The sequence below is a fragment of the Antrostomus carolinensis genome, unplaced genomic scaffold, assembly GCF_000700745.2.
Source record: "Antrostomus carolinensis isolate BGI_N321 unplaced genomic scaffold, ASM70074v2 scaffold5836, whole genome shotgun sequence".
Lineage (NCBI taxonomy): Eukaryota > Metazoa > Chordata > Aves > Caprimulgiformes > Caprimulgidae > Antrostomus > Antrostomus carolinensis.
The window spans coordinates 1-63,885 of record NW_010319666.1 but is presented as its reverse complement, the minus strand read 5'-3'; the positions used below and the strand labels follow the sequence as shown (position 1 = coordinate 63,885).

The window sequence follows — 63,885 nt, the reverse complement described above, 5'->3', positions numbered from 1 at the left end:
GCTCGTCCGGAACGATGCGGATGTGACTGGTGGCGTGAAACGTCGTTATCAAGTGTGTTTTCGATACTCGGATGTTCAGTAAAGTCGTCGCTTCCGTATTGATCAGTGTGGTAATTGTTAACGGCACCTGTGTGACTGCCGCAGCTGCGACAGAAAGCCAGCGCACAGTAAACACCTCTGTAATGCCACCCGCAGTAACTTGGCTAAAGAAGTGATGCAGAGAGAAATTATTTCGTGGATTAAACCTTTTTCTGTAGTGCAGCTGGTGCTATTTTTCCTTTATTTGTCTCCCGAGAAACACTTGGCACCAACTTGCAAACCAGAACGGGCGTAGGCACGATTACAGCGTTTGGGTTTCCCACCCCTTGAAACGCTTATGTCATGCCTGTCATAATTACGTTAAAATTACGTGTTTTAAAGGGGCTGGGGGAAAAGAGTGTGTATCTTGATGCTTGGCTTAAGTCAAGGGACAGCATAACACAAGTTTGCATGCGCCCACAGCCCAAATGCTTTGCTTCAGTGTTTGGAACAGCCTGTGTCAATAAGTCTATTCTCCACGAGTTACATTTTCCAGTTTTTTGGTGGTTTCTTATCACAAGTTAGGACAGTGATCTATTAACACATTATAAAATATATTGCTTTGTTCAGCTTGGTTGCTATAATACAAACATCCCCTGGAGAATAAACCAATGAAGTTTTTGAAGGTCAGACAGAGATTTCAAGTCAACCAGCTTACAGAAGTAAGCATCTCTCTCTCATTAAAAAAAATAAAAAATAAAAAATAATAAAAAAATTAAGGGTTCCTTAAAGATCTTCAGGTACCTTAAAACAGGCTGTTATTGTAGAAAATAGTTTTTGACCTAATCACATCAGGACAAATGTTTCAGTGTCTATTTTCTACGTCTATTTTATTTCTTTTCTGGATGCTCTTCTGATTCAATTGAGATAAAAATTATTAAAGGAACCAAAAGATAAAAATTCAGACAAGTGAATTTGTAATTTGTGAACAAGGTATGTAATATTGAAATTCGGTATTACCAGTCTGTCTAGTGAAAGCCTGATCTCAAGATCCAGATTTGCACTCAGATCCTTCTAAAATTGTTAGTGAAATAGTGTTAAAGATTGCTTGGGATTTTTTCACAGATCCTCAAAAATGTTAACTGTAGGCCAAATTCAAATGAAAGGCAGTGATTTTAAGGGAAAAAAATGAACACTGGCTGTTGTTCGGAGGCAATTAAACATAAGATTTAGTATCATAAGTTCCAGTGCTATTGAGCAATCCTTTGTTCACAGTAGTTTTGAATCATGATCCACCAGACACCTGACTACTGACTGACAAGTTAGGTAAGGGACATCTGAAGCTTCCTGTAAATTTGGCTGAAGTCCCAGTAAAATCAGACTGAAGTCTCAGTTCAATGCTGCAAATTAGGCAGAAATCCCAGTTCAGTGTTGCAAGATGACAGGCCTGATAACTGGCCAACCTAGGGAGTGGCAGCCACTTCAAGAAAGGCATTTTTATACTTCCCACTCCTTTGCCTTTGTGTTCCTCCACTTTACTACTTTCCTTTTCTTCTGTAAATACATCCTTCTGAACATCACTAAAATCAGCATGGGTCACCCTGGTGAGCTGCACCTGAACAGCTGACGTCAGGTACTTGATACCTTCTTGGGTATTTTTCTGCCTGCAGTCTCTTGTTGAACTGCTGTCCTCCATTCTATTGACTCTTCAGCTGCATCACGACTCTGTGTCTTTCCCCAGTGTTAGCTGTCAGCTTGGATCAGTGCAGAGTTGTAAATATGTGTGTTACCTAATTAAGAAGAGTGAAAACTTGTATAAGGAAGAATAAAATGCATACTGTATGGAGACTTGTTTGCCAATCTCTAAATACAATTTTTCCCCCCTTTTTGTTTTTGCATCTTGAGGAAAAAAGCACAACTCATCGAAACTTAGCTAAGCAAATTAACACCAATTCCATTGTGTTTCACAGCACATAGGTCCAGATGCATCAGGACTGTTTGGGTATCACACATCATCACTGCTTGCTCCAGCGTCCCCATTTCCCTACATTCTCTAGCATTCATTAATGCTGCCTTTATAAAAAGTCAAACCAAAACACCGGCATTTGTATCAATAAAATGTTTTCATTGACATGTTGTTTCAAAAATATTTCACAAATATATTTTCATGTTATACCCAGCAAGTCCTGTAAGGTGAAAAAAGTTCATTGTAGTCCTTGAAGGTAGGCTCCCATATACTTCAAAATCACCAATGCTTCAAAGCGGGAAAGAAGAAAATGTTAAATGATCAGGAAATGAAGACAGTCACGGGACCGTATTTGAAACTGCAAATGATACAGTATCCAGTGTCAAATCTTCTCTTTGGTTTTAGTGTTCAATCTGGAATAAAGTGAATTCCTGAAGTAGAGAGAAATACAAATACCATTCCTGGATCATCCAAATCACTTCAAAGTAGCAATCACTGTGAAGTACTCTTTGTGCTTGTTAGGGTTTAAGGAAACAATCTTTTCTATGCATATTGGAGGTGTAGTTGTTAGACACATACACCTTTTGCTCTGGAAGTAAAAAAAGATGCACAACCTGACACTGCTGACTGCTGCTGGTTTTCTTTTTCCTCCCCTTTATTTACTTTCTTCCTTAAAAAGAATTAAAGTTGCAACATGAAATTCACAATGTAAGGTTTTGCCCTATATAAAATAAAAGCCTCTAATGTACAGATACTTTTTAGAAGAGGTTTCAGAAGACTGAAATGTGAGATCCAGACAGACATGGAGGTCAATAGGAGACATTACAATCTATAAGCTAGATTCAGATTTAAATTTCATACACTCCTTTCATAACTGCTGAGGAAAACCTGCCAAACTCTAGAAAATTCTGAACTACAGCTGCCTGGTATTTGGATTTGGGCATTCCTTTTCCTGAATTTATTTCCTTCTCCTGTATAAGCATAAAACCACCAACCGCTGTACAGACTAAATTTAAGAAGGATAGATACTCAACCATCAGACATTGCATTAGAAATCTCATTACACTGCTTGTACAGGTTAGAATGATAATTTCTGTTATCATTCTGAGGCAGCAACCCACTTTAAATACTATTTTTTGATATATACTTTATATTTGTGTAACAAAACAGTATTTTGTTGTGCACACTACAGTTCTATACTAGAAATCTCTCACCTGCTGTATTAAATGCTACTGGAAATAACAAGGCAATCTTTTTCTGACACTAACTTCAGTGGTTCCATGGCCTCAGACAGGAAGTTCATGTTACTTTTACAAGTTTCACAGTTTTAGAGACTAGCTTCCATAATCTCATAAACTCTTTAAATAACTGCAAAGTGCTGTTGACTTGAAGAAAAACTTCTGAAACTGCAGCTGTTTCTTAATTACTCCCAGCAGAGGCCCTTAGCTGGTCTTTTGATCAAATGCAGCATAACTTCTTGATAGAAGGGTCAGTTTTCATGGGACTTTTCATTTTCTGGACAATGTTATGGATAACATTGTCCAGAGAGACATTTCGTGAAAATCTGTACTATATATTCTTCCTCATCTGCTAGGTACACAAGCCAAAAAATATATCTTTATATAGCTTTGACTATCAATACCTCTCACAGAGCTACAGAAAAAGTGAAAGTCACACACAGCCTATCAATACAGTTTTGTATCACTATGCTGGGAGTAATTTACAAATGTGTCCTGTTACACTTCTATAAAAAGAGAAATCACAGAACATTTACAAAGTATATCAGAGAATCACAGAATGGTAGGAGTTGGAAGGGATCTCAGGAGATCATCTAGTCCAACCCCCCTGCCAAAACAGGTTCCCTAAACCAGAGGGATTATGCAAGATTACTTTAGGTTCATGTCTTAAAATGAAGCAAATTAATTAGTCTATTGAGAGAAAACTGAAGTATTTAGCACACTGCCCTGGTGAGCTAGAAGATTAACACCAGAGATTGAATAAGTGCTGGATGTTTAAAGCATGGACACTACATACTTCTCAAAGATCTTTTGATGTGTTACATATTTAAACATGAGGCAGGTTTTGTTCAATAACCTAGAATATTGGTAAGGATAATTTTTTTTTTTAAAAAAAGGCCAGTGAAGCAATGTGGGTTTCTGTAAAACAGAAATAGAAACAAATACAGAGAAATAGTTCTTGTTCTATGCCAAATGAACTTTTTGGAATAAAATTGAGTCTGCTGCAATTCAAGTCTGTAAATATGAGTGCAGGCTAAATTTAACTTTTAAAAAAAAAAGTGGGGATGAAATCACAATATTCCCTTCTCATGTGACTCACATACAATTACAGATATGTACAGTTACAAATTGATTTTAACACAAGCACCAGTAGGCCTGCTAAGAACTTAACTGATTTCAGTCTTACTGGTTACCCAGCTTGGCAAGAATCTCACTTCCATTTTCAGATGCCATATTACAATATATTCTAGGCATACCTAAAAATAGAAAGAATAGTTATAATAAAATACATAGTTCTTTGATAGCTGACAGAAATACTTGAACTAAGCAAACTTAATACATTCTAATATAGCTTTTATTTTACTCTAGAGTGAAAACTATTGACAGCTTTCTAATATTTACTAAGGATTTCTATGAAATTGAAAGTGGTGTAAGCACAACGCTCAGCCAATATATGACAGATAATTTTCATTGGAATAAAGCTAGGAAATCAGTCCCCTATGCTGTTACTAGATTTATTAAATGCAGTGTGATTTCAAATTTAAATTGTTAGTCTTTTCATCTAGATGTGCTGTAGTAAGATAGGGTCTGGCGGCCGGAAGATATCGTGCTGTACGGAAAGGTAAGACACCCCCCTCTCTCTGCTAGTAGCCAATAGCACTTAGCCTGTGATGTAAGCAGGCGGAAGTGACGTAGTGAACCCACACCATATAGTACTGTGTCGCACAGCATTAAACGCCATTTGCAGCATCCTCATATTGGTGTCAGTGCTCATTGGCCCAGAGACGGAGTGAGGGTTTGTCTCTGTGCCTCCTCGACCGGACGGGACGTTGCGGGATAACAACTGCAACAATGTGCAACTGTGCGAGCAAGTGTAAAATACTACCAAATGCACTGTAGCTTGTTTTACAAAGGCAGAGGCTTTCTTTTGCTCTTATGTGTAGCAGCTTAGGCTGTTGCCTTCACAGAAATGAAAGGCTTCCCAGTCCAATCTTATTTTTATCTTATGCTATAGAATTAGTACAGTTTTAAATGAGAGAAAAATGTCCAAAATTGCCCCTTCCCTACTATCCATCCCTGTGGTATGAGATAAATATTTGTATCAGGGACACTATGAACCAGTGACTGTGATAGTTTAACGTAGAAGAGAGCTAGGCTGTATGTATTGGCTTGATGTCCCACCATGCACAGTAATTTGCATGTCCTAGTTTAAAACAAGGATTATATTTTAATTTTTAAAAAACCTTACAAATGCTTTGAAAGCTACCTCATGTTTACAAATAAGCATTTTTCTTTTGGGAAGTCCTCTTTGCCTTTGTTTTTTTCAACTCTGATTTTAGAGTTCTGGTAATTGCTATGGGAGGGCAGGGGCAGAATGGAGAAGGATCAATAAACAAAAAAATAATAATGAAGCCTCACAGGGGAAGCCTGTTAAATAAGGCTAGTATGTTGTGGCAGGATTTCACAACCAAGCACTCTAAGAATTAATGTATAAAAGAACAGCAGTCTAAAGTATTGAACTCAATACGGTTGATTGGCTAGCAACCGTCAAATCCCACAGTGACATTTTTACATTCAATTTTCAAACTAAAACAGCGCTTCCGTGTAATTTAAAGTACTTCTATACGTAAGAGACAATTGACCATTTCTCCCCCTGCTTTGTTGCAAATGAGTTATAGCATTCTGAAAGTGATTACTACATTTTATGTAAATTAAAAACTCTTAAAAAAGCTTCTAAATGAGTAGACCTGTATCATCCTTGAAAAGTCACTCACACGCAATGGGTGCTTAGAGTAAGTACGGAGATTTCAGAAGACCAGTAACCTTACTCGTAATCATCCTCATGAAAAGCTTTTAGATTTGAAACTGGTATTAGCCAAACCAAAAGCATAAGCAAGCTAGACACTGTACATGTCACAGGTCAAATCTGATTAAATTAATCTTTTCCAGTGCATGTATTTATTTATAGTTATTGCAAGTCTTTTATGAACAGTCTTTATTAAAAAGGCATCTTTACAAATTTAATCAAAAGGGCCCCGATCTAAAACCACAATGACTGATGTGCTGCACATTTGATGTACAGATGAAAATTAATTCTTCTTCATCAGACACAATGGATATTTTGTTTTATAGGATTTCTGTGGAATTTCCATATAGGTCTGAGTGAAAAAAAAAAAAAAACAGGAAAAAGGAAACACACAATGAAAGAGGTAAGCATTTTCCATGTGAACCTTTGGAAAAAATAAATTCTACCAGCTGTATTTGCCTATTTTTATGCCAAATACAGCATAAGAATGAGAATAGAACACAGCCAGCCTGTTTTTCTCAAAAATCTTTTTTTTTCTATTGGAAGAATTGATAGCTCCTTCCTCATGCTTGTTTTGATCTGTAATTGACAGCTTTTCCCAAAATATGGTGCTGTAACAACACCTAATGAAGGTCCCTGCTTGGTTGGAAAGGATTGCAGCAGGTAGGTTTTTCTTCCTCCTCTTGTGTTTAACACAGAAAGGACAGGTCCTTCATGTCAAATAGCAGTTATCAATTCTGTACTTGATGCACATTGCACAACAGGAAACAGTGAAAGATTTTAAGTGTATGTTAGTTCAAGTAACTAAATGTCTACTATTTTGTCACAGCACTAAATCATTACAGATCTTAAATAAAGCTTTTTTCTTTTGCTTTTTGTCACACAGCCTAAATAGAATATTGGCTTATGTAAGTAACTGCTGCTAATGCAAAACAATTATGCCCTCATACCTGTAGAAATAAAATGAATTGTAAGAGGTCAGAAACTTGTTCTTCCACAGTAGGTGTGCTTTGCTTCCTGTCATACAAGATGTTACCACTCTACAATGGTATATTTTAGTCAAAAGCATTTCTTACCTAAAAAATGGGTTCTTTAAATCAAGAATGTTACCAGATTTAAATCCTGTCTGGTCCACCATAGCCACAATCTGAATATCATAACTTTGTCTGCATCAGAAAGAGAAGTATAAAAAAGAGGTAATGGAACTAAACCAACTATTATATCTTTCATGAAAAAATACCAGTGTAGTTACCGTCTGAATAATAACCTCCTAGTACAACAAGCAAAGGAAATTTATTTGTAGTGGTTATCAGTGGTTTCAGTGCATGATTATTTAATCATCTCTGAAGAAGTAAAATTTACAAGATGCTGAAGTGATTTTAAGAGCTTGCATCTGAAAAGGGTAATTTTGCACTAATAGCATTCAATAGTGAAGTAAAATTCACAAGATGCTTAAGTGATTTTAAGAGCTTGCATCTGAAAGACATCATAATTTTGTACTGATAGTATTCAATAGTGAAAAGTAGTCTCTTTCCCCTTCTCTGACAGAAATACTGTAAATTTCAACATTAGCAAGCACAATCAAAGTATTATTTCATGACCAAAAACATCTAACAGGCCAAACAGCATTAGATTCACTCTTGTCATAATCCTGGATTTCACCAGGAAGGATATTTTTCACAGGACTTTTTGCAAGAAACTGAGTTTACACAGAAGAGTGAAGAGGACCAACTGATCAACTGAGAGCATACCAAAAAGCTGAAGCTGACTGAAGCTGGTCCTCCTGCATGGAACAGCACCTGCAGAGTTACACAGAGGTGCCGTGTTGATCCAGAAAGCAGATTAGTTTTGCAGCAGCACTTGCTAGCTCAGTGCTAACACAGGGTTAAAGGGCTTCTCGTTCTCAATGTGGCACGGTTGCTAGCTCAGGTGCCTCTGAGCCATGTCCCACTACAGATAGGCCTAATGTATTGACATATTTACAGCAGTGGCTGTGTGATCACTTTGTGGCATACAGTGTTTCTTTTATGTATTAAATTATGAATACATTTTATGTTTGAAAGAGACATATACAGTTCTGTATTATTTATTTTCTATTTAGTTTCTAAGCAGAAGATCTAGAAATCTGACAAGCCCCAAATCAAATAGTTGTTCCTGATGTAATCAAAGAGTCCCGGAAGTATTACTGACAGATTTGATGCCACTGGAACCACCCAACTTATCAGCATGTTTCCCGCCAACCCCCCCAAAAAAAATTAAAAAAAATCTTCCTACACCGAGGAGGCTTTGTTTTCCATTAAAACTACACATATGTGTAAGCAAACCAGGTTGCAACTTGTCTGACCCAGGGACTTGAGGGCTGTTTTCAAAGCAAAGCATAGGAGTGGAGTTTCCAAATATTTGACTGACAGCAGGAACAGCAGAGAAGTCTAGTGAGGAAATATGCTGTTCCAAAAGCAGCTATCTTCATTAGCCTCAGCAGAAGGACAAACAACACATGAAAAACCACTATTCTTAAACAGGGGAGCATGTCCATAAGGAAATTTTTTTTCAGAATTAAAAATGTAATAGATGTGGGATCAACCCCGTTTCTCCTTGTCTCTGCACAGGACATGCTGAGAGACAGGGGATGTTGGGGCTTCAGGCAAACAACCAGGCTGCAGACAGAGACCTGGCCAGAACAAGGTAGTGGAAAATGACTGGACATGACCTGAGAAAATTGCTGTGTGTGAAAGACAGCAAAGTAGAAAGCTGACAAAAAGTTGCAAGTAGCACTGAGAGGGAAGGCAGGATGTGACAGGTGGTTAAGGAGAAAGCACGTGAGAAGGAACATCACAGGTAACTGGAGTGGAACATGGAGACCTTTCAGTGAGCAGAGTCTCACAAGGTCAACAGTGCCTATGTAAATGTATCAGTGATACCATATAAATTGAGAATGGTACCAGAAGTTACAAATGTGGGTACAAGGGTACCCAAAATTAACCAGTGTCTTTTGAGTAATTAACAAGAACAGCCACTCTACAAAATCTGCTTGGGAAGCTTTTACACTTACCGCTTATTGGCAACAAATAAGACTTTCCCTGAGAGAGTTTCCCCCTCTTTAGCAAACAGGGGTGTCTGAAGAAGGCAGCGTACTTGATACCAGTGAGTGAGAGGCTCTGTTGGTGCAGTGGACAACCAAACAGTTACCCTAAAACAAATGAGAAAAACTATCTAGACTTCCTCTCCTGTCTTCTCCTTTTGGCAACAATTACAAGTTGTTTGACCTTTATCAGGTGAGGCCTCAACTTCTTATAATAAAATTTAACTGCCTTCAAGTAAACAGGGAGAGTGATTCTACCCTGTGTTGGGAAATCAGTATGTTATACCTCATTTTCTTTATCTATAGTGTGTCTGTCACCACCAGATCTCTGTGCCTAAGCCAGTTATTGAGATTCAAAAAAGAGACTCTTCAGACTCCTGTTTTCTCTTCCCTTCACACTACCAGGACAGAGAATATGAATTTATCTTTCCTCTTACCACTCAATTTCAACAAATTTCAGGAAATGAAGGTTTGTCTGAATGTGATTCTTCATAATGGTAGTTTCATCCTTAAACAACACTCCACAAGAAGGTCCTATACCTAGATTTCACTTGCAAGAGATATTTCAGCAACATATTGAAAGGGGCTGTAGGGTGCAAAGAAAGGGATAACACAGCTAATACTACGAACCTGATCCACTAAGATTTCAAGTGCTAACACAAAGAACTCACAGAGTTGTAGAAACACAAAAGAGCTGCTGCTTAAGCAATTGCCTACTCCAAAATAGAGGCCTTCTCAGTGGAGGATTTCAGTCAGTTCCTACAATTCTGCAATTTTCTTGACTCTTTTAACTGATGTAGCATTTCTGGTTCCTTTTTTAAGATGAAAAAGTTAACTACCATCTGTTAAAGTAAATACAGATGCATGTATGCCCATTTTCTTTTAATGGATATACTATTCTGAATTCTTGATGATCTTCATTTCAAAGGCTAATAAAAGGCATTTATCAACAGAAATCAATAGAAGCATATTTTACAATTTATTTTTAAAAATCTCCTAATCTAAAACTAGATCAATTTAACTGGGAAATCAACAAATCTTATCTAAGAGCTAAATACAGATAGCTGATATCTATGTCTTGACTACCTGAGCAAATTTATCTAGTTTTCACCTGCCTGCGACACCAATGAATGCCCCCATTTTGACATAAATGCCTGGTGCTGCAGTGAAAAGTTTTCCCAAGCCCGGTGAAATTTTCTGCATTTCCACTTTGTTAGCTAGAAATTGCAACCTGCTTTCCTTTTTGCCCACAAACAAGACCAGCCCAAATGGGAAAATCCAGCTTGTGTTCAAATGCTGCTGCTTTATTTAATGTAAACCAGAAAAGTATATAATATTACAAAGAATCAGTATTGTGTGGAACAGTGCATTTTGATCCTCAAAAATTCGTGGATGTGATCTACCATAGATAATGTGCACCTCAACCAATGGGAAGCAAGATCAGGATCATGTAGTCATACTGCTAGCACTAGGTTATCACACTTCTTGTTACCTCTAGAAGGCATAATTTCTTTAATATGAAGGAATTTACAAGGGCAGTTAATGACAGAACAAGGGGAAATGGCTTTAAGCTGAAAGAGGGTACGTTTAGATTAAATATTAGGAAGAAATTCTTCACTGTGAGGGTGGTCAGACACTGGAACAGGTTGCCCAAGGAAGCTGTGGATGCCCCCTCCCTGGCAGTGTTTAAGGCCAGGCTGGATGAGGCTTTGAGCAACCTGGTCTAGTGGAAGGTGTCCCTGCTGCTGGCAGGGGGGTTGGAACTGGATGATCTTTAAGGTCCCTTCCAACCCAAACCATTCTATGAGTCTATGAATTACATTACAAACAAGGTCAGCACCAGATAAAGGTCTAATTCTGGTACACTCTGCATGAGACGCTATTTTTCCCCCTGTAATTAATATTTCATAAGAAGAAGGAAAAAGTACTTACAGTGATCCTACAAATGCCACATCAAACCAGAAGGCCAGACCATGGATTAGTCCAGACTGCATCATTTGGAAAACAAAAGGAATTTCCACTCTGCAGGAGAAAAAAAACCGCTGCCAAAGTAACTTCCAAAAAGTACTGGAAATTCCACAGAAGCCTACCTTGCAATAATTTATGTGTTTTCATGCTTATTCATCAGTTTATGTCTCAATTTTCCATTTATTTAAAAGGATATGATCTTTTTCTCTGTGTCAATAAAACTAACCAATGGCACTAATTTAGGTATTAGGATTTTGTGTGCCTTATTTGTTAGTAGAATGAAATATGCCACCACACAGTGTTACTGCATCATTTGTGGCAACACTGTAGACTGTTATGAATACAGAGGTTCAGTCTTTCACAGTGGAAAATTTCCCACTCTCAGTGAAGGACTTGGATATATTTTAAATACTATTTTGAACAGGAAAATGTTCCACTACAAATTTGAGAAACAGAACTGCTACTGGAACCAGGAGGAAAAATTGAGCTTCTTGAACAAGAGCTGGAACATTTTTCTTTCCAAAATAACTATTACTGGCTATGTAGTTGAACCCAAATCTCACTCACTCTTGCAGAAACATATAATAAAATTAGCATTCAGGTATGAACATGTAAGTTCTGAGAACCACTGAAGGAAGTTAACGCTAGCCAGCTGAAACTGGAAAGCAATTCTCCAGCTGTTTCCCTACTCCTAGGGCAATTCTTCTCCCTCACTAGACCATGTCATTTATACAACTAGTTGTGAGTTATGTTGAAACAGTAAGGGTTCAGAGTTTCAGAGACAGTCTGTGATACTTTCTCCTTATGACAGTGTCTTGCAAGGACTTGAAGTACTCCCTCCAGTTCTCCCATATGGTACATTTTATTTCACAGATGTACTGAGCAGGAGGCTTCTCTGCTATCAGTCTAGGACACAAGAGATGCAGGTTGGTTTACATATAAGACTTTCCAACAAAAGATTTGAAGGAGCTCTGGTGGGAAGTAAGGAGATAGAGCTGACTTCTGTATGACTGGAAAATGTTTTTTTAAAAAAGGTACACGAGTTCAGCAAGGGAGCTTGTGATGACACTATTTGTTGACAAGGTCTTCTAGGATGTCTACACAGAAAAACAAAAATTGCTTTGTAACTAGATTTAAATGCGTCCCAACATAAAACTCTAAGAAGTAAACATTGTCCTCCACAGCCCATTTTATCCCTTTCAGTAGGTAAATTCTGTGAACTGATCTCTGGTGTTTCACAGGCTCATGAACAGGCTTCTCTGCTAACACTAGAAAATCATCATGCAGATGATTGCTCTGGTCCATTACTCATGGGGTACTAATCATTCTGCAATGTTGCCTTCGCTTCTCCACATCCACTGCCAAAGCCTCCTCTCTTTCTGAGCACCAACGATCAACAGACAGTTACAAAAATGAAAGACAGGTTGCTGGTATCTGCTGACCTATGCAAGTCTTTCTCAGCAGCTTCCATGAAGTTAACAGTGTACTTCACTGTCTGGGCCATCAGAATTCTCACATCAAAAGTATCCTATAGGGGTAAAAAAAAAAAAAAAAAAATAGTGTTCAAGTGTTATCATTCTGTCTTGTCAGTGTATAAACCTGGTTTTTGTTAAATAAATGGGAAAAAAGATAAAAATCAACTTTCACCCCAATAAACTTATTTTAAATGTTTCAATTTTTTAGCTTCTCTTGGAACACTGTCAGGTTTTGCAATATTAGGATTTTAAAACTCTGAACATGAAGGCTTGTATAACATCTCCCCCTGTGAACCCCTCTAAGAACAAAAATGCATCTCCAAGGTAAGGGAAAGCCAAGGAGATATGTGATTTTTTTAAAAAGAAACAATAATTTAATGTGGCTTTTATTTGGCAATGCATTTCTGATCTTCAAGGGAAGAAGAATCTCAGCCAAAAAATCAAAGCCAAACATGTCTTCATACAGGATGCAAGCATGTGCTGCAGCCCTACAGATTATTCCATTCTCTAACTGAAAGCCAAAGAGCCAGCACTGAGAATGACCATACCATACTCAAAGATGGCTGAAATTTATGAAAACAAATGAGAGTTTTCTCTTATCCATTTCAAGTACTAAAAGCAGTCAAGTGCCGAAGGTCATATCAGTAGTCTGACAGCATTTCCAGATTTCTGGACAGGTTTTAGGGTCTGCCTGTGAGAGCAGCTACACTGCAATCACTACTTAAACTAGTTAGCCTAAAGCTAGCCAAGCTTTGTTGCAGTCAAATTTCTGAGAGCAAACCTTTTCATTGCACCTACACGGAAGCATTATAGTGGGGTGAGGGGTGGGCATTGTTTCATTTTTTTTCCCCAGAGAGGTGAGATTTATCCCACATTCTTTCTAACTAGGTACCACCTAGACTTTTACCAAAAAGAAAGAAGGAGAACAGCAGGTGCTAGATCCAAGTTACCAATAAAATAAGAATATTTACATATTAGAAAGGGTTGTTTCATAATCAGAAACCTGTTCTTTGGCTGCTTTCTCTTTTCCTTTTATCTGTGGATCAGAGATGGGAAGGGAAAAATCAGGGTCAAGTCATTTGGTTAAGAGACTGGAAACACTGAGGGAATCTAGTTGTATGTTAGGAAGACAGCTGTTCACATGCTCTGGCTCCCTAATGTGTGCTTATCACTAAACATCTGTTATTCATAGCAAAACCAGGATTATTACATACAGTAGTTACACTCTGACAGCAGCTCTGTTCAGGCGCACAGAGTTAGTTCCTGGCTCTCCACTCAGCAGCCACAGAACTCTGCTAAACTAGGAGGCTACTGTACCTGTAGGATTTTCTGGAGGGCATGAGATAAGGAAAGGGAAAAACACAAAAAATAACCCCCAGACATACAAACTTACCACAATAGGTTGTTGGAAATACTCATCCACAGCTGCACTGCGCAGACTGGACAGGTTGACCCCATAAAAGCATTCTTGGTACCTAGAAACAGTAACACATATAATGTTTATGGAAAAATGTTTTTTTCTGGGTTCCAACAAGACCCAGGCACAATAACTGTAAGTGGCAGGTGAAGTGTGGCTAAGCAACTCCTTCCCTTTCTCCTGTCTGCCAAGAGGTCAAATTACAGCCCTCCTTAGCTTACTTTGCTTTCTCCAAAGACATCCTACACAGCACTGAGATGACATGATCCCCTCAAATGGACATATGGAGACATTTCACACTATGCTTCTGAAAGAATCTACACAGCAAGCACAGAATAGGGAGAACGGCTGAGGCACTCTTAAGTTATAAGCACAACAGAGGAAATCAGCTGATACCAGTAACTGCAAGTGATCCTTTACCCTTTTCCATATGTTTGCTGTACAGTATAATTTTGCTGCTTATTTATCACTGATGAGAAACATAGACAAAATGCACTCTATTTTTAACCACTTGCTGTATATTTATGCTCTGTATCTTTCTATCTTTGCAAGGTTTTCACCAACAAAGAGAGCAGTCTGCTCTTCTATGGTAGACTATACATTATCACATTTTTAGCAATGATTACTGGTAATACAAATTAATATGCAACTCTGAAGCACAATAGAAAGCCAAACTATAGGCCTGAAAAGAAACATACTTACACAGTCTCATAGTTACTATTACTATACATATCCAACACAATAATTCTAAGTGTATGAGAAACATGTAGCCTTTCCTTTGTATAGAAAACACATCATGCTAACTGCTGCAGCTAATGTTAGAACACACAGCATGATTTTTGCATCAGATTTTGAAGGTTTTTTAAAGTCCTATTGCCTTTACCAGATGAAAGTTCAAATTGCAGATCTAGATATTCCTTTCAGTCTCTTCCTCAAGTACTATAATCCAACTGGATCCAAAACCATATCCCATCTCTAAGATACAAGATATAGATTTAGCTAAATAGGGAAGGATTTATTACACACAAAATGCATTTTCTGTTCGTTCTAAGTAACAAAGCTGGACAATGAATGAAAGCTGTTTCTTGAGGCCTGGAATTTGAAGCTTAGCAAATAACAGGCTGTCACCAACTATTTCCTGATGGTTTAGTTAAAATGTCCAGGAAAGCCTTGAGAAAGTGCTTTGTCTAAAACAGGACTTTCATAGTTCTGGATCTATCAGGATATCCAGACCTTTTAATATAAAGAAAATTAATGTCCTAGAGTGGTCCAGAAGCAGAACTGTTGCACTCTGACTCAGAAAATTTTGATCCCACATTTGTCTGAAGACATTAGAAGCACTACTTTGTTGGTCTTTAGAGCACTCAGTAACCTCAAGAGTATCTAATCCTCTTGTACAATATATGTCCTGGGCATATATCCTTACGAAATTTAAACTATGTGGACTGATGGGAGGACTGATACGATAGCCCCCTGCTCAGCAGACATCTCAAGACAAGGAGTATCATCATTTCTGTGGTTAGTTTGGTTGAAACATTCTCATAAAAAAATTTAAAGTAAGTAATAAAAAGATTTGTCAAAAATGGGAGACATCCTTTTGCAAAGACGGGTGGAGAAAAGACTGCAGTATGTTGCTATTTAGATACCAACCTGATCACTATCATAATTACAAAGTATTACTACAGTCTGTGATAATAATGTAAATGACAAAAACATTCTTGGTGCAAAGAGAAATCAGTTACTAAAGCAAATTTGAAAAATCTGGTTTTCCCCTTTACACAATTCTCTGAAAGCCTTGAAGTGGTTGACAGGTAATTCAGCTTATTAAATGTATACATGTAGAATACCTGGAATCAAATCATGCCAGCTAGATACAAATGAAGTTCTCTCTTCTTTTTTTTTTTTTTTATTATTTTTTAGAATGCAGATGTTGTATTTGTGTTAACAAACTATCAGAAAATAATTTAGCGAGACTATTCAGTCCCAACTGTACAATTCTTAAATAACAAAAGGCAGCATATTTTTTCCCACACAGATAACATTATGATACACATCAGTGTTCATGGAGATAAACACACAAACACTGCATCTACCCCACAGGTATTCCACAGAGATCTTACATTTATTACAAATTAAGATGAAGCATCCCAAGCAGTCTTAAATTAAATGTTTTCATATTCTCAGTAACAACCAGTCCTGTATAGACCTGGAAAAAAAAGCCGTATTTCTGCTTCAAACCACCAAGTATGTATCTATTTTTTTATTAAGTGATGAAGAATCTGCATCTTGCTACAGCATTGTGCTTCAGTCTTGTAATTTATAGCTTATATATATCATTGACATGTCATGTATATAAGCAAAAATAACAGAAACTTTGGGAAGAGAGACCAGAATGACAGTTCTACTACCTTCTTTTTTTCAGACTCTTAACAGAGAAAAATAGTGTTGCAGTTTTTGTGATTGTAAATGTACAATGCAAGCATTTCATAACTGGCTTAACCTACACAGTGAGACAAAAGAGCACAAACTGGCTGTATAAAGTAACATTGCCAGCAAAGAATTCAGCATGTAAATTTCCCTCACTCCTTTTATCACTATAGAAATAGTAAGATTTTGTCTCATAGCTCTACTTCAGAGACAGTCAGAAGAAACCTTCTAAGCATGAGCAGTACTGGGCATGGAAGAAGACTTTGTCTTTAATCTAAGAAACCAACAAACAAGTTTGATGAAGACCACCCAGTGTTCACAATCCACACTGCACGCTGAAAGAACAGTTGAAAGGCTGCATTTGTAATTTTCCAGAAGATTTTAAAATAGTTAACCCCAGAGTTCTGCAGTATCTTTTATCCAAAATCTTTAAATAATAATCTATAAATGGCTAATTACAAGTTAACTGATCTGTATCAGATGAAGGACTGGAGATGTTTAAAAATAAACCTGCCCTTTGCTGAAATGGAATAATCTAAATTTCTCCTTATTAGAATATCTCTGTAAATGTTTTCTCCTATAAAGAGCACAGCAACAGCTCAACAGTGGAATGCAGCAACATGACACTCCAAGGCAAAAAGAGTACAACTTCTTGTTAAAGAGCATGAAAAATTTAGGTGGACAGAAAGTAAGTACTGAACTGGAAATTGTTCAGGACATGGGAATTAATGCTTATTATCTGTGAAGACTGCCAAGGAATCTTTCACGCATCTAGGACTTCAGGCAATACAATGATCACCATCTGCAGCGTACTATGCTTTGGTTTAGCAAAGGAAATGCTAGCATCAGATTAACATTCAACTCTTTTTCTCACAATGGATGCACCATGGAATCAATTGCTCTTTCAAAAAGACACCCAGTCAGCTCTAGCACTTCCTGAGAGACCCTTCAGATTTTCACAATAAACAATGCCAGAGCAGAAGAGAACATGGAAAACATAAAAGCATTCTCACAATGCTGGCAGATAGTTCATGTGAAATCAAGGAACTAATTTAATTTTTAACCTCTGCTGAATCTTTAATAAAAATAAAATAACATAAAAAATCGTTACCAGAAATTGGCTCTTGAGTAGTGTTCCATGTACAGCTGTTCATCGCAAAAAGGAGCCAAATGAATGTCACTGTATGTTGGGAACATCGTTCCTAGTAAAAAAAAAGAGTATATAAATTATAAAGGCAATTGTTCAAGAAGTGTTTGGACCGTGCTCTTAAATACATGGCTTGATGTTAAGGTTGCCCTGTGTGTAGTAAGGAGTTGGACTTGATTGTCCTCAGAAGTCCCTTCCAACTCAGGATATTCTCTGATTCCATAATCCCACAGACATCTCTATAAGAATGTCCTGAGTAGCAAGAAACCACCCATTCAGAAGCAGTAATTGTCATAAACATTTAGCTTCATTAATATATAGGTTCCTGAATGTGAATATGCTAAAGCAGTTAGTAAAAAACCCAACCCTGAACAACTTATAGAACAGACAAAAATACTTCATCAAGTCCTGATAATTTTGTGGTCCTATATCAAATATTTGAATTATTTAGCTTCCTTCAAATTAAGTGAAATGCTAGGTATTAAATATTTTCCCAACACTCTTCAGTAGAATTATAGCATCTTCTTTGCTTACAGGTAACCTAACAAATATAACATCTGTGTGAAGGATTTTCATTAAAGCTCAGACTTGATCTGGAATTAAACTGATGGGTATGGTTTTGGTCAAACTCAGAAGAACTGCTGTTAATGAATGAAGCACTTACATGCACTTCACTCTTAAGACTTTTGTCCAGGAAACACACTACACTTCAGAGCAAATACAGAAAATTTTACAAACAGAAAAAGGTATATTACTTTTTTTTTTTTTTTTTCAACAGACACTGAAGTTGTGAAACAGAATTTTATTTGCATGAAGTGGCAAATCAGTGACAGAGCAAGGAATGAAATCCTACTAGCTTGCAAGAATTCATTTACATTAGGATCTTGCATTCTAACGGCTTGGGAAATCAAGGGGAATTACCTGTGATTATTTTCTGTGAACAGTGCATCAGACTGCCTAACAGCTTAAGTGAATGCCCCTGTATTGTATTGCGCATTTGTCAATGGAAGCAGGAACCAAAGCCTGGTCATTTTGATCTACCCCTGAGCATACTCTTCACTCTATTTTAGTCTGGTACAAAACACAATGCATAGTTGAAGGGCAGGACAGGCAAAGGAGGGGGGAGGGAAAGGAAACAGCTTTCCTTTTGTAAGTACATCACATAGGAATAGTCCGCAGGAATTTAAATAAAGAAGAACACCCACTCACAAAATAGACATGCTTTTAAAAACTGGCTGTGCAGAGAATATTAACAAGTTTGCAGAGAATTTGGGATAGGAGTTTCTAAACCTAAGAGGTACTAAGTATTAGCATCTTACTCAGAGTGTCACAATTTCAGCTCAATTCTTAGACAATCATTAAGTTTAATAATCACCACATAAGGTGACTCGATCCTCACTGTACAAGTGAGCAACTGTGAGACAATATATTAAGAGTTTTTCAACAAAAAAACTCCTCATTAAGATTAAAGATTAAAACACAAGCAGAACTCAGCAGTGTAACAGCAGCATACTCAAAAGCTATTTCCACTGTGAAACAGCGAGAAGTCACAGCATAGTACAAGAGCAATGATGGCTGCATCATTATATTAATTCCTCTGGGCTCCCTAGATGTTGGTGGTAGAGATAGAACAATGGTATAAAACCAGACAACCCTGGACTACCAATTCACTTGTTTTTTTTCTTCTTTCTGAAGCTTTTTATCTTCCTTTCTCTATGCAGGGTAACTGTGTCGGCACGCTCACCATTTGACTTCAACCATTTTTTGGAATGGAGGTAACTTTCCAACATCCTTTCATTGAACAGCATATAACCCATCGGTTCAGAAATTACCACGTCAACACTCTCAGGCAGGGAGATCTCTTCAATTTTTCCAGGCAGAACTGTGATCTTGTCAGAAAGGTTGTTGCTTCTCACCAACAGCTGGAGCAAAACCAAAAGCACACAGAAAGTGTCGATTCCTTTGATCAGCAGAATTTATATCAGAGATCTTTAATTACCATTAAACTCCCTATAGTGTAAACCAACTACCTCAGTCTGTTAATCAGAATAGAAAGGTAATATATTTTGCCTTGCTGTATCAAAATTCCTAAAGACTGGGGCTCACTGGAGCAAACTCAAATACATTGTGTGGAATCAGTAAGTAACAGTACTTTTGTCCTGCAAGAGATAATTGTAATCAATATATACAAGAAAAAAATATCTACCAGGAAAAGGTAGGCATTTTAATTCAATGTAAAAGATTACAAAGATATGGTCTTCATAATTCTCTAATTTTTAAAAAATACTGTTCTTGAGCAAGTTACACAGTCATGAAAGCATGAAGAAACTCAAGAGCTGAAGAGTTTGCACTGAGTAATTTCTAAGCATAAATGGAGCACAGCACTATTCACATAAACACATTCAAATGGACCAGCACTTAGAACCAGGATATTGGAGATTTATCCACTTCTGTGTGCATAGTGAATCTCAGAGCAAAGCATTTAATGAACAGAAGAAACGGACTTAAAATTTAATGTTTGATACAGCAAGTTATTAAGGAAAAGAACAACCTTTTCAAAGCCCCTATATTTGTACACGTAGATGCTTACCCTATTTAGGTCTATTGTACTCAGACATACAGGGAAGTTTCTAAACCTCTTTCACTTAAATAATGAGTAGAATCTGGGTTCTTCTCACACAAACTTATAAAGAAGCAATTATTTCACATCAATGTGAGGTGTCTGCTGGCAGATTCTATAAAATGAAACATCCTTTGCAACAACACAGTAGGAGATTTGTATTGATGTCCAGAGATACCACGAAAAGCAAGTATACAGAATTCAGTATGTAATAGAAGACACTCTCTCAAAGATGCACTTGCACTGGTATAACTGTAACATCAACAGAAGTGCATAATTACTTGAGCAAACTTTTCCCAAAACACACTGGGCATTAGGTAAGAGCAATGAAACTTATGACTCATTCTAACTAGAGAAAGAGACTAATGTTGTTGAGACTAATTCACTGAAATGTGAATATGCTAAAGCAGTTAGTAAAAAACCCAACCCTGAACAACTTATAGAACAGACAAAAATACTTCATCAAGTCCTGATAATTTTGTGGTCCTATATCAAATATTTGAATTATTTAGCTTCCTTCAAAGGAAGTGAAATGCTAGCTATTAAATACTTTCTCAACACTCTCCAGTAGAATTATAGCACATTATTTGCTTATAGCTAACCTAATAAATATAACATCTGTATGAAGGATTTTCATTAAAGCTTGAATGAGTGATACAATTAATGATTTTTAGCCATAACCTGCCAATATAAACTACATGCTAATATGATAATAAAACTATTGGGTTTTATGATAATAAAACATTGTACACTAACATGCTATCAATTAGGTAAATAAAATTGCTGCTTCTTTTACTGACAAGTGTTTGTATCCATTTCTAAGAACAGGTTGACACATTTTGTTTTAACTGTTCTTTAGACCAGAGACTACACCAGCAAACACATGATTCACTCACAGGTGATTTCTGAATCTAAAAAATACCTGTCAAATAACAGCTCAGCAGCGGCATGGATATACAGAGGCAAGAAGCCTGAATCATTTCAGACCGTCACAGACTGCAACAGATAACTCACATCGTTGGCTAGAGGGCAGCACAATATTATGACATCTCTATCACATGCAATGGAGATGCTTATATTATGAAAATTTTTACTTTTAGTAGAAATAGTAGCACAGAGACATATAGAAAAGGTTTCCATTGCTATTCTCTATTATTATTATTACACAACTTAAAAAAAAATCACCACTGTTTATTTGCTTTCCTACCCTCCGATACAGCAAAACCAAACAAAATTTAAAGAAACACTGTCAGTACTAATCCTCTCCTTTAGAGTGTAGCTATGACTTGGGAAAGCTGAAGTTCCCTATGCTTTTCGCCTTCTGAAGCTTAACACGCATAAAAACTGCATTTTTGAAAGGAATTTAGCTGATGCCAGGTTTTCTCCACACAGTCCCAGGGAACAGAAACAACTGCTCATTCACACAAGATTCTTCTCAGTGTCCCACCAATACACTCTGACAGGGTCTGAAGAATCAAGGCAATTCTGCATCTGCCAAAATCTCAGTCTGTGTACTGAGATTGTCAGGAAGCCAATGAATGCCAGTTTAAACAAATATTTTTACAGGCATTATCTGAGATGGACTAGTTTAAGATGTTGATTTATTTCAGGGAGAAAATCACTTGTCTTATGGCAGCTATAATTTTTTTGTGATTTTTAGAACTGTTTAATTAGAGTTAATTAACAGTTCGTATCTAGCTGGATTGGTGGCAATGAAAAGTTCATTTTGAAAGTTTTAAACATTTAACTTTTTTAAAATTGTTTTTTAAACATAAAGATTATTTTTCTGAAACTGAAATTTACCATGCATTGACAAACTCTTATTAGTGGCTCATTATCACATGAACAGAAGCAAAAATCAATTAATTTACATTAAATATCAGAGGGATACAGTCTCCCACAAATTCCACACATTTTTTTTTAAAAAGAGGGAGATTCTACAGAAGTAACCAAAATAATTTACACTAGATACAGAATACAAGTGCATTATATCAAATGCACATAAACTTCTACTTCTAGAACTTAACTTCTACTCCTAGGCAATATTAGTCCAAAACTTAGATCTCAAAATAAAGTAACAAATCACTTTGAGGAGGTTATAAGCTGACAGCTAAAAACTAACTTTTTGTCCCAACTACGTCCACCCTGTTTGAACTGACCTTGTTTCTGACAGGATTATTAAGTTAATTCACGCTCTGCAGCACCTTCATGAAGTAAGTGTTTTAAATACATGAAGTTATTTCTGCCATCACCAATTCGACTTTGCTACTCAGATAGGAATATTGGCCGTGCCATTCAAAAGATCTGCCTTAAACAAACTATTTCTTCATGTCTTATACTGAAAATCCCAACCCATATCTTCATCTTGACAGCTTGCTGTTTTTACTAATCTAAATTATAGCTTCTTTAATTAAATATTAGAAATTTTTATCCCTTTAAAAAAAATCTTATTGGCTAATGAAGAACAAGCAGCTAAGGGTGATGGCAGTAGAGCTTTTTGACTCACTGTCTTGGGGAATTGATAGCAAATCTGTGGCAAAAGGAGAGGAGGTATATCTGAGTGGATGCGTTGACAATTTTTTCATCCCCCACATAGTATTTCATAAATTCCTGTAATCATCAAGTTATGGTCAGCACAATGTGTTTGAACAAAAGCATTGATGTAGTTTCAATATTTCATAGCTTTAGTGGAGGAAAAAAAAATCCACCCATTATTTCATCATTTCGTCAATGACTGAAAGGAGTGTGTTGTTTTCAACAGCCGTGCTCGCTCTTGTGATTCTCCCGGATTTCAGAAGACTTTGAAAGCAGGGCAAGATTATGGTGATGGCAGATAAAATTGATACCTTAAAACAAAATACAAACAGTTAAATTTGTATCTGGTATATACACTCCCTTGAGGGACACCATTCATTACTGGTTTCCACCTGGCCATTGAGCCATAGACTGTAACTCTTTAGATGCGGCCTACCAGCCAATTCCTTATCCATCTAACATTCCATTTATCAAACCCACATCTCTCCAATTTAGAGGTAGGAATGTTGCAAGAAAGCTTGCTTATGGGGTGGAGATATCTACTTGTAAAGCTCTGTACTTCCATTATGTTGTTTCTGGTGACTGTTTCACCAGATTCTCAGCAACAAGTGCTGTTTTTTTTTTGAAGTGACAACCTAGCATTTGAATGTCTGTATTCAACTTAGCACCTGAAATCTTCCCATCTTCCCAGAAACAGATATGCTCTCAGGTTTTTACACAGTTGCCTTTTGCAATGGCAATATATTGCAAATGTTTTCATAAATTCATAGAATGGTTTGGATTGGAAGGGACCTTTAAAGGCCATCTAGTTCAAGGCCCCTGCAGTGAGCAGGGACATCTTCAACTAGATCAGGTGGCTCAGAGCCCCATCCAACCTGACCTTGAATGTTTCCAGGGAGGGGGCTTCTACAGCCTCTCTGGGCAACCTGTTCCAGTGTTTCATCACCTTCACTGTAAAAAATGTCTTCCTTATATCTAGCCTGAATCTACTCTCTTGTAGTTTTCACCATACCGTATAAACCCCACCACACAGCATCTGACATACCAGATGAGATAGCAGACAACTTACCACATAATTAAATACAGTTAAAGTCTTTTAATTTAAATAACAGAAAACACAAACAGGTGCGATTTATTTGTTTATTGCACAGAAGATAACAAGATGCACACAAGTATCACCTAAAAACTACGTAGAAAATAGCTGTAAACATTATGGTGCTGGAGACAGAATCTTTGTTAGACTGCCCCAGTGCACATCAAATGCTTTTCTAAATTATGTATGTGTCTTGCAGGCAAACTGAATCCACCCATACATGAGCACCCTCACAGGAGACATAACACAGTCCACTCAAGGCTAATTGTCTTTCATTAAATTAATTCCCTCACGTTTGGCTACTGCAACAGATTAAATAGCAGTCTTACATGTAACAACTCACTATTCATGTCCCATATCATGACAGACAGACAAGCAATTCATCAGAAGTAATTATTTTTACTTTTAATGATCCCATCACTACCTGACCTCCACAATACAGTAACATTTTCCTCATGCATAGTAGCTCTTTCTTTCTGTTTACACAAGTCCTCTACATAAATGTTTTTTCCCTGTCTGTTAATGTTAATGTTTCTCTTTGGTCCTAGATAAGCTGCTTAGAATCACATTTCCTGTTCAGACAAAACAGCTATCAGCACCAGTCACTTTCAGCCTCACTTCTTCTGCTCCTAACCATTTTTTTTGGCAAAAAAAAATTTCAAATTTCTATCTCTACCATAGTCTGCACATGGTAGGAGCCAACTGCCAGCAGCTGTATATCCAAAACATAGAATCACAGAACAAAAGAAAAACTGGCACAGAGTCTTGATAAAGGTTCACAGGGTTTCTCTCCCCTCTGTTGAAGTTTTTGAAACAGCAAAAAAAGATACCAGGTAAGCCTTGAATGCAAAGATGCCAGGCAGAGACTATTGTCTGTGTTAGTAAAAAACTAATATCCAACAGGTAGACCAGACTGGTATGAAAGTAGACAAAAGGTGACAATAATATTCAGAATTCCTTTGAATGCTATTCTTTTCAGTGTAGTGAAACAGCAAAGTACTGGAACAGGGAATAAATATTACAGTCCTTGGACTTTAATAATGAGTTGAATTTTAAAATTATATGTATTACAAATTAATCTTCTGTTGTAATTTTTAGTTTAAATGCAAATAAAAGTTCTACTTTTTTTTACTAATGTAAACCTGTTTGGTTTTATGTTAAAAACTATATAGAATTATGTCAAACACATAGACAACCATAAAAAGAGGCTCAGGTCTGTCTAGCTTTTCTGAACAGCCCAATAAGGCTGTGGAACAAAACAGAAATGCAAGCATATTGCAAACCAATGAAAAAGTCACCCAATTACTACACAGAATGCAGATCTGAGATATTCTCCAGTGAATATCTAAAATAAACAAGTGACTAAGCAACAGTCAATATGTATCTAATACAGCAGCTGCTATGAATTTTCCCTCCAACATGCTCTTCAGATACCCTTCCATTGCACATCTGTACACAGTACACAGTTTTCAACACTGTCAAATAGACATCTGATTTCTAGTAACTGCATTGCAGTGCTAAAATTTTAATACAATTATTTCAAAATAAACCTCCAACCACAAAGAGGAATTTACTGTAAATCCAACAAATCTCTCAGTAAAAGGTATTATAGCATTAATTTCCATTGTTCAAATATAACTTCCCTTCAGTCAGTAGTTCATTGTATTGGTTTCAAGTGTTTTGTGTTAAAATAGAAAAAATTTTAAAAGGGAAAAGACTTGTTAACCTCACATTCAACACTATTATCCATATCTGATAAAGATGAAAAATATAATAAATCCATACAGAAATAAGAGAAGAAGTGGATGGAAAGGAATGTTCTTTTCATAATCCAGATACTTGATAAACTATACTAGTGAAATCCCACTGCGGAATATTAAGAGATGAAAAATAGTATACCTCAGTCTAAGCACCTTTACACTAAATAAACTTCAATTCTTAAAACATATTATGTATTAATAGATCAGCTTATCTGCAATACAGTTCACAAGTGAACATGTTTTCACAAGAAATTGTGACTACAGAAGTCTACTACATTTCTTACAAAAACTGAGTCCCATTTGGGGAAGTAGAAGGAAATGACCAAAAATTTATGAATTATCAAACTGAGAATCTGACATTAGCCAGTATTCCCCAGTATCTACAGCTGTTTAAGGTTCTTTACTTCTCAGGGCCACAAAGATGATGAGGGGCCTGGAGCATCTGCCTTACAAGGAGAGGCTGAGAGAGCTGTGAGTCTTCAGCCTGGAGAAGACAAAGGGGATCTTATCAATGTCTATAAATACCTGAAGTGTGGGGGTCAAACGGATGGGGCCAGGCTCTTTTCGGTGGTGCCCGGTGACAGAACAAGGGGCAATGGGCAAAAACTGGAACTCCAGAAGTTCCAGACAAACTTAAGGAAAAACTTCTTTACAGTGAGGGTGCCAGAGCCCTGGAACAGGCTGCCCAGAGAGGTTGTGGAGTCTCCTTATGTTCAAAACCCACCTAGATGCTTTTCTGTGCAAACTGCTGTAGGGAACCTGCTCTGGCAGGGGCGTTGGACTAGATAATCTCCTGAGGTCCCTTCCAACCCCTACCATCCTGTGATTCTGTGATTCTTTATCAATCAAAGGTTCTTCACTCCTCTTTATCAATCATAGTTTTAAGCAGTTTAGTATTTCATCCACCACAGGAGAAAAGCAATTAAATTACTAATACCAATGGATTAATGCGATTTCTTTACCAATAAATTGTGAGATATATTGCTCAGACTTACACTGCATCAAAAATTATACAATATTTGACACACTACAGATGTAGCATGTGCAGTTTCAACTTACGTCTAACTGGAGTCAGGTTCAAACCTGTGACCAAAAAAACCATATACATTATACTCACTACAACACATTATACTACTACTAGGAAAAGCAAATTCTCTTTTGCTCCTTTTATTATGCTTTCATAAATAAATAAATAAAACTTATATCTAACATGAAACAAAGACACTGTACAAAATAATGTTTACAAAATCCTGTGGGAAATAGGTACCATCCTCCACCCTTCCCTCTGAGAGATACCTTAACATTTTAATGTTTTCGATAGGTCTGACAAAATGACAGACATTAGAAAAAAAATTTCCTTTAGTTACAAAGAATCTTTCTAATTATTCAAATTGCAGTAACAAAACAGAAATGTTCTTTCAGTACCTACATGCTAAGTTAGGTTAGTATATCCCTGCCAATTGCAAAACTAACATACACATAATAAAAAAGCATCTGTCAATAGCAACACAAATAAGGCAGAAGTAGAAAATGATTGTCTGAAACAACACTTTTCCTCAATACATAAGTTCATGCTAAATGTGTATGGGGAGATTATGGAGTCCTGTATCTAAGATGGAATGAAAAACACAAAGAATTTATAAATTAATAACTATTTCTATCTGGAGAGAAATAAAAATGTCTAATATCCACATTTTCTTCTTTAAGACCTAAAGAGATTATCTCAATTTCTAATACCAATGCATTTCCTTCACAGTGTTACAGCTGACAATTGGTGTCCACTCACTAAGAGCAGGGCTGGATTGCTGGATCAGGACACAGAGAAGGAACTTCCACTGAACTGCTGCATGCTCATTGAGTGGACTTAGATGAACTATGGACTCCTAATGTTGCTTGTGAACATTTGTTCTAGATCAGTAAAGCAAAAAGAAAAATTAACATCTAGATACTGCAAACTTTTTCTAGGTATGGGATGAAAAATCCTCTACTTCACCACTTTTCACCCTCCCACATTAAAACTGTTTTGAACACTCAGCTAGAGGTGATCAGTGTTGACAAAATTTATAATGATAATGCTCACACTTCTCCTCACCTATTCTGATGTTCACCTAAAAAAGTAAAGACTGTGAGAAAAAAAAAATAGAGATTTTTGCTGTTGCTGCTATTTAAATTTAGCATTTTTTAGGAAGTGAATTTCTCCTAAGGCATTTAGTTACCAATAGCATTTTGAGTGCTAATTCTTTTTTAAAATCATGTTAGAATGCTTAGTAAAAACAATACCTGAAAAATATGCTTTAAAACCAAGTGCATTCTTCAAACATGCCCTTTTTAAACTCTAAGAACACAGTTTCATAAGAAGGTTGAAAGATCTAACTTATCACACATAGCAGGAAACAAACTCACGTGCCTGATCACACAGATGTTTAAGAGTCTTAGGAAAAAAACATCCAGATGTTTTTAAACATCTGGTTTAATTTTTTTTTTCCCTTCTGGAAGTAAAAAGTTTAATCACAGTTAAGACTGTTCACCATTTTTCACAGAAACAACAATCATACAGTTTATTTACTTGGCACATCAGAACATTTAGAACACCTCCAAAAATTACCTTTCAAAATGTGTTGCCCATTAGTGACCTGACTTCTTAGAAAAATCACACTGAAGCCTTCATCACTGGCCTTTTTGAGGCACATTTCTAGATCTCTTAACATTTTTACTCTACACAGTTCTAACCCTTGGCTCAGATGAAAAACACTTACCTCTGCATATTTTGCCATTGAACTGGCTTCAACTGCATAGACTTTTCTAGCTCCAGCCTGCACTGCAAAAAATGAAAGGATTCCTGATCCACAGCCAACATCTAGGACCACCTTGAAAAAAAAAAGGCAGAACAAAAGAAACAAAATAATCAAAAAGTTAATTCCTGACACCTCTTTCAAGTAACTAAATTTTCATAGCTGTACTCACGCTTACTAGCCTGGCATTATGCAAAAATATTACTAATTTCACTTGAAAAAGTTAAAAGGCTTGTAAATGAAGAGTTTTAATGCCCTTAATCTTTCTTATTAGCAGCAACAGCATGTTTTCAAAGACTGTTGATTATTTTCACATGTAAAAACATGGTTATGGTTTGGAGGAAATAGATTTTTGTAACAAAGTTTCTTTAGGAAAAAAAACTGAAAAACAAGCATAGTCTGAATACTCTGGGGAGGGATGGAAGACATGACAATACTACCTCTTTGAAGAACTACAGAAGCATGTCTTTCTGAATGAAAAATCACTCTGTGACATGGAAGTATCTTGGATAAAACTAAACTATGCATCTTTGTTCAAATATTGGTTCTACTTGCTGACATTTGTATTGGAACTTCTAATTGCACTGCTTGATGTCATGTCTCTCAAAGGCCCTCAGTTAAACATAAATCTCAAAACCTCATTTTCTCCATCAGTCACTGGTTGCAAGCCAAGATGTTGACTGAAATGTTCCAAAGGGTCAAAATTTTTGTTTCGACGTATAGTGTAATGCAAAGCCAGCAACTGCTGCAATGTCCAGACAAGCCTCTAGTTCCAAGCTCCGTTCTATTGTACAGGTCACCCAACACTGCTGCAGAGGCATAAGTACATGGAAAGAGAGGCTAACTGCCAGAGGAATGGTTAAGATTATGTGACCTTTGATGCAAAGCCCACTTTTATATTGCTCAGCAGAATTAAGCTAATACCAGTACCTTGCTTCCCTAAATTGTTAATACTAGCTTTGAGAAAAATCTCACAGAACAGCTCACAATTCTAAGTTCTTTCTATGGGCTTGTGCTTGACTGAAAACAAGGAGTAATGGTTTTCTTGCCCCTGTGTTTGAAATTCTCATAAAGTTTTGATCCCAGATATGAAATTCACAAACCTGTTAGGTGATTTAAGCCATCTGGAACTGGAAACTCCCAAGATTTCAAAGCACTTCAACCACGAAACTGAGCTACAGCCCTGATCCAATCTCAAGAGTCAAGAGAAGCTTAAATTTAATACAGATTCAGAGTAACGCTGCAGCTTAGTATACCACCAACTACCCTTGTTCTTTATTACTTCTCTGCCCCAGCTTCCCATATGATGCACTTGCTTACCAGCCTTTAAAAGCACAAAGAGAAAATTTTGTGTAGTCAAACAGAATAGTTTTGACAGAAAAATAATATCTTAGAATGAAGGGCACATTCCACTCTCTAGAAGTTACTCTACATGACATTTATGTTATATATTAAAGAATGCAGTGTAACACACAAGGCCTGAATCTGTTGTAGATAATATGAATCTGTGTTAAAGAAGTAATCCACTGTAAAATAAATTAACATTGCTTCCAATATTGCACATAGGATCAAGTTTGGCATAAAAGCCAGAACCTTGCCTTTAATAATTTTCTTCCTAGTGAAAGATTTTATTAAGCTCATTCTTTATGTCACAGATGACAGGCTGTTACAGATCCAGTTTTGTTTCTATGCTTTGGCAGGTGTTAGAATATGCTCCTATGCCCAGAAGAACCAGCTATTCAGAACAGCAAGTAACAGTAAGTATCAGTTACATAAGTAAGGAAGGAGACAATGAAAAGTCAAGGCAATTTTTATTGAACCATAGGTCTGAGAGAAGGTTTGGTAGGCTATTTCTCAATACCCAATGGGAACCACAAATACAATAATGTTTCCTCCTTGCCGATGTGGAAAGCATAAGGAGGAGTCAACTGCTCAAGTTCAGCATAAAAAATCCAATGGAGAAGTATGCCTTTTTGCACCAGACCTAATTCTGATGTAGTTTCTCACACTATGTCTATATCAGCAGGTTGTACAGCTGTATTGGAACAGTTTTTTTCTAGACGATTTACTAAGACTAACTCTAGCCTGATTTTCTCCTAGCTTAGACCAACCCAGTTTCACCCAAAATTAATACAGCTTGCTTACTCTGAAACCAGTCCACAATGTGAACTGAACCATTCTGAGTGGCCGTGATAGAAATTCACTTTAGAAGCTCACTCCTAACTCACATTAAGACTCTAATGAAGACATAAATGAGCACAGCAAACTGAAGCAGCTAATACAGAGGCAGCATTTGTCCAGTAGTTAGTGAAGCAAGGGGAAATGTGGCTCAGAAATAGTATGTGACACAGTGTGGAAAATGCTGGAGGCTTCACAACAAGGCATAGGCATGCCCTGTAAGACTTGCTAGATCAACAGCCCTTTTCACACCAGAGACCTTGATCCAGGACAGAACTTGTAAGGGAGGACATTGCTGTGTGGGTGCTGGGCTACATAGAATGGCTGATGGCTCTCCCTGAGGCTGGGATCAATGGTGACCTGTGGGAAAGTTGGGCTCCGGCTGAGGAAAGCCACCAGGTATGAAGCAATGGGTGGAAAGAAGCAGACTGTAAACCAGCAGGGAGGTTGAACAGGAGATAGTCAGGATCTTTGCAGTTGCCTTTTAGAGGCAAAAGCCCTGAGCATCAACACCTATCTGTGCGGCTGGTATCACAGACAGAAATTCAACTTTTCTGAGTGCAGTACTTTCTTGAGGAATGAAGACTGCTGGGGAGAGACAGGACCATCTGAAAAAGCTAGGCAAGAGTATGTTTGCCATCAGTTTTCTAACCTAACAAGAAGGGCTGAAAATCTAGGTTCATGTTGTTGGACGTCATCATAGCCTGAAGAGAAGTGAAGGCATGAGGGAAAGCGTCCAGGACAGCGCAATGGAGAGTCCCCATGCACCCCTTGTAAAATCAACATGACAGGGAAGCCATCTGAGATGCATGTACACAAACACACATAGCATGGGAAACAAACATGAGGAACCTGAAGTCTGTGCACAGATGCGCAGCTTTCATCTCATAGGGATTACAGAGACATGGTGGGATAGCTTGCACAGCTAATGCTGCGATGGATGGCTACGAGCTGTCAAAGAATGACTCAAGTCCATAGAGCTTTGTGAATAGGCAATGAACTAGCTGAGAGTTTATGGGTAGGATGAGAAGACACAGGGTAGGGATACAGATATTACTGAGGTAGGCATCTGTTACAGACCACTTGATCAAGAAGAGGAGGAAAAGAGAGCCTTCTGGAGGAAGCCTCATGATCATAGGCCCTATTATTTATTGGGAAATTCATCCATCCTAGTTCCTACTGGAAGAGTGGTATGGTGGGGCACAACCAATCCATGGGATTTCTGGAGTGTCTTGGTAATTTCCTGATAGTAATGATCAATGAGCTGAGCAGGGGAACTGTTCTACTGAAGCTGCTGCTTACAAACATGCCCAGTCTATAGTGATGGGACGACTGCTAGAAAGCAGCTTTGTAAAAAAAGAGACTTAAGGGTCCTCCTGCTGGACAGCAAGCTGCATAAGAGTCAACCCTTGCAGACAAGAAGGCCAACTGCATACTGGGCTGTATTAGCAAGAGTACAACCAGCAGAGGTCAGGGAAAGGCCATTTTGAAGGCGACATTTGGGGAACTCCATCCAGTTTTGATCTCCTCAGCACAAGACAGATACTGACGTATTGCAGCAAGTCCCATGGAAGTCCACCAAGATAATTAGGGGGCTGGAGGACATGACATATGAAGAGAAGCTTGAGAGAAACCAGTTTGTATAGTTTTAACAAGAGGTGGCAGGCTAACAGGAGAGCTTACTGCTGTCTTCATCAGCCTAATGGGATTTCAGAGAAAACTGACACAGACTCTTCTTGAAGGAGAAACACTGTGATAGGACAAGACACAAAAGACGTAAGTCATTACACAAGAAATTCCAACAGATATAGTAAAACTTTTTCACCGTGGGGGTTGTCAGACACTCTAACAGGTTGCCTACAGAGTCTGTGGCATCTCCATCCTTGGATCCATTCAAAATGTAACTGAACAGACCTTAAAAAAGCCAGTCTAGTTGGCCCTGCTGACAGTAGAGGTTTGGGCTAGAGATGTCCAGAGGTTTTTTCTGACCTAAATTACTTTTATCCAATGAACTTGCAATAGCACACCTTGCTCCTAAAGTTACGTTGCTGTTACCACTCTGTAGGCATCTCCTAAAGAAAACTCTGCTCCATCTGAACAAGAAGAGCATTGTAACAGAGCTCTTAGCTGTTAGACAGTTAATTAAGACAAAGTGCTGTGAAATAAAAATACAACGTACTAGTATGCTTCTTTCTGAAACGTAGTTTTAAAAGAAATTATAGGTAGTCGGATGATGATGGTGTCATGTATATTGAGAGAAAAGGTGGTAGATTGTATGTCCTTGAGTATTTATTTTGAAATGTGAATGCAGTTACTTCAACAATTATGAGAAATCAGAATCATGAATAACCTATACCCTACCCTCCTGACCACAGTTCAGCACTGTTCTTGCTTCTACCTACACAGATGAATAGCTTCCCTAATGTGAATTTAATAGGAATTTTACTTGCACATTTAAAGTCCTGAAAAGCACCTTTGAATAAAAAGGGTTGGGGGTAGAGGTCAAACAAGGAAGAGCAACAGCAGGGCAAACATATAAAACTAAAAGCAAAAATGTCATATATGTACAATAACATTTATCATTCAAAATTACTACTATATCAGCAAGATTATGTACAGAAAATATTCTAGGGTTTTTTTATTAGCATGTGCCTTTGACTACACAATGCAAATGGTTAATTTTTGTGATCCTTCATCCAGGATCATTGGACAAAATTCTAATTGTAGTTGCTTTGCTTTTAAGTAAACTATTCATAAATAGACTACAAATGAAAAAATTCAAAAGGCTCAGAACCTAAGACTTATTTTCAAAGAAGGAGAAATGTATCAGCCTTTACTCAGTTTGAAACAGCATTATACACTGCTACTGTAAAATATAGCTATGAGCCTTTTTTTTTTCAATATAACCAATTAAAACACTTTGTACTCTCCCTTTTGGCTCTATAACAATTCAAAATCTAAGAGAAAGTTTTACTAAAAATATCAGTGAAAACTCTAAAGCAACTCCTTCTAAGAGTAAATATAAAGGAGTATATGCTGGTAAGAATTACCATGTTAAGGTGAAGAATCCAGCCTCAGATTCATGAGGTTCTGAATGAGTTCTCCTTATTCTTTTAAGCTTCAATAAATGCAAAAAGTCAATCCAAGCACTCCTCCCAGTTTGTCCTAGAGTACCTTACCTCTGACAGACAGTGTTTCAATTTATCACCAAGAACCCTCTCAAAGAGTTCAGAATTAATTTTGTACAGCACAACTCAGATAAACTGTTATACTTTCTCATACAGATATTTTTTCAAAAACAAACAAAGCCTAGAATAAGAAAAAAAATATACTTTATCAACAGATATCCCTTCACTACAGGCAAAACTATTTGTATAAAAAATCACTACAGAATTTAGGGAGGGAGGCAACAAAGGTCAAGAAACATATTGGGGGGATGCAGATTATGTAGGAAACAATAAGACAAACAGCAACTGAATAAAACATTTTAATGGAGGTATTAAAATAATTATGTCCTTTTTGCCTTTTTTATCTCCTCACTGCCATCATTAAATGTTTCTGCCTGCCTTACAGTTTCTAGATGTAGGATAAATATAGTTGCTGTATTTCCAACAGAGCAAGTCTCAGCACGATGAGTTTCTCAGGTTCTCATGGGAAAGCATTTTGCCATGATGTAGGTAGTTCAATTTTTTCAGCTACATTTATTCTGAAAATTGCCATTTCTCAACAGAAGCAGGAAAAAGACATAATTTTCTAGGTGGGTGGCCAAAAACACCCAGCCTGTAACAGTCTTACTATTAGGTATGCTGAAGAGAAGACAAGGCACCTCCAACAGTCGGGAAAATAAATAAACCAAGAGCAAAAGCAAGCAAGCTGTACTGCTGCACAGCAGCAAGTTTTCCAGCATAGGCAAAGAGTATGGAAAACCTGAATTCCTTATTGCAGGCACAAAAATGGAATGGACACGTTACCTACTGAGATAAATCTGTCTTCTGCATTATAACATGGGAGCATCATATTTGGCAAGAAGCCAATGGTAAATAAAATCCTCTCTTTGCTGTTTCTTTCACTTTATGTTCAAGTTACATATTCCAGCACAAAATCTAATCCATTCACAAAACAGTAGCTTCACTTACCGAGCTGGTATCATCCAATAGTATATATATCGAAGCTTGATTCTGATGCCTATACCAAACTGGAGCAGCCCTGTGCACACCACTAGTTTACTAACCTTTTTGAATTAAATAGGAGAGGAGGATTGTCTCAGGCCTGAAATAAATTACAAATACTGAAACCTATTTGTTTCATTTCTATAAAGGTTTGTGTGTTGGGTTTCGGGGTGGGGTTGGTAGTGGGGGAAGGGCCACCCTGTGAGAGCGAAAAGCTCCCCTGGTTCCAAGGCAGAGACCCCCCAGCCCAGGTTGGGCCATGAGCACCACAGAAACGCCTCTGCAAATCCATAGTGGTGAGGGGAAGGACTGTCCTGAAAAGAAGTACATGTGGTATCTGGAGGAGAGACCGTTGACCTGAACAAAAGACAACCATCAGCCTAAACAAAGGACAGACAGACAGAGAGAGCTTCATTGCCAGAGGAAAAGACGGAGACCCACAGCAAGTTCTACCGCATGGAGTAGGAGAAGACAAAGTCCCCTGTAGCCCATGGAGATTCAACAGTGGATCAAAGACCCACGTGTAGGCCATGGAGGACTCCATGCTGGAGCAGAGAAGCTTAGCCTGAGGGCAAGTGTGACGGAATTGGGACCCTGAGAGTAGCTCGCTGCCAGAGTGGGGGTGGAACCCGAGAGTGGGGGGTCCATCTGCAGCCTATGGATGTCCCCATGCCAGAGCTGGGAGCTGAGCCCAAAGAGGTCCATAATTCCATGGGAATCTCGCTTTAGAACATCCTGTTCCTGGACTTCCATGCCAGGAAGAGCAGCAGAGGTGAACTGACTGAACCCTCATTCCCTGTCCCCTGTGTCGCTGGGGAGGGAAGGTAGAGAAATTGGGAGCAAAGTGATTTGAGCCCAGGAAGAAGGGAGGGGTGGGGGCAGGTGTTGTAAGATGTGGCTGGTATGTCTCATTGCATTGCTTACATGAAATGGCAACGAATTAAATTGATTTTTCTTCCCCAAGTTTGAGTCTGTTTTGCCCGTGACCATAACTGGTGAGTGAGCTGTCCCTGTCCTTCATTCCTAATCCTGTGTCCCCTTTGTTGTGTCCCCCATCCCATCTCACTGGGTGGGGAGAGTGAATGCAGGACTGCATGGTCCCATTGTGGGTCAAGCCACCACATTTCATTTCTATGAAAGTAATTACTTAAGTGTAATTTTTAAGAAGCACAGATTACCTAAGATGCATGGCAAAAAAAATATATCAGCTGCACTTAAATTTATTACCAAATGTAATTAATAGTTAAAACATAACAATCTTAAATCAATTCAGATAAGTTTCACAGGAACAGCTCTCCTCATTTTGGCCATAAATAACCTACACTTTTAAAGTGACATGTTTTGTTCAGTATTTGCTTATGTTATTGAAGACTCTCTTCTGTGATGTAGTAAAGCCATTTATGCTGGTGTGAGTTGAAGTCAGAGGCTCCTTTTAAAAGAAAGTGCACACATAAAGATGAGAGAGAGGAAGAGAAAAGGAAAGAAGACAAAAAAAAATTACAATAAGGTAAAAAAACCCTCAGTAATTACAGCTCCATTTTCTTCATTACTTTTGTTTGCAGTCTGCTGCCCAAACATAAACAGAGCTCACATGGTCTCAGCTGACATTCTGAGACCTAGTTCCTGCTTACAAACTGCCTATTTGCTTACAGAAGATCACATGTAGTCTAATATTTTTTGCTGGTTTTTATTATTGTATTAAAAGAGGTGAGCACTGTCATAACAAGATATGCAGATAACACAATGTCCAATGATTAAAGAGCAAAGAGAGCTAGTGAAGGTAGGTCAATGAACAATGCTGAGTGCTGATTAATATAACTGTGGAAAATATGAACTGTTCACGTACCATTCAAGTTCTAAATGAATCATCATCATCAACAACAGCAACAAGGAACCTAGGAACTATTATGAATTGTTTGGTGAAGATTGATGGTCCATGGATAGATGAAGTCCCAGGAAAAAACAGTAAAGATTTATGAGAAGTACAGTGAAGAATAACTAGGAAATTAGAATTCTGCAATATAAATCAATTGTACAGCATTTTTTACACTACTATGCATAACTCCTGCCAATCGGTCTCAAAACAGGTGCTGCAGAATTAATGGTGACACTGAGAAAGAGGCCAAGAATGATACCTGGAATGTGCAGTTTCTTCATACAGAAAATAACAGAGACGACTGAGAACACCAAGATCTCAGAAGCAAGACTACATAAGAAGAGACAACAAAAATTGACACAACAGAGGAAAGATATGAAAACAGAATTTCAATCCTCCTTTGCCTCAGAACATAAGAGCAAAATAATAAAATTAAGGATGGAATCAGAGAAGAGTGTGCACAGGGACTGGTCCTGGAGAAGGTCAGAAAGTCTCTAGTTAGTGTGACTAATTGCAATATAAAAAAAAAAAAGTATAAAAAATTGTAAAATACAATAGTCCTATGATTTGCATTTCAAGAACCATAAAAAATGTAATTAGAAAATTACTTTATCTGTGGCTGTGAGGCACATTATCCTATGTCTTCCCAGTGTAATTTTTCTTTTGTCTTCTGCTGAAGTATCTGGTTTGGAAAATGTGAGAGGCAGAGGACTAGATAAAGAAGTAATAATCATTGCTATATTCATTACAGTAGTCTTGAAGATCTATACACATATTTTAGAGATGAGTTTGGCAATCTGAAGTTTTAAGTTTCTGTATTGTTTCTAAATCTTTGCCTCATACAAATGGAGACACGGTAGCCAATTCTGTGCTTGTTCAGTTTGTAATGACAAAAACATTGAGTGCAGACCTCCATGAAAGAGGCATAAACTAGAATACCTTTGCAAGTATATGCAAGACACTGTATGGCACAAAAGCAAATATACAGTCAACAGTTAGACAAGGAAACTAATATTGTATATGAGCTCCAAGATGCCAAATGGAAATGGTAACAGCCCAAAATGTCAAGAAACATATATGTGTAGGTTTCTGGATTGTCCATAGAAGCCAGCAGAGGAATTTGTAGCTCATGTTCAGATCCATGATTTGGTGCCATTCATCCTGAGGATCTACCACCACCATCATGCATTGTCATCCATGTGCTTGACAATAACATTAGTAATATAAAGCATACATGAATTAGTATATTCACGCACAAAGTCCTAGATGAGAAAAGACACCAGTCTGACCAGTGTTGCTCTACAGGGCAAGTTGAATTTTAAAGCCTAAGCAGCATACTGGAACATTTAAGACTCTTAAGAGAGCTTACCTTGTCTGTAAAATCTATGTGATTCTGTAGGATAGCTCTATGATAAGTGGCTGTCCTCACAAAATCCTGCATCATATTCTGTTGTTGAGACAGGCAGCCATAAAACTAAAAGGAAAGAGGAGAGGACAGGAGAGGAGAGGAAAAACAGAAAAAAGATAAAGCCCATCTTCTATAAATCTTACCTTAAATTACTTGCTACTTAAATTACTAAGGTCCTGACGACCCTCTGAAAAAAACTAAGCTCTCTTTCTAACTGATCTGGTGACTAAGGTCAAGCAAACAGTAACTTAGATTTCACAAACTGACACAGCAGTTTAATTACCTGAAAATACTGAGTAGCAGATGCTTCATCTGTTCGCTGACTGAACACAGAGTTCTCCTTCTTTTGGCTACAGCATCTCTTCAACTCATTGAAAAATGTGTTGTATTCTAGAAAAGAAAAATAGAAAAGACACAAACGTAGCAAAAATGACAAGGATAGTAGATTAAGATAAACATTCACTGACAAGCTAAGAACACATTGAGAGGAATGCTTCATTAGGCTTATAGTGTTCATAAATACACAGTAAACCATTTCAAATTTCATTAAACAGACAAGAGCTGTTGCAAAGATCTGGCCAGTACTGAAAGTTTTTAAGAAGCACCTGGATGCATGCAACCCTGTTGTCAAGGATTCTCCATTCAGGCTAGCTAATTCCTGCAAATATTTATGATGGTGAACTCTAACAGAGGAGTGGCTGAACATAAGCCTCAACCTACTATTTCAGGTTGGCAGAAATTTTAAAACACAACTCACCAGCTTATTCAAATACACATCACCTGCTGAGGAAATCTGAGAGAGCTGATCTGCTGCCACTCTGAGGAATATTCCCATGTAATTTCCAGGGGGGAGAAAGTCCCACTTTGTTAATTCTGGCCTGTCAGCTCCAGTGGGAGGTAGATGCCACATTCAACATCTGAATTTGGGGTGATATGGGGATCTCAAAATAATTAAGTTGTTCCAGAAGTAATTGTAAATTACCAAGAAAATTTACAAAGCCATAAACGTGCCCTTTTCACTCTCACACAGGGATGTTGGTCAGAATGAAACAGTGAGTGACTGGATCATGACAATGAAGAGTGGCCCAAATTACAGACAATGCCCATTTTCTGCTGGATGATGCAGAAATCAGCTTAAAACAGATCAATCCCTCTACTCCTTCTCTGCATGAAGAGATAATATCAGCCAAAAGTCTAACACTGGACAGTGGAGATTTTTTTCCAGGAAATCACTCATTGTCTTAAACATCTCTTTTTTTTTTTTTTCCTGTCTGAAGTTGAGATGATGCTACAGATTCAGTGACATCCTTGACTGCTTTCTTTTCTGGACACTCTTCACACATTATTTTCATATCTCTGCAGAGACTTTTTGGTAGCTCAGAAAAACATCTTTGGTGTTTTTGGCATCCAAGAATGAGAATGGATTTCAAAACCACAACACTAAGGAAAACTGAAAAGCTTGCCTAGAGAGGTTACGCCATAGAAGTTTTTATTACTGGAAGTTTTCAAAACATAACTGTACAAAGCTCTGAGCAACCTGGGGCTGAACCTGCTTTGCAAAGAGGTTTGACCAGATGACTATACGAGTTCTCTTCCAGTTGAATTATTCTTTGATTCTATATAAAAAAGTATAATTTCCTTGCGATACAAGTACTTCTTTATATACAAATAAGACATTTGTTGCCAGAGTTCTCCAGAGTGCTGTCAAATTACAAAACTAGTACTCACTGAGTGGAAGGGTATATCAAAATAGAAAGAAAGAACAAGAGGCTGACGGAGTTCCTCCACAATCTTTTGTAATGGACCTCAGATGTCCTTAAAGTTTTCCTAACAGAGTACCTGCAAGATCACAAGAGGCTCTGGCAGACTATAAAGGAGAACAGTGTCTCATTTCATGCACCAACTTCAAGAAAAATACAGAATTTGAATCTTCTCTATTAGATGGCAGCAAATATTCAGCAATGAAAATAGGAACAGCATTAGATCCAACACGTCTCAATGTTTTCACAAACTTTAAATCCCATTGCCATGTTCTACACATTCATCAGGAGCTAACACGGTGAGCTAACACCCCTGAGCATAAAAATAGAAACATACATTTAGTTGCTGTTGTGGAATGGGAAGTGAAAAATACAAGCCAGTGAAAAAAACAACAGCAACCAAGAGCACTGGTTTACAACTTATCCACAATATCTCAATGATTCCACCTTTGAGAAATCCTCATAGCCTTGTCTGATCCTGCACTGACTGAATAAACATACTGCAAAAAGTCTCTTTACAGCACAAATTTTCTTTTTCTCATCTGTTCAGTGGATGCTAGTTTATCCTCAACATTTATAAATAAAACTTTCACCAAAAATCTTTTAGTTGCTTCTATTTATTATTTGAGGGCAATTACAGCTAAATAGTTCCAAACTAAAGATCAGGTTGTAAAGAAGGAATTACTGTGGCAGATGTGAATTTGGGATTTTGTTTTTCTTTTTAATGCAACAGTCAAACCATTCTAAAGGGAAATCTCTTAGGTAATGCAAATTGCCTATGAATTATTCATAACAACTGCTACTAGTCTGAAATATTGTCTGAGAGTTCAGATACACATTCATTTATGTGACATGGCAAAGTGCCAAATAATATATCTTTAGCATCTAATACAGAAAAAATTGAATTATTGTGAGCACTCTGCACATGACACAGATACAAGAAATAAAATTAAAAGTAAGACATGTTGAAGCTTTAAGAAATTCTCTCAAGTAAGGACCTCCTACTATAAAGAAGAGAAACAGGTTAGTATTTCTTTAGCATGGACAAGGAACACCATGTTTCTTCCTTTTGTAGACTGCCCCAGAGGAAAGAAAATAATTTATCTCAAGTCCATTTTCTATATCCAGCAAGTCTATTTTCTACATCCAACAAAAATTTACAATAATCTGCCTCTCTCCGTTTCCTTCTGCATGCAAATACACTAAGCTGTATTCTTCCTATATTTTCTGTAAAGGAACTTCTCTTCTTAATAGCCAATACTTCATCCTGATTGTGATATGAAATATAGCTTTAATCAAGGTCCTTAAGATTGAATTTAATTTTGATCTTCCTAAGGATCTGGGAATTTAATCTGCTGTATGTAGAAATATATCCAGAACTGATCTTGGATTTATGAAAACTGTATTTTCTTCTTTATTTAAAGTAAGAGGATTAAAAAAAATCTACAGCAAAAACAATTTGGCTCACTGACAGGCTAGAATACTGGTGAACCATGTACTTTGTATCTCTTTATTTTGCAACCAGGAGTCAACCATACAGAACTGAAAGTCAGTAAAATATTTTTCAAGAACAGCCAAAGAATATTTTTTGTTAATCCTCAGTCCTATATTCTTCATCAAGGTTCTAGCATCTATCTATCTTTTCCTTTGATGCTGTAAGGAATTTATTTTCTCAACTCAGGGAACAATCAGGTAGGCTCTTCAAACCTTCTATCATCTTTTCAAAAGCAAACTCAAGTATAATACATTTTTACTGAAGGTTGTTGCCTAGTAATCTGAGTGTAGTGTTTCAAATGTCACCCCTTCAAGAGTCTTCTGTCTAGTCCTGAGATACTCCTTCTATTACCTTGCACAAATCATGCAGGTTTTTTGTCTGTTTCTTCAACTATATAGGAAAAGGTCCTGGCTGCTTAGAAAATCTTCTGGGTTATCAGAGGTTCTACTTAAACAAAGATTAATCTATCCTGCAAAATCCAAAATTAATTTGCTTGACAGGGAGAGAGGGCATAAGTGCTTTTTGATTAAGTGCTTCTTTGTGCTATGCACAGCCATCTTCTTTCACCCTCAAAACTCTTTCTTTTGCTTTATTCTCTGAAAAAACTGCAAATTGGGAACATGGCCATGACTCTTCTTGAATGGTTTTGGCTGTCTTCAGAGAAATAACTTAAAATTTTCACTGACTGAAAAACAAATCCTTGTGCCACCACAACCCCAATCACTTAAATGAATCTAAAATTTTCTACTAGCAGTTTGAAAAAACCCTCAAAACTTTAAAAGTGTTATAGCCATATTCCAAGAGAGGCAAATTAATGAATCAAGGCTTAAAAGTGTAACTCTTTCCCATGTATTGTAGGACCTTCAATAACAACAAGAATGTTCTTGAGGACAAAGGTATTCAGACATATTCATCTTTTTTTCATCTATATCTTTTTCAGTATCCCAAACCGTCGCCCACTTCAAAACACCCCCAAAAACCAGAGATATTTCTCCTTCAAGAGCCTCAACTGGATGTTGTTCTGAAAATAATGGAATATATTGGAATGAAGACCACTATGAGTATGCACCCTAATCTAGTTTGTATTAGCTAACCTGGACACTAGTTTATTTCCAGCACAGTGGAATAGGCTGCAAAACTTGCCCAAGTGTTGGGTGCACCTAAAAGACTTGCAGTCATTGCAGTAAGTACAACACAGCACCTAAATCTGTGCATTCTACCTGCTGAAATAAACTGTTTTAAAACACTTTTATTTTTAACTGGATCAGAAGTCCTTAAACTCTTTGATGTGAACTGAAGCTTGCATTCAATGGTCCATAACACATGAAAACCCCTAAATCCAGCAAGTCAAACTGTCTCCCTTTTGAAAGTCAAAAAGAAACTTTGAAAATTATTTTAATTCATTAGGTACTCTTCAGTAACTGCCTATGTGCAAGCTCTTACTTCACAACAACTAAATCTCCTTCCAGTAAGTGGTAGGCTTCTTCACATTTATTGTATATCATGTGATAAAAATATTCATGCAGGCATCTACCAGGAAATACCAAAAAAACCTAGTTCATATTCTAGTGTAGTCCATAATAAACATTTATTTGGAGCAAAATTCATCTTACGAAATGTATTATTAACTTTCAGAAGAAAAGTGTCAGTTTCTCCTTTTTTTCTTAGCCATTGAGAAGGCAAGAAAAACTCTCACTTTTGTGGACTGCAGTGCTTTCACAAGGATCTTGTTGAGGAAATGAAAAAAAATTCCCCTGCAAATAATTTCAAAGAATATAAAAAATGTAACTCACATTTTCTTTGAAAGCCAAGCTTGTTAGGATTTTTATTTATTTCTCATTTCCCCCTCTTTTTTCACAATTAAAATCTAAAAATAGACATTAATTTGAAAACTAACATTTACTGGACATTAAACCCATGCTAATCAATTATACAGTTTGGTATCTTGCCAGAGATATTGTGTAGGTACTATTGCACTGACAGCCTAAACTGTCAGTGCAATAGACTGAACAGTGTAGAAACTGAATAAAGGACAGTTAAAAAACTGATTCCTGTGATGAAAGACAACAGGAACATCCTTCCAAAAAGCCCTGCTTCTGATGTCTCCTTTGCACTATTCCCTTCCCAAAAAGGAGAGCAGAAGCCTCAGGCCCCTGTGGCACTTCCCACAAGCAACTTCATACTCCATTCCTGGTAAATTGTCACTCAAATGGTTGCACTCTACATAAGCAGAACTGCTATACTGATTCCTCTTTACAAAATGACACAGGCACACAAACACACACTATTAACATAGTGCACCTCACCCATCTACTCAAAACAGATGGAGTCTCTCACTGCTCCAAAGGGGAAGAGGGTGGGGAAGGAACAAAAAAACCGAAAGGTTCCAGTAATAAACCTGGATGGTTGTTGGGGGAGAAAGGGAAAAAAACCCAAACGAACATAAACAGAATAAGGGAAAGAAAATTCAGTGGGCAATAAAACCCCACAACTCCACAGAGCAGCAATCCAAAATAATGTTAATTGCAATAAATTGTTAAATAAATATATTTTACTGACAGCTGTTAGATTTTCTGATCTAGGGAGATTCGCATAATGGCCATGGAGAAGAACTACTCCCCCATTATTCTGCACTATCTGCTTCAGGTTACTATTAAAATGCAACACCTATGTTAAGCTGTAAATTTGGCCTGTAACTGATGAAAGGTGTACAGCCATAATTTTGACCACATTTGAAAAAAATGCATGGAAGTAAGTCCATAACTTATTACAAGTCTATAACAAATGATCAGACAGGTCAGGCTGTCTCCTGTTAACAAGTGGGACACAGTATTCTATTTGGAACAACAAAATTGCAAAATACCCAAATAATAAAATGCATGCTTTGCAAAAAAACTAAAACACGCAGTAAAGCTACAGTAAGCTTATCAAGGCCAGATCAGTATCTAAGATGCCTGAGAGGTTGGAGTATTATTTCCAAATGAGGAAGAAATCTGTTGTAAAAATTAGACTTCAGAAATCCAGTGACACGTATTACAAGTAGCCTAGTAAAATTCAAACAGCATTCACCACACAGACTCAAAAGAAAAAGCTCACAGAAATCCTTGGGTTTACAACAGTTTGACAATATTTATCCAAAATATTTTTCTCTTTATGTTATGTTTCAGCCAATTATACAGCTTTTCATTCTGTAAACACAATAGATTAGACTAATGGGATTCAGTTAATTTTAACAAATTATTTACTAATTATTTCAATCAGTACTAGATCATTTTGTTGTGAACATTACTGAATATTAAATCACAATTTACAGACTTTGTACGTGAATTTCTGCAGCCTTCTTTCAAACTTTTTTTATGAGTCTGGATTTGTGCAATGGAAATCATTTTGTCCGAAACGCAACAGTGTGTGATACATTTCAAGTGTCAGCACAGGAAAACTAGATGCTTAAAAATTCAGTCAGTAAGCCCTTCCTTAGCACACAAGGGACTCTATCAGTTGTGCATTTTTACAGGAAACATGAGTGATGTTCTTGTATCATTCCACATCAGGAATTGGATGTCACATGTTCCAAATCTTGTTATCAAACACCTAAGTCATACCTTTCCCAAAGCAAAAACATTTTCTATTTTTAGCAGCACTAATATATGCTTTCTATGGTAAGGAGAAAGCAAAACTCTGCACCAACTCCAAACTAAACATCCTAACTAAAATCAGTTTTCTTCTATGAGAACATTCCACCCACACATTAGTAAGTGATTTATATTGATATAAAACCAAAATGAAGCCAAATTGATAAAACAGTCAGTTATCAGAAAGAAGAACATTAAAGGAGTACCTTTAATTTCAAGCTGCAACCACACTCCAATGCAATGTGAACTAGCAGATGCGAAAGCTTCCCCCACTGTGTCAATCTCACACTAAAAATGTTACCAAGAGAATAGTCATGATTTGTAAAATGGCATTATAAAGTATCTAAATATAAATGTTTAACTTTCTTTAGAACAGCCATTAGAATTGTATTAGACAACAGAGAGAGAAATGGGTTTTTAACTTGTAGTCAAATTTACATAAAGGTTGTACAAATTCTTCTGATATTGCAAAGCTGTTGAAGTTAATACTTTGGGAACTATTAAACTAAGAAGCATTAGATCCTTTCTTTTATTCTTACTCAAAAGAATGGATGATTTTTATGCAAACAACCTTCCTCAGAATACAAATTACACTTTAATGAAGGAAGATTATTTGGTTCAGTACAGTAGAATTGCACAAAACTGAAATATTGAGATGGATAAGGTTGATGCAGGTAATTCACTTGTATGTTCTAGTTTTAAATAGCCAGAATGTTGAAAGTCTTGGTACATAAAAAGTCCAGCATTGTTTAGTAAGCACCTCTTCTGAACTGGTGGCCACAGAAACGCCTCACATGAAAGCATTATCTGGTAACATTGAATTAGTGGCCATTAACTTTCAAAATACTGCCAACATTTTCTAAGAATAACTTGGCTTACTGGAATGAAGCAATGCCTGTTTTAAACAATTATAAACCCACCCCACATCTCTTCTACTCTTACCAGACAAGACAAGACATCAGAACTAAATGGATTTTTAAACACTCAGATGATTGGACAAATTCCCAATAAGAGCATGATGCCACCATCAACACAGAATTGGCACTACAATATTGTAATTTTCAGGCAAGCGGATCTAGCAGTACTTGGATCTAGCAGATAGGATTAAAAAACCTAGAAATTTAAAATCCTTCATACAGTATTTTTTTCTAAACCTGTGGGAAAATTCTGCTAAATTTCTTGCCTATAGAAGAAAATTTAAAAAAAATAATCAGATAATATCTGGAAAGCCAAACACTAATATTAACTAGCAAGAAAACAGCACAGGGTAATTCCATTGAAAATACCAGAATGTTACACGTTACTCAAAAACTGGGGAGAAGTGATTGACCTGTTTCCAATTCCCTTTATTTTGTCCTCCCAGGAATCAGAATCAATCAATACTTTAAAATGATAATGACAAAATCATTCCCACATAAATGTTGAAGGAAAGCCTGGAGAAACAAAAGGTACTGAAAATAGTGCCATAAATGATTAGGTCTTGAGCTTTCCTTTAGACCCTACCGCCTTGAACACACTCAGTGAGTCAGCTCAGAACACTACAAAACTTGTTAATAGCTGTGTCTAATTGGATCAAGAAAAGCAACGGCATAGAAAACCAGAGTGAGACAATGGCAAACCCAGAGGTTTGAACAGTGAGACTAACAGATACGGACACAGCAGAAGGCACGGTCAGTGGCAGCCTTCTCTGTTAAGATTTGCAAATAGACCAGCAGCCTCCAAAATCACATCATGGGTATTTGGTCTTGCAGGCCACAGTCCCCAGCTCCAAATACAACCTGGAAATAATTATTGGACATCTAATTCTGTTGAAGCTGAACAGGTCAAACTGTTTGCTGCATACTCTCAAAGCCCACCCAGTGTTTGGGACAGCCACATAAATGAATTTACTCAGGCAAAGCACCTGCAAAGCTTAGAGCCACTTTGTGACAGTGGACTAATTTAGAAACTAGAGTATGACACAGAACTGAAGTTTCTGCCTCAGAGTTGAGACGTTAGGGATTATAATTGTGCATGCAGTATGGTTTAAAAGTTAAAACAATTCTCTTCTTTTTTAAAGTCATTCCAGTAGTAGAACCTTGTACTGCTCTTTTGAGACTAGAAAATGCTGGACTTCACAATCACTGTGAATGGCAGAAGTGCAATTAGAGCCATTGCATTGAATAAGTTCTCTCAACAAGTTGCACCTCACTGTTTAATAAAACTCCTCAAGAGTTTCAAGCTGCAAGATTAAAGACATTTGTGAATTTAACTGCTTTCTAAATTAACTCGAATCAAGTCTAAGGTAACCAAACTCTTCTTTTTTTGCTTTTCTGAAAAACAGAATCCCTACTTTAAGTAGAGACTAGCAAGCAACCACAGAATCATTTGGTCTTTTACCTCATAGAATTTATTATTCGACACAAATCCTTAGATTTAAACTGCTGAACTGCTTCCTTGCAACCTGTGGTTCTTGAGGCATATCAATTAGTTGTCCCCACTTACAGTGCTCTGATGTGCATGACTGAGTGGTCTCAGTACATAGTAACTGGAATTCTTCTGGATGAAATTAAACCACAATATGCACTCCAGGAATAAATTCCGACAGTCAATGGTCATTCAGTCTATGTGACCAGACTAGATCTAGTTCAAAATAAACACACTCTCCATTCTTGCCTCCTTCCCAAATGAGTATAGTTTGCATACCAGGGCCCCAGCACCAATTGTTCTGTTCTACAATCTTGTTCCTTCTGGTCTGCGTGACTTGCTAATGGAATCACAGCTCATTAGAACCATATACAATTACATGAAATAATGATTTGGCGGGAAAAAAAATCACCATGAGACATACCATGTTCCTTTGCTTGAATAATACTGTAATAACAGCATGTACATTTACACATGTAAAAGTAAGTGTATGCCTTTAATATATTTCACATATATATATCTTGACAGACAAACACACTCATGTGTCTCTAGCTCAGTTCTGTATGTGGAGATCCACAAGTACTATATGCTATAAATAACTGAAAACTGTAAATAACACCTTTTTTTCCACCTCTATTGTGCTTCTGCGTAGTGGCACAGCTATTAGAGCTGGCAGACAACATTCAAGGTGAGCTGTGCTAGTAAAACAGCATTTACAGATACCAACTACTGGCATGTGCAATGACTGGATGCACTATGAAAGTGGCTTGAAACCAGCTTTATGAGATTTAAAAGAGAGGAAAGGAACCTGCATTCTACCAAAACCCCAAAAGAACAATTCATCCTATGCTCATGTACTAACTCCATGTTAAATTAAGCAAGCCATTTCCACCAAAGTGTAAAAGAGCTACATATCAAGTCTGCAACAGATGAGTTACAGACTGGTTGGCTGGTCTGTTACAGATAAATGATCTTTGTTTTGAAAGAAAAGCCTGTAGGCTACTAAATTTAATTTTTATTGCATGCCTGATCCTACTCAGATGTTTAACATATGTTCAAGAGGAAAAGAAAGATACGGTCTATGATTTATGACCACATAAATGCTGGAACCAGAACAGCAATTCTCTGTGTGGGCACAAGCAGGGCATGAATTTCCCTCTCCTGCCATCCCTCACTCCTCATCTTCATATACCTTCCTGAAAGACAGAGAACTTAAAAAACCTAAGACTTTTACAATGCCTTTTCATAACTAACACTTTAATGTATGAAAAAGGACTTTTCAGTCCATTTTTAATACAGCATTATTTTTATTTATTATACATACATTCACACGTGTAAATACATAAACCTGAGAGCAACACCTACACTTGTACATAGCAAACAAAAAAGGTGAACTTCTGCTCTATAGCCTTGACTTCTTTATCAAAAGATATAACTTTCTCAAGACTAGGTGCTATCTGATATACGCAACATGCAGAAGAAGGTACCAGCAAGCTGTTCCTATGGCATGGGGAAATAATATCCTACAAGTAACTTTCAGCTTAATGCAGCATACAACACATTCCATTTGATATCAACAGGTTTGTTATTTAATCTGAACGGCCTTTACTTTGACCAATCCATTATATTGCTGTCATTTTATCAATGAGTTGTTGCATAGACTAACAGGTCATTTCAATTCATTTTCCACTGAGTTGAAATGGATGGAAAAAACACAGAAAACACTCAATTTTGTCATGTTAACAAGAAATCTGAAGTTGTAAATTAAGACACTTAACTATACTGTTCTTATCTATTTCATAATACATAGCTATATAAATAAACTAAACACAAATCACCAAGGAATATACCTAAAGAGAAGATTTAATTTACCACTTAATCTTCAAGGCACTCCTCTCAGGAAAAATACCAAACTGTACAGAAATTAGCTGGATTTTTTTCAAACACTTCTTTGTAAAGGTGGGAAAGAGCACTAAGAGAAACTTCTTTTGCCTTGGAATCCCAAACTGTCAGTGCCTTTTGGAATCAGAACTCTCCTAGGTAGGCAAGACATGGTAGAGATTCCAGACCAGAGTACTGAAAAATGTGGCTGACTCCTTAATTACTAGTTATTCATTATTTCAGCAGTGAGCTAATAAATTGCTAAATTTATCACTTCACTTATGATGTGGGTGTCTCTAAGAGACAAAGTTGTACTGCAGTCTCAAAAGGACTAACTCAGTGGAAGCACAATACTGAATTGTAACACTTGGAGATACAGATTAAAAAAACAACAGACATTCACAGTCATTTTTAGCTTACATTCACATTGTTTTAGTAAGGTAAAAGTTAAAAAATGAGAATAGTTTTCCTTGACGGATACAGATGAAAAGCTGTAATCAAGTAGGACTTCAAAGGCCACCAAAATTTGGCATCAAGTTGGTCTAAAAACTGTATTTTCTAGTAGAGTGGAACACAAGAGTTCATGTATTGTGTCTGCATGACACAGGACTGGCAACTCATTGCACAAGTAAACCCAACTACATCCAAATTCTCAGCCCTTGATGCTTTGAAACATGTATGTGTCTTTAAGTAAGCTGTCAAAAATAAAATCTAATTGCCCCACGCCTCAGTTTCCACACAATATAAATGGAAATAACTACACTGGCCCCCTGGAAATCACCAGGCCTACTGATGCAGGCTGGTTCCTGCAGTTACACAGTTTCAAAATGAGCTATGGCCATGCTGCACACTACTCAGAATGAATAGGCAGCCTTCTGAATTTTTTTGCATAAAATCCAAGAATGCTTTTCCAAGAGCCAATATAAAGACATGAGGATAGCACATATTAAAAAGTCTCAGCTGTTGGATTTACAAAAACACAAGTCAGGCTGAAGTATAAAAATACGGATCTCAATATTCTACTAAAATACAGTCATGTTTCTACAACTGAGTGAGTTTATTTTTGAGCATGACTACACACAAAATATCTATCCTAAGAACTGTTAAACTACCTCAATTAACTATACAGACAAACAGATCTGCAAGACAATTTCTGAATGGGGGGCAACAACTGGCACACTGCCCACACAAAGCATTACATTTACCAGTTAATAGAGTTTATGAAGTTAACTCGTATGAATCTGTTATCTGCATCTGCTTTCTACAGAAAATTAATCTGCAGTCATTTTTGTAAAAATGTTACGTCCACTACGTGAATGGTTCATACTCCAACAGAAGACAGCTGGAGTGGGTAGCGTTAAATGAAGTTGCACAAATCATCATAACAAAATGTAACATTTAAATGGTCAACATGAAACAGAGATAGAAAACAACATATTCTAAAGCAGACTTTACCGATACAGTAGCACGGCAGGAAGGAGAAGATACTCAGAAATGCAAGACATACTTACCAGCTTGTGACTTGAACTGGAGCAAGGCACTGTTGTATCCCAGCGCAATTAACACAGACTGTCTTCCCACACGACAGTATTCAGTGTCTCTGTTAACCAAGCATTTAAACACACAGACTCCATCAGCTGAAGGGAAAAAAATACTTTAGAAAACTTTTAGCAGTTAAATACAAAACCATAGAAAAAATTAGATGTTTCTTTTGATTAACAATATACGTAAGCATGTATCTGAAGTATACAACTTGGCGAAAATACACTTTCTTTAACATGTTTCTTAAGACAGTCTTCCAGTCGCCTACAGTTTCCATCCAGCTTATCAACCATAGTTTCTTGAAGTTGCCCTGTCATCAGAAGGAAGAAAGAGAGCTGACTAAATTAATTTTTACCTGGGTCTTAACAAAGTCTTAAACTAACATTTTTTTCTACTTTTGCTTCCGTAATCTTACGTGCCAATGTCCTGGTAACCTCTACACGTGCTGTTCTGGTAAATGAAATGACAGAGTTAAAACTCAGGCATCAATGACACTGACTAAATGAGGAGAAATAACCTGGCTTTTCCCAGTAAACACACACCATGTTGTCCAAAAGTTACTTAAAATATTATTTTTCCAGATCAAATTTTGGGATAAATGTTCACATTTTTCTCAAATACAGCAAGGTGAGGGTAACTACATAGGGAGAGTCCAATCCTGAGTAATAAGTGACTGTGTTGTGGAAATGGCATTGTGTTCAAGTTCAAAGCTAAGTGTATCTCAAAGTAGTTAAAAAAACGTGTCTGTACTTTTAACAGATTAATCTTGAAGTAGTACTTGTAGCAGTATTAGGTTAAAAAAATTAAAATGTATTACTCCAGTTTTAGGTGCATGTTCGGAGAATAGACTATGGCACTCAGAAATTTTCATTTCCAGCTGTCACTTAAATATTCCTACAACCCACATTTACACTGACAGAGCTAATAGCCGTGTTGAAACCAACTCAGTAAAAGTTTGTTCCAAAGCCTCTCACTCATCATGTCTTCTGCCATGTATCACTTGCTAATTACAATTAATATATCACAGTTAAGCCCTAAGTATGGTGAAATTAACTGCCTGTTAACTTGGAACACTCCACAATTTCACTGGAGCTCCTGTAGATATTCCTTACATATTTTCTAACCTGTAAGAAATAGAGGAAAAACACCCAGATGCCAGGATCTTTCATCCTGCCAGCCTGTAAACTATGTAGTACAACAGCATCAGTAAAAACATTTTTATCAGATCACAGAATGGTAGTGGTTGGAAGGCACCTCTGGAGATCATCTAGTCCAACCCCTCTGCCAAAGCAGGTTCACCCAGAGCAGGTTGCACAGGAAAGCGTTCAGGTGGGTTTTGAATGTCTCCAGAGAAGGAGACTCCACAACCTCTCTGGGCAGCCTGTTCCAGGGCTCTGTCACCCTCACTGTAAAGTAGTTTCTCCTCATGTTTAAGTGGAACCTCCTGTGTTCCAACTTGTGCCTGTTGCCCCTTGTCCTATTGCTGGCTACCACTGAAAAGAAAGACCTGCACAGATCTTTCTTCACCTTGACTGGCAGCATAATGTTGTGTTATTTCAGAACAACAACAAAAGACAGAAAAGCACTGGACTTCGTATTTTGGCATCAAGACTCAAGGCAATAAAGATGGCATTCAATGTCATACCCTGCAGAAGTATTTGAAAGGTGAGGAAAACACTCCCTCCCCTGCCAGTTAAAATGGAGAAAGAAAATAACACACTTCATACTCAGTACACAAAATAATTAACATTTCAATTTGTTGCTTTTGCATCACATTGAATATGACAGCTCACTGTCATATTCAACAGTCAACAACTATAGAAGACTTTAATCAGACTACTAAGTTGTTATTGCACTGAAGTGGACAACGATACTGCTGATAGCACTGCTTTTCTACTTGCAGGTGCCAGAGATTCTCTGTGATAACCTCCATTTCCTCAGCTTGACTTTTAAAATAATTTCATATCCATTTTGGGTGGAGCACATCTCCAAGGTCTATACACCACTGAAAAAATCAGGCCTACTTCCGCCATGGGCCCTATATTCATTCTCTCATTAGTATACATTTCATTATACTTTTAGGACACACTTCACTGTATAGAATAATAGTGTATAAAAGAGTTTATAATTTTATTGTAAACAGAAGAAACAAAATTGTTGAAGAAAACTCCTCACTTCCCAGCTACTGGAACATCTACAAAGTAGCACAGTAACTTTAAGTTAAGCTTCAGAGGGAAATTCAGCATTTCAGAACAGCAAGTCTTTTTCTTTTAAAAGATGCACAAAACTTAGATGGTTTTGAAGGCAACATAAGCGGGACTCTGATATCCTAAACAGTGCTCCAAGGAACCAGAAGGAATCCCCTGGACAGAGCTCATTATTTCCACCCAACCTTGGGAGAGTTGACTTCTCTTTGTTTTTTCCTCCAACTTTATTCATCTTACATACACAGTCATTCTTAGTCGTTGTGCCTTTTTCATTTTAAGTTGTTCAATGCCATCATGCACCACTGTGTGGCTTAGGACCAGGTGGGATGCGACTCTCCACTCAGCCAAGTGCATCACGGACACAAAAGGGAAGCCCAAGCAAGAAGGCTGTGTGAACACTGCCTTGGAGACTGGCTATCTGCAGTAGCCTAGGGGCCAGAATGGCTTGTTTTCACTCAGACTCTTCCCACTTTGTTTACAGAAAGAGAAAACAGTCTAGCAGGGCAAAAGGTGTAAGAACTTTTTATTAGGTCAGATTCTGATTACAAGAGTTTTCTCCATTCCAGTGGCATCCTCCCCTTCCCAGACATCTCCCTTCTTACCAGCCTAGACTTTACAGGGGAAAACAAATATGAAGCACTTAGATTTTCAAGCAACCCCAACAATGATATGGTAAATCATAGACAGACAGCATTATTATACCATCTTCTCTCACAAAAGTGTGTGAAGCTCCTTCTCTCCTCTGCATGGAAGGAAACTCCTTTTTTGATGTGTGATTTATGGTATTTACTAGATAAGCTTTGAAATACTACACTTCCATTTAAAAGCTTAAGTGTTTAAAAAGTTACCGGATTCACATGAGGGAAAAAAAACCAACCACACACTATAGAATTCATTTTTCTTAGACTACTATTATTTCAGTGGCAAAAATCCTTCAAGATTCAGACATACTTGTTTAAACCAAATTACAACAGCTGAAAGAATATTCCATACAACTTAAAATTAATTTCTTAAATTTATGAAACATAGTGAGTAAATGCAGTAAAGGCTCAGGAATAAGAGGACATTAAACTAGGAAGAATGAGGAACAAAGATTCATATGATAATCTTTCTTACATACTCACTTGAAAATAATTCTCTCCAGAACTTTCCCTGATGTGGTTAGAAGATGGTACACAATGGTGTGGCTGTAGTATAGTAGCATGGTAGTGTGGCACAACATGGCTACTCAGCAGGCAGTTTGAAACACAAGCATTACACTGTATTTGCTATTCTAATAAAAGAGAGCGAAAAAGTGTTCTATTTTTTTGACCTATATCAAGAAAAACCACACCCAAAACATCAAAAAAATTTGTTCTTTTACATAAAGTAAGGAAAAACAAAAAAGATCTTCTGAGATTTAAGCCTTGGAGTCTTGCCCCATTAGCTATTATATTACCTTAACACTTCACTTGTCCAGAGCTTTAACATTACTACCACTGTAGACAAAGCATGACAATAGCATAAAAATGTTTTCAGTTTTATGCCTGTGACATCACTGGAATGTCAATGAGGAGTATGAGCCTGAATTCTGTGTGATATAAGCACAGGTACGTTACTACATGGAGGCCTAGATTCTTTCAAGCTCTGAATAAACAGCTACCCTGTTAGGTAACAAATAAGTACCATTTTATTGAAAAAGGAGAGGAAAAACACCCCACAGCCACAATTAATTAAAAAAAAAAAGGAATTAATAAATGAGAATTTCAAGAGGAACTACAAATATCATAGTATTATCTCCTACCTACTTCACAAACAAGCCAAATTAGTGTAGTAAGCTGATCTGATTAAATATATTCCTCTAAAATCAACGTTTGCTAAAAAATTTCTAGACATAAAAATAACAACTGATTAATTTATTTAATTTTTTTTTTCTTATTCAGTGTATTAATAACAAAAAAAAGAGTTAGCAGTAATCTTTTTACAACTACCAAAATCTTCCTCCTCTACTTCTCTTCAAAAAAGACCTTTGTAAGGTTTTCCTTGGCAGAAGACCTTGGGATTGAGAGTCTGAAAAGAAATATGACAAAGCCTGGAAATGCAGCAGAGGGGCTTGGATGAACCTGGATAAAAAGAAAACAAAAGAACAAGCTCTGCAAAATTTCACTTTCACAGCTCAGTGCTAACAGAAATGAAAACCCCTCAGCATCTGGTTGCAAATATGTTTAAACAGTGGCTTTACTTATAAAATAAATCTACCTTGCAGATACTCCTACCTTCTACAGAATTGAGTGCTAAATATTTACTTTTGTACTGTTCTTTCTCGGATTAAGATGTTAGGTGAACTACTGAGAACATACTTCCCAGGTACACACTTCTTGAAACTAACAGTTAGATTGCTAAAACATTTAATCACCACAAAAGGCACTTGCCTCTTGCTTTCCTAAGTATAAGAAGTCTTCCAGGGAATTTAAGATTTAACAGTTGCTGGTGTTTCCCTGCCAGTTCTCCTTGTCCTGTCCCCTGTGACAAAATATTTTTCCTTTAAGATCTTCCTGGCCTTTGTGGTTAAGAGGAAGAAGATTTATACATTAATTTAATTATTACTGCTAACCAGCTTTAGAACAAAGATAACCTGACACAGTTATCTATTCCTATACGCCTTTCAGTTGGGTTTTTTCACTCGTATTCCATTTTGAAACAGATCACCACCTACTGCATGCAGAAGCCTAATGCCAAATACATATTTCCAAACAATTCACATCCTTCAACATCATCTTGTCTTTTGCCATTGATGCAAATACAAAATGAAAGAAATACAGCCCCATCAATAGAGGGCTTCAAATACGCCTGCTTACTAATTACCTATATCACATCACCTGTTCCTTCAGCTCATTCATGACACCCTTTAAAACACCAAACACAACAAAGAATGTTTACCCCACACAAATAAGTAAGATGTGAACATCCCTCACTAAGAGTTAACTGAAGCTGGCACACACACAGCAAAAGACATCTTCCAAAGACACTGACTCAAGTCTGGAGATTATCTAAAGGCAACAGAGTCTTGAGTTAATATGTAACCTGACCTTTGAAGGCATAGCTGGTTTTTACTGTGCACCTGTCAGGGTGCTGGTCCGTCAAACTCAGAACAGAGGTCCGCCTTTATCTGCAGTCATGCAGCTTAACAAATGTAATCACAAGCAGATCCAGAGTCACTGATTGCAAGTAATTTAAAAGGAATACTGTGCTACAGAACAACTAGTGCCAACTTTGAGTGTTCCTGTTTATTCAGTCAGCCTCAAGAAGATTAAGCGTCATGATGCAATAACAACAAGAGTCTAGACCAAGTTACTTCTAATTACTCTTGTAACTGACACATACAAGTTTCAAAAGCATAACTAAGATTATAAAGAAAAGCTTGAGACAGGAGGACAAACTGGTATTTAGAATAATGGGCTCTAATTAATTCTTCCAATATGTAAGCCGCCTCATCCAAACACCCACCTCTGCACGTAGTCTCACTTGTGATACCTCCTCCAAGTATTAATTGCACCATTTAAAGCCTCATGCATGACTAAAAATGGCACCCAGAAGGTGTAAAGAATCTCTGTGACATGGATTCACAATGGTGACGATTTAGGACAACTGCCTTCTTGGAATCCTGACCGTCTTGGATGCAGCTTGTCAAGCAGTCAGAGCTCAAGCAAATACTGTGAAATAACCACCGAAGGAGTGTGATTTGAGGCACAGAACGGGAGATCTACTTCAGCCATACTACAGCAACCTTTAAAGAAAGCAGATTTATAAATTTTATTTATTTAGATTGATATTAATCTAGAAGTGTTTGGAGTCTGAGAAATTTATTTCTCAATTATACAGTAGTATCTTTAAAAGTATTAAAGAGTTTATTTTCTACGATAAACAGCTTCACTAATTTCAAATCATAAAGTATTAATCTCAGACTGCTGTGGTAAACCACTGCAGCTTACAGACACTGCAGCAATAAAGCACTGTGCTTTCAACTAAGATAGGATACAAAGAATACAGTGGCAGTGATAAGCTACTTCCTTGTACTTTTAAAGGACTTAGAGTAAGAAAATCAAGAATAGCATTTCATAATACCTCATACAGCTAGTTGTAAATTGATTTCACACTGCCGGTGTCAACTCAGCTTGACATTTAATGAGTCAGTGCATCTCCTTCTTTATACAAGAACATCTTGGAGGGGAAGGGTCTGGTGTAAAGTTACTAGATTTGCAGAAAGAGAAAGCAACACGTGTTCTCATTCTGCAACTCCTTTTCTTTTCTTTTCTAATTACAATCTATATTTACTTTTACATTTTTGCTAATTTTATGTCCACACATTTCTGAGAGCATCATTATATTTCAATTATATTTTTACATAAGTAAGACTTAAAAAAAATAAGCTACAACAAAACTATAGTGGAAAAGTTGTGATGATAAATGACTTTTGATCATTTGTATTTAAATTATGACCAAAAAAAAATAGGATTGAAAACCACAATATCCTCTGGAATGAAAAGCCCAACATACTCAGCAGCAGTATTTTTTAAGGAATTGGTCGGTGAAGCACAACAAAAAATGCCAGCAGCAATTAATCTGTACCACTTTGAGTTACAAGCATTTTCCATTTTGCACTAAGGACTAAATTAACATGCTAAATCTAATGTCTAAATATTTAGCAGCTAATGCAAAGCATCATCAAGTGGATATCTGAAGAAACTAGCCTTCTGAGTGAAAATTTTAAAATAGGGAAATTAAGAAGTTGCAGTCACTGACCAATACATACATAAGATTTGTTACATTCTAATCAACAAGTCAGATATATTTTATCTTTTTAAGTAGTGGTGAGAGGAGCAGAAAGAAACAAAAGATGCAGACAAATCTTCAGTCATCACTAATAGTTACTCCCTTGCTTCAGTACTCTATAGTTAGCCACGTAGCCTGTAATTTTCAGCCATCTCCTTCTTTGGCTTCCAAAACAACAGAAATATTTTATTTCATTACTTTATTATATTTTAATTATACTATATATATTTGAAGTCCGTTTCCCATGTCAGGAATGCTTTTTTTGCTTCACAAATGTTCTTAACATATTTGCCAAACATTTAACCAGACAATAGTCCTACTTCCTTTCTACTCAGAAATGCATAGCCACTGTGTGCAGTAGAGTGCCAAAGTATTAAAACCAGAACATGGTAAATAATAATAAAGATAATTCTAGATTTGGACAAAAAAAAATGGAATGTCTTTCCATTAAACATTCCCTGCATGTATTTGAACCTATCATAACTCTGTCTGCACCAACACTGCCTTGTACTCATTTTATATCACGCTACTTTGAAAATCAAATAAGCAGGCCTGCCTTTAGGAAAACTAAGTGCCTAATACAGCATTTTTGCTACAGTTTTGGAAACCACTGTAGGGTCCAGGGCATATCTGGAACATTCTGTACATGTGACAATGTGAAATGAATGGAAAGCCTTTCTCTAGGGCACACTTTATAGCTGCCAGAAGAACCTGGCATACAAGAAGCTGGCAGTGAAATGATTAGGCCATCATGAGCTCAGGTTTGCTTTCTAGATATCTATTATTAAACAGCTGGAATTTGTTTTCTGGATAAAAAGAACCTGATTGCATGGATATATGCAGACATAATGCCATTCATGCTACTTCCAAGAATACTGACAACCGAAGACCTTAATTAATTTATAGATAGCATGTAAGATTCCTGAAAGGAGAAAATAATTTATGTTTAGAGTTACTCACCTCAAGGTCCAAATATATTTACACACAGCTTCAGTTTCCCCTGCAGATTAAATAAATTAAAATTCACCACAGAAAACTCAAGATACTGCAGGAAAAGATCATTAAACCAACAAAGCTAGCAGTGGGACCCTTACTACACTAGCACAAACATGTGCAAGTGCCTTGTGAGAGTAGGTTTATAACAGTACTACTATATAGAAATCCTTCCACATACTAAAAAAACTAATTCAGTAATCTGTAGTACACAAAAAAAAAGTAGTGGCTTTTGGGGTACAAAAGACAGAAGTGCAAGTTCACTGCACTGAATGTGTTGCTGAGTACAACTTCTGCCAGCTACAAGAACATGTCAGTGAACCCAGTTTCCAGTTGCCATTTTCTTGCCTTTACAATGCACTGATCCCTTTAACTGGCTTTGGTTGGAGAACAGGGACTGGCAGGAGCTGATCCTGGCTCCTTTGAAGTGAGTAAGAACCCTTCCACTAATATCAGTGGCCTTTAAATAAAACTCTCCTGGCATCTATCGACTCATTTTCTCAATGCATGCCATTTAGGTAATGTGGCAAAATAATCCTGTGCCCCTGCAAACCTGAATAACCCGCCTTCTCTCCCCGAAAACAAATCCAGAAAAATAAATCTATTTCATAGGGCAGTACTTTCTCCTCCTTCAATTAAAAACATATACTGAACTTAAACCAAATATTTACTGTGGCACTTACTGCCCAACTCCTAGATTTAAAAAACTCTCTGGTAGTGTCCTCTTCCTTAGCTTTGTGATCTAAAACCCAAAGATTATGTTCTTTCTTTCCTCTCTAGTTCATCTCTATGCTCTAGTTAGGCTGGGAACTCCTTAAGAAACAACTGCTTTTATTAAAGATATCTAGGCATCACTGCAAAGCATTTAAAAGCAAACACATACAGTCTTAGGCATTTTCATTGATGTATGTTGCCTTCCCAGAAAGTAAGTGGGGAAAGAAAAAAGAAAAAGAGTACAAGAATGGAAAATCATGCATAGTTTTCCGTTATACCTATGGCATCCCATCCCTCGGGCCTGTCAACTGCACCACTCAGCTTGGTGTGATCTGCAAATCTGCTGAGGGTGCACTCAATCCCACTGTCTTTGTCACTGATGACGATACTAAAGAGTACCAGTCCCCATACAGACTCCTGAAGGACACCACTAATCTGCATCTCCATCTGGACACTGAGCCATTGACCACTGCCCTCTGGATGTGAACATCCAGCCAGTTCCTTATCCACCAAACTGTCCAGCCATCAAATCCATAACTTTCCATTTAGAGAGAAGGATGTTGTGGGAGACCGTGTCAATCTGTAAGTCTATCTGGACTTACAGAAGTCCAGCTAGATGACATCTGTAGCTCTTCCCTTGTCCACTAATGTAGTCACTCCATCACAGAAGGCCACTAGGTTGGTCAAGTAGGACACACACTTGATGAAGCCATGTTAGCCGTTTTGAATCACCTCCCTGTCCTCCATGTACCTTGGCTTAGCTTCTAGGAGGTTCTGTTCCATGACCTTCCCAGGAACAGAGGTGAGGTTGACGAGAGGTCAGCAGTTCCCAGGATCCTTTTTTCTACCCTTTTTAAAAATGGGTGCAATGCTTCCTTTTTTCCACTCACCGGGGACTTCACCAGACTGCCATGACTTTTCAGATATCACGGAGAGTGGCTTGGCAGCTACATCAGCCAATCCCCTCCAGACTCTGGGATGCATCTTGTCAGGTCCTATAGACTATGTATGTTCATGTTCCTCAGGTGGTCTCAAACATGATCTTCTCTTACAGTGGGAGGGACTTTACACCCCCAAACCCCATCTTGAAATCCATCCACTTGAGAGGTGTGGGAAGAGAGGTTTTCAGAGAAGAATGAGGCAAAAAAGTCATTGAGTATCTCAGCCTTCTCCTCATCCATTGTGTAGAAATACACCAACAGAAGGAAACAAAATCAATACAAGATTACAAGGATTTCACAGAAAGTTTTAAAAAGTATTCAAGGAAGCTTCTTTTAATTGTCTACAGAGGTGCCAGATGAAGTGGGGAAAATATACTTCAGAGAAACAGTAGCTAATGGTCTTTCAGAACAACTAAGCAAGAATGTAACAGAATTAAAAGTAGAGCTGCTGTGGCTATGAGAAACCTCCAGTCACTGCCAAATTTTTAAGCCTTCAGTTAGAATTTCACTGGCTTTAGTTTATGGTCACCACCTGTTTACAAACCAATTATCACAAGAAAGGGAATCGAAAAGGTCTCCCAACACTGGAGAAACGACCATACTGCTACATTTGCAACTTACAACACTGGGTCATCTGCTCTTAAGCTTCTTTTCATCCGAGTAGATTGCAGCCCTTGATTTTCTTTTTCTGGGAACATTTCCTGGACACCAATTTTGTACTTTATTCACAGTTCTCACTATTTATACCAGAACTTTTGCAATTCTGTTATAAGCATTCCATAAAAAAGCTGTAAGTTACATTTTAATATCCCATCCCCCCAAAGCAATGCACTATGACAGCCAACAGGATTTCTTCTTCTGTTCAGCATCCTCAAGAATATTTTGACCGAAGGTCAGAGTTCTCTCAGCAGGAGCAGGCTACCTTTCAAGAGTAGTTTTGCAGACTACATTTTGATTTCCAAATCAGTGAAGAACTGTCACAGAAAATCAGCAGGACCAGGTGATGATCTATAGTACTGACAGCACATTTGTTCTACAAGAGACATCAGTCTCCAGCTCTCCTTGGGTTCACAGCCGACTAGAAACCACTGTCTCCCTAATGGACACTTCTCTCAAAGAGCTGTACCTCCAGCTCAGCACTGGCCTCACGGCACAGCATCAGACTATACTCACCTGCTGCCTTTGGCACTTACATTTTAGAAAGTCCAGTGTTTCTTCCCACTCCCTATATATTAACACTGCATTGTGGAGATTCTTGCTTTCTCCTGTCCCACAGCTAAAACAGATCAATTGCCCGATAAAGTATAATCCCTTATTCTTATTTGCTTTAACATCCTGTATTTATTTGTTAGTTTCCACATCTCTCAGAATCATAACCAGTTGTTCCTCTTATGGAGAAATTCTACTGCTTCAGGCTCCTTTCTGGGGAACAGAATGGTTGTATTGATATCCCTTGACGTTAGACATTGTATTGCTCCAATGTGCATCCACATGAAAAGGAAACACTAAGGCTTGAGCTGGTGGAATTCTAACGGACATTGCCAGTGAGAAGCATTAACTCCAGCAGCCAATCAACCAGCAGAATCTGCTCGCATATTTGCCTTTAAAATCACTCTGAGTACCAGCAATATACTATACGCTATACTGTGCAATGTAGTCTACATTCTTACTTAGCTCTATACTCAAATTATCATTACTACGTTCCAGACAATAACAAAGCAGGTTCAGACAAATACAGCAGTGATAGGTGAAGTATAAAAACTACAGATAAACTGAATGCTGTAACAAGGGTAAGAATGCAGTCTGGACGGACAGTCTAATCACAGATCTGCAGTCAGAATAATTTTTGACCAGTTTGACCACAGGTATTTTATAACTTTAAAATACTCATTAAAAGTGCATGCTTTGTTCTCCACAAAAATATTTACTGACAAATATTCCCTAACCAGTGAAGAAAGCAGATGGTATCCTAAACTAGAACCATTTTTTTGTTTGTTTGTTTTGGTGGGGTTTTTGTTTTATTGGAGTTTTTTTAAATAATCAGAAAATAAACAGCAACTTCCCTTCAACATGCATTTAAAGAGTCACAATAACTATAATAACATTATTTTTTTCCAAACACATCCAATATATAGCTTTGGAGATGTATTCATGTATGAAGTCTGCAAATAAAGTAATTTTCATCACTTCAATGTGAAGTACAGAGAAAAAAATAAGTCAACACTTAAAATTATGCCAATTTCTTTTATTGCTTAATTAACCTGTATCTTACCAACAACAACAAAAGGCACCACAGTATGATCAATTCTACTCAGGATCTGTAAGAAAACAGTTTTTCTTTTCACAGCAAAATTGTCCATCCCAGGTGAAACAACACAAATAACAGTAAGATGATTCCAATGAGCAGATATAAATGCTAGAAAAAACACACTACTTGATAGTATGTATTAGTATTGGCAGTACTAATAATAGGGTATGTCATCTAGCTGCTTGCAGACTTTTTCTCTCACCTATACCTCTCAAAGTATTCAAGCATGAAGTTACTCAAAACCCAGACACCACTAACAAGGTTTGTGTTATGCATACAGTCCTGACTGGGCACAGCTTGAACATTTCACATGAAACGAAAAAGATGAAAGAAGACAGTTTGCACCTCAAAAGAGGTTTGCAAAGTCCCTCTCTCTCAGTAACAATGCACTGATGCACCCTCATCCAAAACTTATCAAACAAGTAAACTACACTCCAGTGTTGTGAATAAAATATATATATATCTCCCCTATATATCTTCAGAGTTTTCAGTTGTGTCCCATGCAAGCCCTTCCAATTAAAAGGAAAAAACAAAAACCCCAGTAACTTTGAATTTCACTGTGCTTCCAGCAGGTCCTTCATTCACATGCACGCAAGAATGAGCATGTATGAAGGAAAAGACTTAGAGAATAGCAACTGCAGACCAGACTTCAAATTAATACAGTGCAAGACAGGAGCACATCTCAACTGTGATTAGTGGTCAGTTTTTGTTACTCATGCTTTCTTAAGTGACATGTTAAACAAGTGATAGCACAAGCAAATACCCTGTATCAACTGGCATATGAACTGATTTATTTATACTGCTGACTGAAAACCAAACATGACTGTTAATCCATCTATTCCAGTAATCCTTTCAGAAGCTGCTGAGATCACTTTTGAAAAATCAAAGCCACAACAGGTATTATTTCTGAACCTGCTCAGGATTGCTCTCAGATCTACCCACATTTCTAATTACTTTCTATACATACAGCAATATCCTTTTTTTCCCCAGTCCTCCCACTACTCAGATTCAAGAGTTTGTTTTATTTTAAAACATCAGGTCTGCTACTACCCTACGGAGACAGAAATCAGAAAGATAATTGCTCCCGAGAATGTCAGTGAAGTGTGTGCACGACATCACCTGTGCACCGTGAGTCAGCCTTCCCGCCTACGAGGAGCAGAGCCAGAGAGAGGGCGGCAGGGCCAGAGTAGAGGGCGGCAGGGCCAGAGAGAGGGGGGAC

At 37.3% G+C, this 63,885-nt stretch overlaps 1 protein-coding gene across 1 annotated transcript; it reads right to left on the bottom strand.

Annotated features, from left to right (window-relative positions):
* Positions 1-7,100: 7,100 nt before the first annotated feature.
* Positions 7,101-50,984, bottom strand: CARM1 (coactivator associated arginine methyltransferase 1). Its single transcript, XM_029085276.1, has 12 exons — positions 50,900-50,984; positions 50,661-50,786; positions 38,259-38,365; positions 37,937-38,041; positions 28,309-28,419; positions 19,289-19,466; positions 17,509-17,599; positions 13,947-14,028; positions 12,521-12,606; positions 11,043-11,132; positions 9,081-9,218; positions 7,101-7,194 (listed from the first exon to the last, which is right to left on the bottom strand). The coding sequence occupies exons 1-12, from the start codon at positions 50,982-50,984 to the stop codon at positions 7,101-7,103; spliced, it is 1,293 nt and encodes a 430-aa protein (XP_028941109.1).
* Positions 50,985-63,885: the final 12,901 nt, after the last annotated feature.

Excerpts from the sequence above, each read along its gene's own strand:
- CARM1 (XM_029085276.1), bottom strand. The coding sequence starts at position 50,984 with ATGGTTGATAAGCTGGATGGAAACTGTAGGCGACTGGAAGACTGTCTT. Across the intron at positions 28,420-37,936 it reads ACATAGATTTTACAGACAAG|GTGGTCCTAGATGTTGGCTG; the intron begins GTAAGCTCTCTT and ends TTTTTTTTCAAG. Across the intron at positions 11,133-12,520 it reads GCTGAGAAAGACTTGCATAG|AGTGGAAATTCCTTTTGTTT; the intron begins GTCAGCAGATAC and ends TTTCTCCTGCAG.